Source organism: Trematomus bernacchii, unplaced genomic scaffold (assembly GCF_902827165.1).
Source record: "Trematomus bernacchii unplaced genomic scaffold, fTreBer1.1, whole genome shotgun sequence".
Lineage (NCBI taxonomy): Eukaryota > Metazoa > Chordata > Actinopteri > Perciformes > Nototheniidae > Trematomus > Trematomus bernacchii.
This window is the reverse complement of record NW_022987803.1, coordinates 10,536,892-10,597,839: the sequence shown is the minus strand read 5'-3', so window position 1 is coordinate 10,597,839 and position 60,948 is coordinate 10,536,892. Positions and strand designations below refer to the sequence as shown.

General features: G+C 41.2%; 3 protein-coding genes across 5 annotated transcripts; 2 read left to right on the top strand and 1 right to left on the bottom strand.

The window, feature by feature from the left end:
• The first annotated feature begins 549 nt into the window (after nucleotides 1-549).
• phip (pleckstrin homology domain interacting protein) lies at nucleotides 550-48,560 on the top strand. Of its 2 annotated transcripts, none has more exons than XM_034150388.1 (40): nucleotides 550-906; nucleotides 1,020-1,078; nucleotides 1,164-1,193; nucleotides 1,344-1,403; nucleotides 4,582-4,732; nucleotides 5,377-5,475; nucleotides 5,712-5,872; nucleotides 10,403-10,624; nucleotides 16,779-16,879; nucleotides 17,072-17,142; nucleotides 17,473-17,573; nucleotides 18,179-18,219; nucleotides 18,734-18,832; nucleotides 19,679-19,835; nucleotides 22,137-22,271; nucleotides 25,546-25,674; nucleotides 26,394-26,619; nucleotides 27,179-27,301; nucleotides 28,509-28,692; nucleotides 28,782-28,884; nucleotides 28,996-29,130; nucleotides 30,344-30,441; nucleotides 30,571-30,778; nucleotides 31,377-31,487; nucleotides 31,751-31,858; nucleotides 33,641-33,765; nucleotides 34,129-34,211; nucleotides 34,599-34,710; nucleotides 36,413-36,474; nucleotides 36,625-36,765; nucleotides 38,651-38,771; nucleotides 38,877-39,002; nucleotides 39,321-39,396; nucleotides 39,515-39,574; nucleotides 39,694-39,846; nucleotides 40,141-40,293; nucleotides 40,404-40,615; nucleotides 40,701-40,942; nucleotides 43,376-43,513; nucleotides 43,618-48,560. In XM_034150388.1, the coding sequence occupies exons 1-40, from the start codon at nucleotides 867-869 to the stop codon at nucleotides 44,430-44,432; spliced, it is 5,571 nt and encodes a 1,856-aa protein (XP_034006279.1). In that variant the 5' UTR covers nucleotides 550-866; the 3' UTR covers nucleotides 44,433-48,560. The 2 variants fall into 2 exon arrangements, with proteins under 2 accessions (XP_034006279.1, XP_034006278.1); XM_034150387.1 differs by having other exon boundaries at nucleotides 36,610-36,765.
• A 1,231-nt stretch (nucleotides 48,561-49,791) lies between these two features.
• On the top strand, nucleotides 49,792-52,530 carry si:dkey-261l7.2. 2 transcript variants are annotated; one of them, XM_034150747.1, is made up of 7 exons: nucleotides 49,792-50,084; nucleotides 50,366-50,514; nucleotides 50,714-50,803; nucleotides 51,184-51,272; nucleotides 51,477-51,637; nucleotides 51,736-51,852; nucleotides 51,937-52,530. In XM_034150747.1, exons 2-7 carry the CDS (start codon nucleotides 50,390-50,392, stop codon nucleotides 52,045-52,047), a joined length of 693 nt encoding a protein of 230 aa, XP_034006638.1. In that variant the 5' UTR covers nucleotides 49,792-50,084; nucleotides 50,366-50,389; the 3' UTR covers nucleotides 52,048-52,530. The 2 variants fall into 2 exon arrangements, with proteins under 2 accessions (XP_034006638.1, XP_034006637.1); XM_034150746.1 differs by having other exon boundaries at nucleotides 49,793-50,084; nucleotides 50,281-50,514.
• A 17-nt stretch (nucleotides 52,531-52,547) lies between these two features.
• On the bottom strand, nucleotides 52,548-53,900 carry irak1bp1 (interleukin-1 receptor-associated kinase 1 binding protein 1). The gene is made up of 4 exons (XM_034150745.1): nucleotides 53,607-53,900; nucleotides 53,117-53,198; nucleotides 52,907-53,037; nucleotides 52,548-52,827 (listed from the first exon to the last, which is right to left on the bottom strand). Exons 1-4 carry the CDS (start codon nucleotides 53,885-53,887, stop codon nucleotides 52,575-52,577), a joined length of 747 nt encoding a protein of 248 aa, XP_034006636.1. The 5' UTR covers nucleotides 53,888-53,900; the 3' UTR covers nucleotides 52,548-52,574.
• Between the last annotated feature and the right edge of the window lie 7,048 nt (nucleotides 53,901-60,948).

Genomic DNA, 60,948 nt, shown 5'->3' with positions numbered 1-60,948 from the left:
GTAACTCACGAGGTTTCATTCATTAAGCTGCATGCATCCCCCTTCTTCTCCGACTCAAACCCTTCCCCCATTTTACTGCCTCGCAGTATTTGGAAGAGAAATGGACGACTTCCCCACCAAACGGCTCCCAGAGAGTGGGTGTGTTAGCTTGACATCTTGTTACACATTAACGACAGTGTGATAACACACGGAGTCGACGAGAACACACACAATTACTACAACTATCTGTATTATTTGATAAAACCTGACTAAAGAAGTCGGCTGTGAAATCCCCCTCAAACACGGTGGCCACATTCTACATCCGCAGCTACGAACACAGAAAAATAGAACCGGGAGTTGCATTGTATTAACACGCAACAACATGTAAACTATGAATATATAGGCATGTAATTATTAAAACGTGATAAATGTAATCTAGCTACGAAGTTACAGCCATTCTGCAGCAATGTCCTCTCCTACATCAAGCTGCCATTTCTACCTCCCCTCTACAGTGGCGTGCGTGAAACAAACACACCACTCGTCTTCTTCCGCAGAGGGCTTGCGCTTTTGCTTTTGAGGGGGAGGGGGATTTAAACAAACATGCCTGCACAACAGACCAACCGCCACTAAAATTCACCCTGAGGGATTCCCAACCCTGGAACATATCCTGTGCTGGTTTTTTTGCTGGAGGAAGACGGTGTTTTGCGGGGTAAACCGTTCAGCGCGCACTATTTGTTGCTCGGCGGAGATATACTCGACGCAGCCGGGACTCGGTTTGAGCGGAGCTGAATGGAGCCTCTTCCTGGTGGATAAACAGTGACAGCTACAGGGCAGCCACCTAGACCCAGCACACAGGCTCTGGCGCTGCCCTGGCAAACAACACCAAAATGGCTTCAGACAGTACACACATCGCGCAGTTGACTTCTGGTGAGTAAAGGAGAACGGAAAATGTGTCATGGTTGTTGTAATATCCCCCCAATTTCCTCGGTGCCCTCTTCTAACGCAGCTCCCGTCCTCTTCTCCCCCTCCAACCATACCAGAACTGTACTTCCTAATAGCCCGATTTCTAGAAGCTGGACCGTGTCAAAAAGCAGCCGAGGTTGGTGTTTATGCATTTTAGGATAATTTATAATATGTCCGAAATCGTCATGGGGTGTAATTTTGTATTTTTATCCTATTTTCAGACCCTGATAAGGGAGGTGGAGGAGAAGGAGGTAAGCAGTCAGCACTACGAGAGAGATGCTTCTCTCTGCACTGTACTTTGTCATGTTGCTTTCACTCTGATTTATCATTTACTCTTTAAAAAAATCACCTGCTACATTTATAACCTGAATGATAACGACGACATTATTTTTCCATCTTAGCTGCTACCCATAAGGCTGGACTGGACAGGGCAGGAGCACCCCGGGACGTACAGAAATTTGGTAAGGGAGCTCTATAACTGAGGGAAAAGTTTTTAGAGAGCAAAATAAAAATTGAATTTCCCGCAATTTTTAAATCAGGTGGTAAAGAAAAAGCTGTAAAGGACTTTACAGCAGGGCTAGCTGGCTGCAAGTTGGGGCCGATGTGGGGCACCAAGGGCTCGGGTCCCAGCCTCCTGTGCACCGTGGTGTGCGAGTTGGGTGCCATGCATGTGCAAAAGGTTGTAATAGTTGTTGGAAAAATGTGTGTGAAATGTTGATACGTCATGAGTGTTGTGGTGTAGGAGCGCCAGGATCCGGAGGAGGGACTCCCTGCGCCACAAGCCAGAGAGAGATGGAGGCGCTCTTGTCCTGCATAATGTGTGTGCATGGGTTTGAAAACACACAGGGGGCAAGAGTTAGAAAACTGGAGTTTTTGGAGGAGAATATAAACAGTATATTTAGCAAAGCTGGAGTTACAGCGACCCAGTTGAGAGGAGGCTGCTGTGCAGGGCTGTTGTGGAGGCATTTTCTGGAGAATTTTTTTTGTGGTTGCAAACTCGAATGGAGGAGAAGAGATGAGTTTATGTTGAAGATGAGAGGTAACGATGAGAGGATACCTTATAATCGCTCTATTAATGAAGTGCTAATTGTCATGTAAACAAACAGGGCTCGGCTGAAAGCGCCGTTTACGCATGGGGGCGTGGAGAGAATTAATCATCGCGTACATATTTATTTCTTCGCCATTGTGCTGGAGGTGTGAACCCCCACTTGTTTTGCTATTTTATTTAATTGAAGTTTGATTTTAATATTAATATAAAAATATTGGCTTATAACCTATTTAATTGGCTGGATTTTCTCGATTCGTCCTCTCTCATACACAGACAGATGGACATGCGAGACGATATGGCATTAAGTGCACATTCATCCGGGTGTACATTTACACGTTTTAGAGATTATTGACAGTCTTTCTGCCTGCATGTGTTTTTTCTCCCCCTCTCTTCCTGCTTGGCTCTGCTGCCCCCCCCCCCCCCCCCCCCTCCTCCCATTCCCTGCCGATCAGCCTCCCTCCTGTCTATTGTGCATAATGTTCTTCTATTAGAAAATAAAAAAAAACATACTGCGGATGGTTTTTAATTATTAGACTGAATAGAAACATGGTGTTATATAGGGGATCACGGTTGGATGTGTTTGATCGGAGGCTGTTAGGTGTATATGTCTGGGTCTGTACAGAAGGGGGTTGGGCAACAATGAGAAATCAACGTTGGCTTCATTGATAACGTATTAATTAACGATATTAATTGCATCTAATTAATTAGGGCGGATTAATTAGACATGTGATTATTTAATTGTGCATATGGAATTGATCCCGAAAACATTACATTGGAGCTATTTTTGAATTAAAATAGCACCCCGTAATTATTTGTAACCATATTTACACAAATGTGTCATTTTAATTTTGACCTCAAATAACTAGTGGATCTCAACAATGATTGGATTTTTCAGTTATGAGAGCCATATGTTGAAGATAATTATGTTTTGAATACATTATTGATTTTAGAACAGTGTATTCAAATGTAAGGTGGGGATTGTCATGTGTAAGGGGGCCATGTGCTTTCTGGTGTTGCTGTTATGACAAGGGGAGTGTTATGCAGTACCATTAAGAAGCAAGTAAAATGGAGCAAATTGTTATCTTTTCAGTGTGTGTGTGTGTGTGTGTGTTTAACAGCGCTGCATTTACCTGCTAGTGAGCTGATATGTGCTTAGAAATACTGATCACGTATCTGAACCAGCAAGGCTGTTGAAAGCAATTAAGGGGTCATTAATTGTGTGTGTGTGTGCCACAGATAATAAGTGTTACTGTCAGATAAAGGAATGGAGGGAAAATGTGTGTGTCAGTGTAATTGTATGATTTCAGGCCTATTTGACCCCGTGGAGATATTTAAATGAGATGTGTCTGAAACAAAGCTCATTTTAAATGGATACATTTGAAATAACCCCACACCCTGAAACCCTGAACACACCCTGAATGAAACACAGTGCGACTGCATGCTGCATAATTAACTCCTCTGGTGTATCGCTGCTATTCCAGTCACTCAGGCGTGTGTATCTTCAGAGTAGGCCATGCAGGAGAGTCGCCATGTGGAGACCCACTGTGTTTATATCAGTGCAGTGTTGCATGCCACACCCCCCTCCCCTGCTGATGCACTACACTGCATGTGAACGACATACATATCCTTCTAAAAGACAAGCATCCTAACTAAATCCAAGCATTCATTTCATCTTTCTTTAGTTTATGGAATACTTTTTTTTTAAATCTGAAAAGAAAACATAATTGAATAAAATATTGTTGTAGTCCTTGTTAGCCGTACTCAGTTTATTGCTGTTAAACCTCCAGAGAATAGTAATTAATTTCTGAAAAGGGCACATTTACTCTTAAATGTTTCAGCAAACCAAAAGGCGTTCTGGGTAGTGACCTTGTTTTCTGCGTGTCCTTGTTTTGCTGATAATACATTTTAGTGTGTGTGCTCAAGAGAAAATAAATGCACTGTAGCCAGAGAACAAACCTGTTTGCCAGCAGACGCTTGATACATCTAATTATAACCTTTTTTTTATTTCTCGCCAGTGTTTTTTTTATATAGTCCGACTATTAGGACTACTGAAAACTGCTTCTTTTATGTTATTCCTTTGTTTTTGGTGTACTAATATAGTTCATCTTTTTTGGGAGAGCTTGTTTGATGTCTTGAATCACATTTGTGCAACAATTGAACACATTTCAGTCAGTTTCCAGTTTTGTTATTCAACCCCGCACCTTTCTGACCGGTGTTTGTCATTTACCAGTCTGAATACAATCTAAGCTAATGTGATGTATGTGTGTGTGTGTGTGTGTGTGTGTGTGTGTGTGTGTGTGTGTGTGTGTGTGTGTGTGTGTGTGTGTGTGTGTGTGTGTGTGTGTGTGTGTGTGTGTGTGTGTGTGTGTGTGTGTGTGTGTGTGTGTGTGTGTGTGTGTGTGTGTGTGTGTGTGTGTGTGTGTGTGTGGTGTGTGTGTGTGTGTGTGTGTGTGTGTGTGTGTGTGTGTGTGTGTTGTGTGTGTGTGTGTGTGTGTGTGTGTGTGTGTGTGTGTGTGTGTGTGTGTGTGTGTGTGTGTGTGTGTGTGTGTGTGTGTGTGTGTGTGTGTGTGTGTGTGTGTGTGTGTGTTCAGGTGAAGCTATACCGGCACATCAGTCCCGAACACCTGCTGCAGGTCTGCTCCAGAGTGTGTCCTCTCCTGGAGACCGAGGTCCCCGCCAGCGTGCCGGGACTCACCAGCCTGCTGGGGGCCGGCCGGCAGAATCTCCTCCGCACCAGCAAGAGTGAGTGCATACATTCTAAATATCTACTTTAATATGCAAACACACACACTCAGGCTACTACAGCTCTCTGCATGTCCTTACAAACTAACAAACCTCTTTTCACTACATTTCGTTCCCTTGTACAATATGGACAATCCATAATAAATACTGTCTACATGTTTTCATGTGTCATTAAAAAGTCTTAAATTAAATTGTCTGACATTTAGAATAAATAAATAAATGTTAAATATGACTTGAATGTCATGGTAACTGCAAACAATGAAGAGAGTTGTCAAAGTGAATGTGTTCTGCTTGGCAGGAGAACAAAACCGCAATCAAAATCAAGGTGTTTAACTCGTATCATAATCTAATTTAGCACATTCATTAAGTGCTTCTTTATCTCCATGGTGACTGTCATTCTACCCTACCAGCTTCTTTCATTTAAGATCTCTTGTATAATATAACCAATTTAATAAATCAATTTACTTCAAGTCATTCGAGGACTTCTTGTGCCAGTATTACTACCAAAAAGAATGGGAATTCAATTTCACTTTATATGGTCTTCAAAATCCTTACATTTCATTTGTTGAATCCTGCAGAAACCATGTGTATAAAATGTGTGTCTGTATCTTTATGCATCTCTTTTTGTGTTCATCCTCCTCCAGGCTGCAAGCATGTTGTGTGGAAGGGCTCTGCGCTGGCTGCTCTGCACTGTGGAAGACCACCGGAGCCACCTATTATCTATGGGAGCCCACCTAATATTGGTAAAGAGAACACTTTGCAAAACAAAACACAATTTTCAGTCTTCGTCATGCTTTTGGTATTCAGTCTAGGAGTCAGATCTTCCGTACTATCTTATTAGTTGCCATGGTCTTATAGCTGATGTTATATTTAACAGTGGTGATATTATGTTTTGCCTCAGAATCAATGTGTATTCCTGCACAGTGTTGTAGCACATATGACAATTTCCTCACTGGTGTCTGTCATTTCTGTTTTCCAGTGGAGACAAACTTCGGCCGTCGACTGAACGGCTCCTACAGACTTAAGCAGCTAGTGCCCACGGTGGTGTACCTGCACATGAAGATGCACAAGAGGATTCTGGGACATCTTTCGTCCGTTTACTGCGTCACCTTCGACAGGACCGGACGACGCATCTTCACGGTAAGGCTGCTGTCTGTGCGTGTTGTGTTTTATGGTGTGTTGGAAGTTGAACTCACGGTCACAGAAGTTGTAGTACCACCATTTAGCCACTATGAACATTTGTTTCAACACCCGGCTCACTTCCTGGGGCCTTGGTTGAACTCAGCTTGGCTTCCTCTTGCTGCTTGTAAAGCGTGTGTTATTGTGTTTTGGTAGCCTATTGAAAGTCATTTTATTCATCCTTGTAAATTATGCAATGATGTCGAGATACACTCAGGTGAAGTGGTCTGAGATCATCGTCTTAAATTGTTGCTAGTCAAAGTGTCGATCTTGACATTTTGCTGCAGATGGTTTCAGTTGTTTGGTGCAACTCAACTTGAAACAGATTTTCCATGTTCAGATTTAAGCCGCGGCTTTTGAAGTGTGATTTATGGAGGCAGAGTTTTACATCTCTGTGCCTGAGAGGTCCAACAACTGTGTTATACAGAATGCAATGGCAAGTATCATTACAATCTCGATGTAACACTATGAATTAGGAATCAGGTGACACAAGCATTCACATAGGGAACGGTATGGAAAAAAGATAAAAAACCTCTGGCTCAAACAATGTAGAGCCGCAAGACAACTCTCTGCTTATCTTTTAAAACTAATGTCCCAAAGGCAAAGTGATGGTTGACAGTTGTGGAGAAATAAACTTAAAATCTTGTCATATTTGCCAAAAATGCAACTGTAGACTATATTTTGGATTTATTTGCAGATCAACTTGATTTTAGATTTGTATGTCTGTTGCCGGTATTGTTTTACTTATAAAAGAATAAAGAACACAATGGCGAGTGTCATAAGCGATCTCTGTTTCAATCTGAGAGTTGAGGGGTTCAAATCAGCAGAGACTGTTCAAAATACTTTCTCAACTATCATTTTCTTACAATTCAAAGGGAGGCTGGATCTGTTTCTGCATAGTAATCTGAGTTTGTGGATGAGATTTCAAAATCATTTTTCACCATGAAAAATACCTACATTTTTACACATCCTGCTACCAGTGTGGATACACTTTTAAATCAATATATCTTGCTTTATGTTAGAGGGAATAATAATTTTTTAAACATTAATCGCATCATTAATAATGTCAATGATCATATTGTAATTGTACCAAACAGGGATATTTTGTTAAGTCTGTCAAATATATTTGATAGGCCCTCATTTAACAAACACTTCACTCCCTGCGATGTGGATATTGCATCAATCAAGTTTGCCATTTTGATAAAAATGTAGATGAACTGTGCAGCCCTGGTGCATTTTGAAGAGCTCTAAAGGATCGGTTACTTTAATGTGCGCTAGTGGTAGCCCCTCATGCATGAGTGTTACAAGCTGTGTTTTCTCACCAGTATGACAAAGGCTCTGTGTTTTCGCTGTTGTTACAGTTCTGGTAGGAGGTAATTACTGTTTACCTTACAGCCGTGGGACGCTTTTACCAAATGACTCACAGCTTTAGCCGAATTCACCCTGAATGGAAGACAAATCACAAAACAAAACCTGTGGAGTCTTTAAAGGAGGAAGTTGACCTTTGCCCTCTCGGTGCCCCTAGTATACTTGTGCTGTGTTCTTTATTTCCATGTGGTTGGTTTAGAGCTACAGCAGAATGTTAGATATTGAACGAACAATGAGATCATGTAGGTTTAATGTTGCTTTCTGTTTGGATCCTTGAGTCAAACACTGCCTGCTGCTGTACTCCATTTTCAGATTTCACTTCTTAAATCTCTAAAAATGGCTGGCTGCTGACAGTGAGACGAAGGGAGCGGAGTGGAGGAGGGGGTGGGGGGGGTAGATTGACTCCCTATGTCTCTGTTTTCCTGTTATCTCTCTTTCTTACAATCTCTCTATTTCTCTCCCCCGTCCCTCATCCTGCGCTGCCCCTCCTTTGTTCCTCTCTCCCTCCCTCGTCTTGCCATTTCTCATCATAACTGGGGAAAATGTTTCCTCTGAGGCGTTGGCTAAGTGCCAGAATTAAAATTCACTCTTGGTTTCTCTCACTTTTCCCCTTTCCTTTTTCTCTCTCACTCCTTTCATCACAAGATCATTTTTATTTATATCTTTTCTTATTTCTGGAAGTATTTTTCCTCTCCACCGTGCTGCAGCGGAACACACATTGATTGATATCGAGTGTAAACATTTACTGTGATGATTTGCGATCAATGCATAAGTAAATAAAGGTTTAGCTAACCATCGATTGGCCACATTGATTTGTGTAATATAGTTTTATAAATGGCTGCAAGCTCATTATCACAGACATTGGGAAGGACAAATTGGAGCAGCTAATATGCATTGTTCATACTAGCGTAACTTCACATCTACAGCAACAAGGAAAGTCTTTTTCTGACGCTGCTGCATTCAGGCCTGGGCAGATCTGGTTTTCGTCCTTCTTGGCGTAATTCGTCCTTGAGATCCTTTTTCTAACTCGCTAAGGGAGTGTTCCCTGTTTTGATCACATAAAATAACAGCTTCAGTCCGACTCTGCTGATTATGATTTATTCAAAGAAGCGGGGTTGGAGTTTTCATCTAACATTTTCTCCAAAAGATCCGTTCCGCTGCTGTTATTGTAGAAACAAAAGCTCTGAAGATATAAAAGGATGTGTTGGCATGTTCTCTAACTCACTCAATGTAATCACACCATTCTGTCTGAAATGCATATTTGATCATTAAGTTAAGAAAATGTGCGATCACACTTTTAAAATGTTCTATTTATAACACTTTCCATACACGTTTCTTATCTTTCTCAAAAATAAAGATATAACGCATTGTCACACTGTGCTTTATACACCTTTACACTGGTTACCTGTTGGCTTTAACATCATATTGATTTAGATCCTAATCAAGGCACAGATGGCTCTGGCTCCAAATCTCTTTAACCCCTTACAATCTGGATTACAGCCAGAAGTTAAAGTCCCTATAGGCTGTAGCAATGTCTTCATTAAGGGTCATGCTTTTTCAATCCAGACTAAAGGCTGTGTTAGAAGCTGCCTCTATGCTACCAAATGTATTATACACTTGACTTTATGTCTCTTAGCTTGCTTCCACTTAACTTAATACTGACAATAAATATATTACTGAGAGGACTTTACTGGTGCACTTCTACTTACTGCTAGAACACACAGAGAGACACGCCTATCTCACAGTGTATAATATTAAAGAGGCCCTATTGTACATTTTTGGGTCTTAATTCCCTATAGTGTTTTATATATGTGTTTGTGCATCTAAATGGTTTGCAAAGGCTATGATCCTTAAGTTCCCTCCAGAGGGAGTTACCCCCGCCCCAGAAATGCCGCGATTGTACTTGGAGTTGACCAATCACAACAGAGCCGGCCAGCTAACCAATCAGAGCAGACTGGGCTCTGGTTTCAGACAGAGGGTGAAAAGAGGTGCTGCAGCACAGGCAGTATGAGGAAAATAAAGAGCTTTTTGAACATTAAAGCATGTGAACATGTCACAGTAGAGGCACAACATACAAATGATAAGCTGAAAAAGATCAAAAATATGGTCCCTTTAAAATACAAGTTGAGCTATCTGAATCAATGTGTTTCTTTTACCTGTTACTTGTCTGTAAATAGCAAGTTGGATGTCATTAATTATGCCTACCGGCACACTGTGACCACATCATTGTGAATACCCAAATGCAAAGGAGAGTGTGAGGAAACATTTACATGATTGCAGAGACCTGATTTCATAAATAAAGCACATTTACATGATGTGTTCAATAATGAACACGGTGTAGTTTAAAAATAAAATAACAAAAAGGATTTTGGAACTTATTGTACTTGCACTGTAATTGCGTTCTGTAATTGTTCTTGCATTACTAAAGGTAATGTATTTATTATTTTCCATTAATTAAGTCCTAACAAAAGTAAAAATATGAAGAGTTAATTTGCAAAAACAGAAACAACATCTCTACAACTACTTTTATTGATATTTCCTTGATTTCACAATACAGTATTATAAGATTGGTTTGGGGAAATGTAAAAATTGGCTTATTTTATCCTAACAACCCGACTAGGGTTACATTTACATTTCCTGGATTGCATTAAGAACAGCTACATAATTAAGGAAAATAAATAAATGAAAATCAATAAAATTGTTTATGCAACAACAACAAATATCCTTTATAGGTAACTAAACTATATCCGACCCAAATATCCCAAGACACCACAGTAACATGCTCATTTGGCAATGTCTACCATATCTTAAATACTCAAATTAGAAGTGGATGGAAATACACGGACAGAAGTTGAGCTGCTGACAATCATGTGCCTATAAATGTTCGTTGTCACTTGTTAACTCACTGAAGATTAGCCCCTCAGTCCCTCTTCTGTTTGCATTCCACGTGTGTCAGTCTGCTGACAGTCTGAAGCCTGCAGTGTGCCCAGATTTATTTAAAGTATTTAAAAACTTGACATGTTTAATTAGTCTTACTAGAAGTGAATCCGAGGCAGACACGCCACTTCTCAAACTAAAATACCAGTCCTCACTGGAGTCTGATTGCTTTCTTCTCTTCCTCAGGGCTCAGACGACTGCCTGGTGAAGATCTGGGGAACAGATGACGGGCGTCTGCTGGCCACGCTGCGCGGACACGCCGCTGAGATCTCAGACATGGCCGTGAGCTACGAGAACACCATGATCGCTGCCGGGTCATGTGACAAGACCATCAGGGTGTGGTGCTTACAGACCTGCGCCCCTCTAGCCGTCCTGGAGGGACATGCAGCCTCCATCACCTCTCTGCAGGTACGAGGACACTCAGCACTTCATGTTTGTGCGTGTATATTTATTTAGCTGAAAAGAGAATTTAAAAGCCACTTATAATATTTTTGTATTCCTGCCACCATTTATGTCTGTCTTTAACAAACTGCTCACTTTAGACTAAAGTAGTACCCTAGCTGTTGTCATTCTAGGAATTATGCCTGCAGCGAGAAAAGCCACTCAAACAATATTTAGATCATGACAAACTGACATTATACTGCAGTTAGTTTGAAATGTAAAGAGGCCCTATTATCAGGGCTGCACATAACTCTTTTAGTGAGTTACTCAGATGAGTACCAGGAGACAGCGTTTGGTACTCACCCCACACCAAGCGTGGTCGTCCTCACTGTCTCCTTCACTGTCCTTTATTTACACTTCTTGCATGCTAGATGATGAAGATGCACCTCCCTGTCTCTTTTTAAGCCTCCGATTTGCTTTCTCCAAAACTTGTTGCCAAAACTGTGAAGTCCTTGCATTTCCTGAGGCCAAGTTGAAGGATCAAATACTAAGAAATGATCACATTACATTACATTGCATTTAGCTGACGCTTTTATCCAAAGCGACTTACAATAAGTTCATTCGACCAAGAAGATACAAACTTGAAGAAAACAGAATCATATAAGTACATCAGGCTTCAGAGAGCCAAAACATTTCAAGTGCTACTCAACTAGCTTTAGATAAGCCAGTCCTTTATTAGTATATAAGTGCTTTGTTAGAAATTGTATTGCTCGAAGTGGAGTCGAAAGAGATTAGTTTTTAGTCTGCGCCGGAAGATGTGTAAGCTTTCTGCTGTCCTGATGTCAATGGGGAGCTCATTCCACCATTTTGGAGCCAGGATAGCAAACCCACGTGTTTTTGCTGATGGGAACTTGGGTCCCCCTCGCAGTGCGGGTGCAGCGAGCCGTTTGACAAATGCAGGGCGGAGTGCACGTGCTGGGGTGTATGGTTTAACCATGTCCTGGATGTAGGAAGGGCCAGATCCATTCACAGCATGGTACGCAAGTACCAGTGTCTTGAAGTGGATTCTAGCAGTTACTGGAAGCCAGTGAAGGGAGCGGAGGAGCGGCGTGGTGTGGGAGAATTTAGGAAGGTTGAAGACCAGACGAGCCGCTGCATTCTGGATGAGCTGCAGAGGTCGGATGGCACATGCAGGTAGACCAGCCAGGAGGGAGTTGCAGTAGTCTAGGCGTGAGATGACGAGAGCCTGGACCAGAAGTCAAGTCACATGACTTGAAGTCATATCTGATTTCAGATGTGGGAAGTTACTAAGTACACTTATTCAAGTACTGTACTTAAGTACAATTTTGAGATATTTGTACTTTACTTGACTTTGATGCTACTTTGTACTTCTACTCCACTACAGTTCAGAGGTAAATGGTGTACTTTTACTCCACCCCATTTATTTAATACCTTTAGTTACTTTACAGATGTGGATGAATGATGTGAAATATAATCAAGTGTTGAATCAGACTTTAGTTCCACTTGGAGTAAATTCACAAGCTACCCTGCAGTATACAAAGTCATTCAAACTAGCTGCACCTTTACCAGCTTTGAGAACACTTTAATGATCAATCATTATAAAACATATCATATATATTATTCTGAAATGGACCAATCTGCACAATGACTACTTTTACTGTCGCTAACTATATTTTGATAATACTTGTCTTTTCTGATTTTACTTGAGTAACATTTTGAGTGCAGGACTTTTACAGTAACAGAGTATTCCTACACAAGATCTGAGTACTTCTTCCATCTCTGTCTGATTTCAAACTCTTCCATTAACACCCTGAGTAAGTTTGCAACTGTGTGTTTTACTCCACTTTGTTGTAAATAAAACTGCAGCAGCTTGACCACAGAGCGTGAACGTTGTGATCAGCTGATTTTGCGCAGTTCTCCAGTGTGTGCCCGGGGCACAGAATGTGCACAGGGGAGTCTCCCACTGCAGCCAGTTGGCGGAGTTTTGGCACAATTCTGTTGTTCATACCGACGTTAACCCTGCCTGTGCACACGGTGAACAACTCTGTCAACCAGTGATCTAAGCCTCTGCCTCCTGTAAAGCTTCAGAGGTCCGTCGGTTATGTCCTGCGCGGCTCGCCCAGCTCCAGTTCAATCAGTCATAGAAAGTCCGAAGATTTTTAGCAGGGAGCGAAACAGCAACGTAGCTGCTTAATGTCTTTGTTTTTTTTTACATGTCTAGTAGTTTACTCCATTGAGTGTTTACAAGAAACACGTGTCAGTGTTTCCCCTAGGATGGAGTCACAGCAGCGGTGCTAAGGCACGTGGGCCCAGCATAATGTGAGCGCGGAGCGCGTGGAATTTATTAGTGTGTGCGTGTGCGAAGTGCGCCCCGCCAATTTGTTCCTATGTGTCTGCCAGCACAAGAAAGGCTCTTGAGGCCTAGTACCAGGGCCGGTTCTAGACAATTTGCTGCCCTAGGCGAGATTTTATATATAAAGAATACATGAAAAATCTCTACAAAAGACAAATACACTACAAAAACAGAAACTTATTGACATAGGTAATAGACGTCAAAATGGCTTCAAATGTATTCAGTATTGTATGAACATGTTTTAATTGGGGGGTGGACGTCACATCTTCTAGGGGGGTCCGCGGGTCTGCCCCCCCGGGAAGATGTTTTTGAACATTTTAAAGTAAAATGCTTCAATCTGGTGCACTTTGAGCACACAATTACTAGAGACCTGATCTAGGGGAACTCTAAACACCCATATGAAAAAGATCGGTTTACATTTTAATAGAGATGTCCCAATCCGATCACGTGATCGGGGATCGGAGCCGATCACGTGATTTTCAAAAGATCGGAATCGGGAGAAAAAAATCGGGGATCGGAATGTTTTTTTTTTTTTTTTTTTTTTTTTTTTATATTTTTTTTTAATAGTTGTATTTAATGTTACAAAACAAAAATGACCATGTTCACGTCTTAAAGTCATCCTGAGGCCTTAGTTTTGGTTTAAAATTACACAACATCATGTATGTGTTGCTTCTTTTGGGCTTGTTTTCATAGACCTGGTTGCTTATTTCTCTCAAATCTGGCAACAGAGTGGGCGCAGTGTCTAATAGTAGCAGTAAGCTAACAAGAGGCTACGTTCAGCTGGTGCCTCGGGAGTCGGGACAGAGAAAATGTCAGGAGTTTGGAAGTATTATAAAATTGAAAGCGAAGGCAGTGTAACAGCCAGATGCAATGTTTGCAAGGCGGAGGTTCCGCGTGGTGGAAAGAACAGAGTTACGTTCAACACGACCAATCTAATACAAACACCAACAACAACACGACGAGTACACAGCGGCCACTCAGGTAACGGCACTGAAACAACCGACACTTTCAGAGACTTTTAAAAGGAAAGAGAAACTGCCCCAGAACAGTGAAAAGGCCAAAAAAATAACAGCCAAGATAGCTGAATTCATCGCGTTGGATGATCAGCCGTTATCTGTTACCTTTTTTTTCTCTTAATGCATTGCATAAAGATCGGATCGGGAAAAATCGGTATCGGCAGATTGTCAAAATCAAATGATCGGAATCGGATCGGGAGCAAAAAAAGGTGATCGGGACATCCCTACATTTTAATAATCAATAAATATGTGAACATAACCAATAACCTACCATAGCCAATAACAAATAAATGTAACTTATTTTATTTTTGTTGTTCATTTATATCTTATTTTACCTAGTTAACATTTATTTATTTATGCATATTTTTTTTGTATCTCTCCAACTTTAAACGATATTTTTGGTTTACTGTCCTATAGTATACATTGGAATGATTTCAAACCTGTTTTTATTTATCCTAATAATTATAAAGGACTGCCTTGGTACCAAACAACAGCGCCGGTACCGGTGCGCCCTCTCTCTCTCCCTCGCTCATTCTCTCGCTCCCACTTTGGCTGTGAGCTGCGGGCGCCTGATAAGCCAACATCCCCCACTTTCATCACTTACAGCGCCCATCGTACAGGGCAAATGAAAAGTGTAACCGGGGTGAAAAGGGTGTTACATTTACTTAATTATGAATATTGTTACATCAAGGCCAAAAATTAGGATGAGCGCCAACGGTCAAAAATGTTTTTTCCCCTCCCAGAGCTACCAGCGCAGCGCCCCCCAGATCTGGCGCCCCTATGCCAAAAATCGGCCCTGCCAGTACATACAGTGGCAATGTCTCAAGATTTAGCAAAAATACACCTTTATTGAACATACAGTAACACAAATACTACAAATCCACATAACAAACAATCAAAAATGAAAAAGGGTCGCCACTTATTATTATTTTATAAGCGTAGTGCATAATGGCTGCGCCGCCGCTATTTGTATATAGGGAAACACTGCGTGTAGATGAAATATGTGTTTTGTTTTGAGGTATGCAAAGGCGCGTAGTGACACAAGTGACATTACGTAATTCAGATTTGTGCCGTACCTGCGTACCAGTTATGTGCGCCCCTGCCTATTATGATTGTTAGGGTTATCCATTTTCTGTAGTGTGTTATATAGGTTTTTGTGCATGTAAATGGTTTGCAAAGGCTATAATCCCTGTGTACTCACACTCTCCCCCCCTGACTGAAACGCCTCCATTGAACTCCTTTGTTTACTTCAGTAACATAATGACATCACTGTGTAACACTCAAGCTTCTATTGGCTAGCGCTCCAACACATTGTATGTGACAGACTAAGGCTGCCTTTACACGGGAACGTTTGCGTTTATGCACAGTATGCGTTTTCAAAAAAGTCTTCCGTTCACATGCATTCGTTTAATTTAACGTGTCTGTTCACACGAGACCGCTGGAAACGCTGTAGTACATATGCCAGGCCTGTAAGTGGCGCTGTACTTCCACACGAGACCGCTCGAAAGCGCTGGACACGCTGTAGTACATATGCCGGGACTGTAAGTGGTGCTGTAACTTCCGCCACAAAATACACCAAAAGCAGCGAAGAAGACCCCGGAGCATGGTTGCCATGGCTGCCCTTCTGTTTATGCCCCGCGGTGGATTTAGCAACATGTAGTAGTTCATGTAATTCTCCATGTCCACTTGTTGCTGATGGTTGTGGTAGAGGAGCTGTAGATTTTGCACTAACATCTGATCTGTAGCATGGTCGAGCTGTAGATGTTGTACTAACATCTGTAGCATGGTCAGTAGCAGTAGCACTAGCAGTAGCTACTGACAGTAGCTACTGACCATGCTACAGCAGTGAGCAGCAGAGGTGGGGAGAGGCGGGGCTATGGCTTCATCTATCGGGAAATGATCGTATAGAGGCGATTACACGGAGCCGTTTGACCCCCCAGAGCGTTCCGTTTGCAAATCTATCCACCTTGGGACCCGTTATCGTTTGTGGGGTCCGTTTCTATCGTTTTGTTACGGCCTCGTGTAAATAAAAGGGCTATACGCAAGAGAAACTATGCGGATACAACCCGTTTCGTTCTCGTGTGAAGGGGGTCTAAGTGGCTGGACATCTCTAAGCGGTTGACCAATCACAACAGAGCCGGCCAGATAACCATTCAGAGCAGACTGGGCTCTGGTTTCAGACAGAGGGTGAAAAGAGGTGCTGCAGCACAGGCAGTATGAGAAAAATAAAGACCTTTTGAACATTAAAGCATGGAGACATTTCACAGTAGAGGCACAACATTAAAATACAGTATGAACCTGATAATGATTCTTATATAAAGAGAACACTCTAACGTGTGGGCAAAAGATGGCATGACAGACTATTATCCACATTTACAAACAGGAATGTCCATAATGGCTCCAATTGTTTATGGATGATGCAGGTGTTATTTAATGTTGTTTGTTTTCACTTTCCCTGCTCTGTCCTTGGCATAGAGCCTCGTGCTCTTTGTTCCTGCTGAAAACATGAATCATAAAAATAATACATAAATATTAGCTTCATTTGTTTCTAAGATTACTATCAATTCAATATTTGCTATTGAGCTTTTAGTTTTGCTTTGATATTCTATGTATCCGTGTAGCTATGTGTTTTAAGGTTGTATGCTAATCGCTCTCCTCTCCCGACACAGTTGTGGATGCTTTATAAGCTAATGTGGGTTAATTATCCTTTCTTTTTTTGGCTGCAGTGTTAGCATCTCCTGCTGACTGCCCATTACACTCAGTTGTAACCCCTAATTGGTTGTCTTTGCAGTTTTCCCCTCTCTGCTGCGGCTCAAAGCGCTACCTCTCCTCCACTGGAGCTGACGGCACCATCTGCTTCTGGCAGTGGGATGCACGCACGCTGAAGTTTTGGTGAGAAACACAAATGGTGAAAATACTAGTTAAATGGGATTTATTTGTTATCCCGAAAATTAAATATAGTTATGTACAAGACAACATAAGAAGGAAGCGGACATCTGCTGACATGTTCTACTAAAAACATACAAACTCTTTTCATTCCATTTCCGTCCGTTTCATTTTGTATCTGCTTGTGTGTGTGTGCAGTCAGAGGCCCAGTAAATTCACGGAGCGTTCCAGGCCTGGCGTCCAGATGATCTGCTCCTCATTCAGTGCAGGTGGGCGGCAACCACTTTTGATTTTCATGCATGCTTTGAGACCACCTAAAGGCAAACAGCAGCTGAAAAAATGTGCAGAATAACTGAAGAGCAACACAGCCACACACAAATGGGCCTTCTGCTTTTCCATAAATGTGGAATGACTCTGCTTATTGAGGTTAAATTGACCATGAATGAAGTTTCTTTTTGCACAAAGTTTGCCCTCACTAATACAAGAAAAAGCGTTTGTTTCACCATAGCTTGATCTTTGAAGTGTATATTATAATTTTTTTAATGGAAGTATCGGGTATTGAGTGTTGATAATTCTGACCCGTTATGTTTTTTGTGCAGGTGGTATGTTCCTGGCCACAGGAAGCACGGATCACATCATCAGAGTGTACTACTTTGGCTTAGGCCAACCAGAGAAGATCTCTGAACTTGAGTCCCATACTGTAAGTCAACATAATGCTTTTTATTGATTAAAATGTGTTTTATTAACTATATACAGTATGTTACAGTACAGTACAGTGCTTAGATATTGACAATTAACATGGTTATAGTCCAACTTGGGAATAGTAGTTATAATATAAATAACTCAAGGCCCACTTACTTGCTTTTATCCCAGCTGTATTTCATGGACTTCTTCAGCAGATGGAGTTTCCTCGGTTGTCTTTGAGAGTGTGTTTCATCATTCTCCATGACAACTAAGCAAACTTCATCAACTGAAGAAGATGGTAAGATGCAGTTGAAAGCTCTGGAGAGAGCTAGTAAGATGACTTTGAGTTAAAGAAAATATTTTAATGAAAGAAATGATCCATTAGGTTATACTGTACATAGGGATGGAAAGGATCACCAAACGTATTGCAAAGGCATAGGAAATATTTAGTTGTATTGTCTATTTAAAAATGTTCTTTTATTAAAAAAAATCTTAGCACCAATAGTTTTACTTTAGTGTTGATGTCTATGATATAGCTAGTAATACACAAAGAAGTTGTCTAGCAGAGGTAATGCTTGTTAATTATTGCGTTGTTTTGACTCCTATATTTTCCTTACCCAGGACAAAGTCGACAGCATCCAGTTCTCACATTGCAGTGACAGGTAGGTTCAAACTGTGTGTGTGCGTGTGTGTGTGTATTAGCCACATAATAAGTGAAGTCAATTTTTGTGTGTGCTCCGCTGTTTGTGGATATGGAACCTGGGGGTGTTGTTATGTGAATGATGCCGTCAGCAGAAACACCACCTTTACTTACTCTCTGATACACACTTTATTACACTCCCCCCCCCCCCCACACACACACACACACACACACACACACACACACGCTTGCACATATCATGCGCTCTCTCAGTGTTAAATTGCCTGTGCCTGTGTGGAGTTTGCAGAAAAACAAGCTCAGCTAATTCCCCTGGGTTGCTGTAATCTCAGCAGCGAAGGAGTGTCTAAGCAGAGAAGGAGGGGTGGAGGAGATGCAGAAGAAAGGGGGGGGGGGGACAATTAGTACATGCAGATAGATAAAAGCGCTTATTGTGTTGCAAAGCGCGTCTATAGAAATGTTTTATTTACAGTTCATGAATCTGTGTTTCCTAATGTGTGTGTGTGTGTGTGTGGTAGGTTTGTGAGCGGCAGCAGGGACGGTACAGCGCGGATCTGGCAGCTGCAGCCTCAGGGGTGGAGGAGCATTCTGCTGGACATGCAGACCAAATTACCCGGGTATGATTGTGTGTGCTCGGCTGTCAAAGTCTGGCTTTTTTTCTTCTTCTTTTTTTTACCAGCACTGCTGGACTCACAGCTCAGAGTCGTGGGTTGGGATGTCACTCTAAATTTGACAAAAATTAATCATGCTGTATACTCAAGTCCCAGACATATTGAGTGTGAATACTCCCATTGTAGACTATGCACCATTAGGAAGTGAAAACATTTATTTATTGTCCCTTTTTACCAGCTGCAAAATGCTTTTCTTGCAATCTTTTTTAACTGCATTTATTTTTTTAAATGCACAATCTATATGATATAAATAATGAAGTTGAAAAAATAACACTTTCACACCTGTTGCATTAATGTGTCAAAGTGATTGATTACTGCTCCCAGGCAGAATATTGATTTATAGAACGCATAAGTGAATTAATGGAGGTGACACTGATGAGCTATTTAAGTACTTCTGAATTAACTCAACATACAGCAATAATTGCAGATTCAGAGATAACCTGGTTATCTTAAAATTTTTTTTTAATTGTTTATAATAATGGCATTGAAGCTTGGATATCATGAAAAGAAAAACACACTGGGAGAGAGTTGAATGGACTTAAATATTTAGGTTACAAATAAATGTTATAATGTTCTTGATGCGCTATTTAAACAGAAACAGCACATGTTGTGAACAAGGAGCTTAAACATTAATTGAGTCAAAAAAATTGACTGAATTGTTTCTTGATTTTTATAACATTTCAACCATTTCAAAATATGTTGTGTAGTTGCGCCTTTATGTATTTATTTGAGTTATAAAGTAAAACACTTTTGTCTCAAACATGACATCCGTGTATCACATCCTCTCTTCAGGAAGTACAACCCTCCTCCGCTGGAAGACAAAGTGACCAAGCTGAAGGTTACCATGGTAGCATGGGATCGCCATGACGGCACCGTGATCACAGCAGCTAACAACCTGACACTGAAGGTGTGGAACTCCACCACCGGGAACCTCGTGCACGTACTCATGGTATGTGGTGATTCAACACATGCCAACACAGAGCATGTGACATATAGAACAATGTAGGGCTGTGCGATTATGGCAAAAATCATAATCACGATTATTTGGGTCAATAATTGATATCACGATTATTAAATACGATTATTCATTGACTTTGAAAAAATCTATTTATTGAACTTTAAAACAAATACAAATAATAATTTGAACAGTATCTTTTTAACTGTTGATTACCCTGAACGTATAATTCAACTGAAAAACCAATACAAAAATAAATAAAATAAATGATACATTTAAATAAATAATATCAAAATAATAAATACCAATAAACAAGATCAACAAATATTTTGGAGCGCACTTCCCCAAGCTACTAAACATATATAAATACTAGGGCTGTCAGTCGATTAAAATATTTAATCGCGATTAATCGCATGATTGTCCATAGTTAATCGCGATTAATCGCAAATTAATCGCACATTTTTTATCTGTTCTAAATGTACCTTAGAGGGATATTTTTCAAGTTTTTAATACTCTTATCAACATATGAGTGGACAACTATGCTTTATATGTTTGTTTATTATCATTTGAACAATGACAAATATTCTCATGAATATTAAACACAACAACCTCTGAACATTACAAATATTCGATTCAACCTGGAACCTCTCTCATACAATAATACAATACAAAGTGTGTGTGTGTGTGTGTGTGTGTGTGTGTGTGTGTGTGTGTGTGCGCGTGTGTGTGTGTGTGTGTGTGTGTGTGTGTGTGTGTGTGTGTGTGTGTGTGTGTGTGTGTGTGTGTGTGTGTGTGTGTGTGTGTGTGTGTGTGTGTGTGTGTGGTGTGTGTGTGTGTGTGTGTGTGTGTGTGTGTGTGTGTGTGTGTGTGTGTGTGTGTGTGTGTGTGTGTGGTGTGTGTGTGTGTGTGTGTGTGTGGTGTGTGTGTGTGTGTGTGTGTGTGTGTGTGTGTGTGTGTGAGAGAGAATGTGGAGAGCTGCCTGGACGCTGCAATCATGTTGCGCGCACTATCCGTGCTGAGTGTGCTGACTTTTCGTACAATGTCCCACTGTCTGGCTACCTGCATAAAGTCAAGTGCTCGGCGCAGTTGTCGGCGAAATGTCATTGAAACAGCTCCTTATATCCGTTAGCGCAGCTAGCTAGCACCAGATGCTAACAACAACAACAGGTAAGGTGTGCCTCGCTCGCGCGAGTCGCGCCACACATACACACATACACACATACACACATACACACATACACACATACACACATACACACATACACACATACACACATACACACACACCCTCCCGGTCCTCCCGATGGCCAGTCCGGGCCTGCCGGTGAGCGTGGAAGTGTGATCTGCCACAAGCGGGCGGCAGGTGCGGGGCTGTAAGCATCAGCTTGTAGATGGTATTTTAAACTCGATGCGCTCTGAAACTACGGGGCGGCCGAGGACAAAAAATACACATGCGTTAATCGCGTTAAAATAATTAGTGGCGTTAATTTTTTTTTGCGTTAACGCGTTATTAACGCGTTAACTTGACAGCCCTAATAAATACAAATAAATGAGACCAAAATTAATTGGATCAAATATGTTGCAGTGCACTGTCACAACCTAGCAAAGCAAAATAATTGTTTTTTTCGTAATTGTGGCAGGCCAAAATCGTAATTGCGATTAAAATACGATTAATTGCACAGCCCTAGAACAATGCAATACAAAAGTAATACAGCATTTACATTTTTGTGTGTATTTGTTCCTCTCATTTAGCTTTCATCTTACTCGGAACATAAACAATAGAAATAGATGGGAAATAAGAGTTCCTTACCAACCAATAATTACATTAACATTGAAAATAAGGCCTTATTTAAAAGCCTTAAACATGAATTCAACATTAATTAGGAAAATATTGTCTCCTAAATCTTTGTTCATAGATTTTCTTGAACTGAACAAATATATATTATATCACCCTTGGCCTTTAAATCTTTTTATAGAGAATTCTAAAATCTATAAGTTTGAATAGAAATGACAAATGTAATTGTAATGGTTCTTTGTCAGTGTAACTTATACTTTACTTTTTCTTACTTCAGACACATCATCTATTGCAATGTGTTTAAAACCAGACATAAAAAAAGAAATGGGGTCACTGCTAAAAACAGAATATGAATAGCAAAAACAGTAATGTGCTTTAAGAGACATAAAGGATGCCTGATTTATAACTAGGTCAAAATGCACAAAACCACAAGATTTGAGAAAAAACACTGAGGATGTTCGTGTCTCTTCATCAAGATGTTCATGTTTTTTTAATGACAGGGTCATGAGGATGAGGTGTTTGTCCTGGAGCCACACCCCTTTGATCCCAGGATCCTGTTCTCAGCGGGGCATGATGGGAACTGCATTGTGTGGGACCTGGCCAGAGGAGTGAAGATCCGCTCTTATTTCAACATGGTGAGACCCTCGGCCACCCTGTGTGTCTCATTGCCTCTCACTCTCTGCGTTATCTCTGACTGAATTCACTACATCCTGATTTGGTCCTCCTCACATGTGAAACAGAGGTCTTGTTTTCTAATGCAGTAGACGGATAAGCTTTCAAAATAAGTCTTTACCTCCTTTTCCCACAACACATTTGTTTTCCTTTCCTTTCTCAGTGTCAGTCTTTCTCTCATTATTTCCCTCTCACTGTTACCCCCCTCCATCATTGCTTTCACTTTCTCTTCTCTTAGCTTTCGTACCTCTCTCACTTCCACGCTGGCATTTCCTCTTCCATTTAATACACTGTGTGTGGCATGAATGCAGGGTAGAGCTAAATCTTGACACCACACTGAAGCACAGTGTACATATTCACCTAGGGGTTTAATCATTGCAGACACTGCTGTATTTCCTGTGTATCTATGGTTACCAAGTGAGGTATTAATCACAGTCCGGGAACAAGTGACTCACTCTGTGTGCTGTTTAGTGGATTGTGTTGTTTGATGACACCAAGTGTGATGGGAAATGGCACACATTTAAATCTGAAACTAATAATGAAACGTTTGCTATATAGCGGCCCCTGTTGAGGACATAAGAGACTATTATAGGATTAGGGTGAAAGCTAAATATCAATAAATGTAGTGTTAATGTACAGTATTGTAAGAGCAGCACAGGTAGAAAGGAATCATAAGAGTTAACTATCTGACTCTAAAGTGAGCCACCATGAGATACAGCACAACGTCTGTTGAGTTTATTTAATTGACTTTAATTAGTTTCCATTTACATGAGGAAGAATGTGCTCTTTTTCTCTTAAAAGTAACAAAGTCTTGCAACTCAAATATCTAATTTCCCTTCTGTGGAAGTGTTCGCTAGGCACATCTTTCCAGAAATGTCCTAAATGGGTAATACTCTTTCTTATCCAGAGGTGGGAGAAGTACTCAGTTATTGTACTTAAGTTAAAGAAGAATTATTCTTATAATGATTGATCATTAAAGTGTTATCACAACTGGTAAAGGTGCAGCTAGTTTTAATGAGGCGTGTGGCGCAGTGGGTAGTGCGTTGGTGTTCGGTTCAGGGGAGCACAGGTTCAAACCCCACTGCAGTCAGCATGTTGTTGTGTCCCTGGGCAAGACACTTCACCCCAAATTGCTCCTGTGGGGATTGCCCACAGTATTGAGTATGTAAGTCGCTTTGGATAAAAGCGTCTAACAAGTAACATGTAATGTAATGTAATGTAATGACTTTTATACTGCAGGGTAGCTTGTGAATTTACTCCAGGTGGAACTAAAGTCTGATTTAAGAGTTGATTATATCTCATCATTAATCCAGATCTGTAAAGGTATTAAATACATTTAGTGGAGTAAAAGTACACCATTTACCTCTGAATTGTAGTGAAGTAGAAGTACAAAGTAGCATAACATGGAAATACTCAAGTAAAGTACAAGTACCTCAAAATTGTACAGTTCTAGAGTAAATGTACTATGTTACTTCCCACCTCTGTTCTTGTCGTACTATATTTTGTCTTTGGCCGCTAAAGGAAAAGAAAGTAGTCCCATGTGCCCAAAGAGTAAATAAAGTATGCAAGGAGAATTCATCCATTTAAAAAAATATGGACTTTGACCATTAATGAAAGTATTTTTAATTTGATTTTAACATTTAAAACCTACACAGTACACACAACACTCAATATGATATTTGTGCAAAAACTGGTAAATGGAGCCGAGCATTGAAGCCAGTTCAAGCCGAGTTGCCTGTTACTTTTACATGGGACATATCTTCTCACTGCATCATGTAACGAACATGACGATGTGTTGAAACTAGGGCTGTCAGTCGATTAAAATATTTAATCGCGATTAATCGCATGATTGTCCATAGTTAATCGCGATTAATCGCAAATTAATCGCACATTTTTTATCTGTTCTAAATGTACCTTAGAGGGATATCTTTCAAGTTTTTAATACTCTTATCAACATTTGAGTGGACAAATATGCTTTATATGTTTGTTTATTATCATTTGAACAATGACAAATATTCTCATGAATATTAAACACAACAACCTGAACATTACAAATATTCGCCTCAATTCAACCTGGAACCTCTCTCATACAATAATACTGTGTGTGTGTGTGTGTGTGTGTGTGTGGTGTGTGTGTGTGTGTGTGTGTGTGTGTGTGTGTGTGTGTGTGTGTGTGTGTGTGTGTGTGTGTGTGTGTGTGTGTGTGTGTGTGTGTGTGTGTGTGTGTGTGTGTGTGTGTGTGTGTGTGTGTGTGTGTTGTGTGTGTGTGTGTGTGTGTGTGTTGTGTGTGTGTGTGTGTGTGTAGACACTGTGATGAATCGTTGGAGCTATGTGCAGCTCAAGGCATATATGCTCGAATGGGAGCTGCCTGGACGCTGCAATCATGTTGCGCGTACGATCCGTACTGAGTGTGCTGACTTTTCGTACAATGTCCCACTGTCTGGCTACCTGCATTAAGTCAAGTGCTCGGCGCAGTTGTCGGCGAAATGTCATTGAAACAGCTCCTTAAATCCGTTAGCGCAGCTAGCTAGCACCAGATGCTAACAACAACAACACGTAAGGTGTGCCTCGCTCGCGCGAATCGCGCCACACATACACACTCCCTCCCGGTCCTCCCGATGGCCAGTCCGGGCCTGCCGGTGAGCGTGGAAGTGTGGTCTGCCACAAGCGGGCGGCAGGAGCGAGGCTGTCAGCATCAGCTTGTCGATGGTATTTTACACTCGATGCGCTCTGAAACTACGGCGGCCGAGGACAAAAAATACACATGCGTTAATCGCGTTAAAATAATTAGTGGCGTTAATTTTTTTTTGCGTTAACGCGTTATTAACGCGTTAACTTGACAGCCCTAGTTGAAACCAACTCTCACTGCTCATTCTGACTTTGCCAAGTCTGCAGCAAAACTATTACAAGTTGTTTCAGATCAGTACTTCCTTTTTTGATTGAAAAGGGGAAAAAGATGCTCATTCTTATAAAACGATCTCTTTCTGTGATTGAATGAAGCTTTTATAAGAGTGAAGAAGTACCTACGGCACAAACTAAAGGCCCCCGTTTTTTTTTATGTTGAGGAAGTTTCAGTTTCTGCAGGTGTTGCTTTGACATTACTGACATGTTGAGTCAAATGTGTCCAGTTTTTACCATTGTTAAGGTTGCTTGGAATTCCCCTTGAAAATCCTACTATGATTTACCGTGTGCCTCCATTTCCCTATCTCCCTATCTCTCCCCCCCCTCTGTGGATAGATCGAGGGCCAAGGGCACGGAGCGCTGTTTGACTGCAAATGTAGTCCAGATGGGCAACATTTTGCAGCCACAGACTCCCATGGACACCTGCTCATCTTTGGCTTCGGCTCCAGTAGCAGATATGACAAGGTAATGCAGCAGGCTTTTCTCTTTTCCTTTTCCCTTCAACCTGTCTCCTAAACTTCAAAAGGTGAACAGAAAAACAATAAGCAGATACAAAACATTCAAAATAAAAACTAATTGAGAAAGAAAATACAGGCAATAGTTTTTCTCATGGTTTTCTCAAGACAAAGAAAATAAATATATATAAATACATAAAAGAAAACACTGTTATACCCATTGTGTTGAATCTAGGCATCACTGTAAAAGCCCAAGGGGAGGATCGTGAGCCTCATATAAAGAATACATTAGGAGCAGGGGGATATCAAATCAAATGGTAATAATGAATGTATATCATGTACTGATGCTAGATCCAAAATGTGATTGAAAAAGCAATATGGACTAGTGTTTTATTCCAATTAAAGGAAGCAGAATATTTGTTAAAGGCTTAATATGTGTACAAATATGTTGTTGGGTAAGGACTTTCTTAAAAGAAGTCACACCATAATCATTGCATTTTTTTTAATTGATAATAATCATAAATCAGAAGGTGAGGAAAACTCACCAGGTTTAAAATAAATTAAATTACACTAGAAAAGCTTCAAATGTAAACCTATTTTATATTTATACACCTACATGCAATGTATAATGTAATTTACTAACATAATTGTAAATGAAATAATGAATACTTCTCTCCTCATTAGAATCCTATTGAGTAAATGCTCCATGTTTATTCTCCCGTGCTTCAGATTGCCGACCAGATGTTCTTCCACACCGACTACCGGCCGCTGATCAGAGACGCCAACAATTACGTGCTGGACGAGCAGACCCAGCAGGCGCCCCACCTCATGCCCCCTCCCTTCCTGGTGGATGTGGACGGAAACCCCCACCCCCCCAGATACCAGCGGCTGGTACCCGGCAGGGAGGGCTGCAGGAGCGAGCAGCTCATCCCGCAGATGGGGGTCACTTCCTCAGGTACAGAGGCTTAAAGAAGAACTCAGACCCTCTGGGAGTATCTCCTCTCGGCGTGATCTGAGGGCAAGAACTCAGTTGTACTTCTACGCTTTCCCTCAGATCACATCTTTACCTGGGGGCCTTCTGTCAGCTGATCAAAGGCTCTTTTGTCTAGCAGATCACACCGCTCTTATAGCCTGACAAGAGTTTTGATCTCTTCTCAAATGTGCTTAATGAGACGCTTTAACTGAAACAACACCGAATTGGCAATTCAAACCTGAATAATAAGGCAGTTTAAAGTCTTGGCAGGGAGGCAAACAGGAGCAATTGTTTATGAAAAGCATTAATAGCGCACCGTGGAGGCAGGTGAAGATGCAAGAGGGGAAAGATGATTTTATTTTGAGACAAAATGACTCCATGTTTCCCAGTTACAGAATACTGCCCTGCTGTCGGCAATTAAAAAGCCTCGACTAGAAATAAAAATGAATGCAATGGAGAAATGTGTACATCCAGTTGTTATGAGACATTTGCGGTTGATGGTCTCATCTATCTTTCTGGTTCTCTTCTCTCTTAACTCCAGGCCTGAACCAAGTGGTGAGTGAGCAGGCGGCGGAAGGGCCCAGTCCTCTGGATTCCATGATTCAGAGGCTGCAGCAGGAGCAGGACCAGAGACTGGGAGGCAATGACACCAGGTCCAACAGAGGTAAGACTGCGTCATGACAGGAAGCTCATTCTGCTGGAGTGTCGGCAGCGTCTCAAAAGCAGCCTTTGTTTCCACCTGTATGGGTAGAGCAGCAAGGACATTATCAAAATTGTGTGTTGCTAACTTCATCTTTAAAGCAGGTTTAAACAAGCTGAGAAATATTTGCTACCATTATAGACACATGCATTTCCTAACATTCGGTCTACCTACCTATGCTGTAAAATGTATTATCTCTTCGATTTACACACGGCATCTATTGCACGTCTGTCCGTCCTGGGAGAGGGATCCCTCGCCTGTTGCTCTCCCTGAGGTTTCTCCCATTTTTTCCCTTTAAACTGTGGGGTTTTTTCTCCGGAAGTTTTTCCTTGTACGATGTGAGGGTCTAAGGACAGAGGGTGTCGTTTTTTCTCATACTGATATTCTGAACAAACTGTGCTGTTGTATTAGCTGTAAAATGTCTTTACTGTAGGGTATTTTTATTATTTGTACAGCACTTTGGCTCGACCAAAAATCGTTTATAAATGTGCTATATAAATAAAACTTGATTTGATTTGATTTGATTTGAAAGATGCAGTCAGCATTACCAACTATAATTGTACCTCCCCCAACATGTAACTACAGGAGAGAAAGTGGTAGAATAAATTATAACTAAAAATTAATTAATTAATAAAAAGCTATAAAATATATATAATAAATAAATCATAAAACTCACACCAAATTGTATAATGTACTGTGTGAAAAGTGCAACTAGCAAAACAATTAGAATAATATTTAATTTATCAAATTAACAAAAAAAAATTAAATTTGGAGTTTGATTTGTTCAAATGTAATTTGCAAAAATCATTATTTGCAAAAGTGCCAAAAAATGTAATTCATTGATTTGTCTATCAACACTATTCGGGAACTATCTCTTTCAATTATTAATGGTTAAAGTGTCCAGTAAACAAATCAAATATTTGCTGGTTCCAGGTTCCCAGAGCTTTCTTTGTCATAGGTGAAAGAGACGGAATGTATTTTGCAATCGAAATAATTCACATTATTCTGACACTTAAGCGATAAAACAATTGGTCTAGTGATGCTCACACTAATTGGCATATTAATCGTTTATCAATAATCTTGAGTTCCAGACAATTTAATCCTTACATGCTGCTGACAAATTGAAAGCTCTGTTTTATGTTCTCTGTCTTTCTCTCCTCTCTCCCCTCAGGATCCGTGGGTTCTCCCACAGAGGTGCACTCCCCGCCCAACGTGGGTCTGCGGCGCAGCGGGCAGATCGAGGGCGTGCGCCAGATGCACAGCAACGCCCCGCGCAGCCAGATGGCCACAGAGGGAGACCTGGTGGCCTGGAGCCGCAGGGTGCTGGTGCCTGAGCTGGAGAACGCCTCCGTCAGGTAACACACGCTCACAGAGAGGAAGAGTTTCCGGAGGTGATCATATTAAAGCAAGCCATGACGTGTGTGTGTGTCTGTTTCTTGTGTAGGAGACAGATTACCTGGCGTGAGGCTAAAGGAGAGGAGGAGATCAATATTTATCAGTCAGAAAGGAGGAGACGCACCATCCACTCCCTCCCTAAGGAGAGCAGGGTGAGTGAACTTACACACATTACTTTTGTACAGGAACACAATATTTATATCACTTTTTTTCATTCATGACTCTTTAATTTATTTAGAGATTCTTGTTGAATTGTTCTTCAGGTTAATCCGACATCAGAGTCAGTGGATGAGGGAAGGAAGAGCCAGGGTAACCACGGATACCACACGCGCGCCGCTATGGAGGAGACCAGCCGACAGAGCGCAGAGGCTGCTGATGACGATGACAGCGCCTCAGAGGTAGAAAAAAATGGTTACTGTTTTCTTTTGAATTCAGTTTCATATTTGATGGAGCTTTAGTAAGCCCTTTTCTAAAACACAGGTGACTCTGAATAATAGATCTGTGTTATACAGGTCCATTCCAGGGACTTTTATCAGGCAGTAAGATCTTTTCTTTATTTTGATTCATTTTGTTGGCTCTTCTGATTTGGTAATTTTACACTGGTTCTCTTCCAGCCCAATTTCAGATTAGCAGATTTCTCCACAAACCCTCTGTTCAGACTTTGCTAGCATGTTAACCTTTAGCTGCCCCTAGGGACTTTAGCACTTAGAACTATTATGGAATACTAGTACATTTAAATGTAAAACGTAGTTAGATAGAAAAATCTAACCAATTTCAAAGGTTCTTAAAGAAAATTCTTTATAAAGTTCAGATAAAAACTGATATCTCTATGTGTGTAAACGTGAGTTTACATGTATGAATGAATTAAATCTTACACTGATGACTTACACTAACTTCTAAGATGTAAGCTTATAGATTTTTTGGTTAATTTGGTAATTTACAGTGGTAAAGAATCCAATGTTTTCATCGCTTTAGTCTATACCAGGGGTGTCAAACTCAAATACACAGTGGGCCAAAATAAAAAAATCGGTACTAGTCGAGGGCCGGACTGGTTCAATGTTTATTGCAAAACGAAATGAACTTATTGTACATATTAAACCTGGAACTAACAAAACTTAAATTATTGCCTATAAAAACAACATTAAACATTAAATAATCAGTTGCATTCATTTCTTATGGCTCTATCTGCAGCTTTTCCAGAGTCATTTCTTATGATTACATTTTTCCACAGGCCAACAACAGCTTCAAAAAAACTATTTCCCTCAAAGAGAAAACCAAACATGCCCTGTTGTCGCAAGAAAGAAAGTGCAGTACATAGTACATCCACTAAAACTCAGTGTGCTGCTCTGTGATGCTAGTTCAAGCAGATACTTGGCATCTCATCTTGGGTGCAAGGTCATCAATGTTTGGGGTCAGGCTCTGAGCTGAGGAAATCCTCAGGATGGAGTGAAGGTGTGCGTGCTATATACCGGCGGGCCAGATCTAATAGTAATGAAAAATGATCCTGTGGGCCGAAATTAAATCCACCAAGGGCCTTGAGTTTGACACATGTGGTTTAAGTAATTATTGTTAACCTTGGGGGTTCTAACATAAAACAATATGGGTTCCCAGGGAGAGCTGGATGTTCGTCAAATCAATGGGCATTCCTCCGATGAGGAGAAGGAGGAGCAGCAAAAAGAGCCCTGGCCGGAAGACCACAGTAGTTCAAGGTAAGACACAGTCCTGTTTATCAAACACATGAATCATATCTCCTACAGAAACATGCACACACCACATAGAAACAGAAACACAATCACATACATCTGTGTATTTCATCTTCTCTGTTGATGTGTTCACAGTGACTACTCCAGTGATTACTCCGATTGGACAGCCGACGCAGGGATCAACCTTGAGCCGCCTAAGAAGAGTGTGAGAGTGAAAAAGAAAAGCAGCAGCTCAGAGGAAGACGGAGAGAAGAAGAGGGACGGGAAGAAGGATAGAAAGAAGGACAAGGTCGACAAAGACGACGCAGTACCAAAGAAGAAGCAGCCAAAGGAGAAGAGGAAGGTTAGTCAATAGTTATAATCATTATTTGTTAGTGGGTTTTGCAATAGCATACAATTGTGATATCAGAACAAAAATGTAGGAGGAACAATTTTCACTGTAAATATAAAAATCAACAATTCAAATATTGCTGAACACCAAAGTAACTAAGGCCATAAACTAATTAAAGAAAACAGCTGACACAAATACTACTACTAATTATAAATAAAAAAACAGCAGCACTTCCTCCTCCCAACGACAATCCCAATGTTGGTGCCATTCCAAAGTGCAAAACTTTAATCAGGAATGATGAGGAAATGTATCCTCTTAGCAAATTGGAAAAATGGGCCCCATGTTTTCCCAAATGCATTTGAACAGCTGTTCCGGGAAAATCTGATCTTTAACTTCAATAAAAAACATTTTATCCAGTGTGTTTCAGATGGTAGCTTTCCATTTATGAAATAATTCTTTTTTTTACCTATCATCCATTTGCACTAATACAATGAGACAGTATTTTAAAAGCAATTCATAAATCACACAAATAAATGAAAAGGCTGAATATTCCACCTCAAATCTATCAAAGATCTGTACCTGAATATGTGTTTCCTTGTGTGTCATTCAGAGGTCAGATCTCCAGGAGCAAGGGCTAACTCTGGAGGAGTGGCTTCCCTCCGCCTGGATCACGGACACGGTCCCCCGCAGATGTCCTTACATACCCCAGATGGGAGACGAGGTACACGCCGCCTGCTTCTGTTACACTAACCTCACCACATGTCTGCTAATACCAAAACACTGGCTCATGTTTAACATAGCAACAAGAATAGTCTGCACCAAAGTTAGCGTCCCCCCGAGGCTGCATCTGCCATTACATACACACACAAAAAAGGGGCACATTGACATTGCTATCCTAAGCAGATACTCAATTCCAGAAAAAATGTGCATAATGTCCAGAAATATGAATAAGACACAATGAAAATGATGTGTGTTTGTTTGCAGTTATACTACTTCAGACAGGGCCACGAGGCCTACGTGGAGATGGCCAGACAAAAAAAGATTTACAGCATCAACCCTAAGAAGCAGCCCTGGCAAAAGATGGAGCTACGGGTAAGGAACTGATGATTTTAAACTTTAGTATTGTTTGAAGAAGCAAAACATAAATAGACCACATGGCTGGTCACCTATCCATTCATATGAACTATTCACATCTTAAACTGCACTGTAACTTTTATTCATGTATGTTTTCTTTGAATGTTTCTTTTATTATCTTTGCTTTTTAATGACTGTTTTTAAATGCCATTTTCTTAATGTCTTTCATTTTTGTAAAGCACTTTGAATTGCCTTGTGTTGAAAGGTGCTATATAATTAAACTTGCCTTGCCTTGCCTTACACATGTTATAAAGATGGAAATACATGTCAGGTAATACAGTAACAATCAGTAAAAGGGTCAAAAACAAACGATGCAATACTCATTTATCAACATGTTTCTTTAGCGCAAAAGTATTTATCTCCATACTCTCCATATCTCCAGTCAGTGTATTACGGTTGTAGGCAGTCCAAGAAAAAATCTGCAAGGGGCTTAATACGGGACTACACGCATTGAAGCGCACATACAAATCTCCTCCATTACTTGCGTGCGTTTGACCATTTATTCTTCCACAAAACAGGTACAATACATTCCAATACCAGTAAGTGTGGGTGTAATGGCGAGTGCAAGTGGAAGTGCGATGGATATTGATGTTAAAAATTGCAGTCAACAGAAAATGTTGCTTCCCCACTCACTGTCCACTCTCTCTCCATGCAAAACCAAAGTGAGCAGGTGAATGTAGCCAGGTTAAACCACCACTACATTTGCCCTAAGCTCCAGCTCCACCACCAATAACGAGTACAAAATTACTTATATTTGGCTGTTTGTTGGAGGTTCGGTCTTGGTACATGTTCATATGACCCTTTCTGCTAATGAAGTCTAATATCTGGGTAAGGAACAGATTGACTTTGTCACATTAAAAACCCTGAAGTATCTAGAGACTCATATTGTCTCTTTATGTGTGCACTCACACCTTACACTAGGAAGAACCATTTAAAAATATCAGAGAAGAGCCAGAAATCAATACAGTACACTTGACACATAGGAATAATTTTTTTACAGTTGAATTAATAGCAAATCATTAAAAACATAAAATAAATATGTTCAGACACATCTTTTTTTTGATGATGTTTTCAAAGTAAGAGCTTAAAAGGTCAGGGTAGTGGAGCTAAAAATAGAATGACACACATTCTCCATGGGAATGCATAGCAGGAATTGAAGCACAGTTGCAAGCTACAATGGTCTAAAATCCACACAAAGTATTAGAGTGCTAACAACTTAGCAATATTATTCCTTCACTACTTTCCTTTAAACTTAAATCCCTTTTTTTCCAAACTAAAAATATACTACTAAAAGAGAAATGTCTGCAGAGAACATCTTTTGATCCCTGTAAATGAAATAGATTTAAAAAAAAAAAACATTAAAGTAACAGCTTAAGGGATTGCAGTTACACTTGGTATATTTCTGTTCCCATGTGTGGAGACATAAATAGAAATTCCTTTGCAGGAGGCGGACCATAATGCATTGCAGGGCGCAGTGTGCACCTTCAGAATATATTGCTGTAGTTTGTAATGCAGGTTTCTCTTCTGTATCTTCTACTTTTATTTGAACAAACAGACATGGCGACAATAAAGCATTATTCTCTTCAGCCTCAACCTCTAAGCATACATACTACACAAATACTTAAAGAAATGCTATCAGTAAAGTGCTTTGGACTATGTTCCAATGATGTGATTTCTTTACCCGAGAGGAAATGATTTGTATTCATTTGCATAATTTCTTCTTTTATTTGTGGTCTACAGGAGCAGGAGTTGGTGAAGATAGTGGGCATTAAGTATGAGGTGGGTCTGCCCACTCTGTGCTGTCTGAAGCTTTCCTTCCTGGACCCCGACAGCGGCAGACTGACCGGAGGATCCTTCTCTATGAAGTAAGACCCCACCCTGTCTAAAAAGCTAGAAGATCAAGTGTTACAAGATGAACTAGTGTTTGAAAAATGTTGCTTGCTTCTGAAGCATCACAGCGCTACTGAAACTATTCTCCATAAATCTATGAGCTCGGTTTGAATGTCATATTTATATTCCTAATGAACTCAAGACAATAGCTATTAAAAATGTTATTTATTAATCCTGACTGACATTATAAAGTAAATGCTGTTATGGGAATGATAAATCGTTACTACAAAGTGTGTGTCTCATCTATTTTACACTGTCTTAATGATTCTTATTTATCTATTCTTAAAATGCTTTGTTGCAGATCTTGACTTATTGTGTATGTGTTTGTCTTGCTGCAGATACCACGACATGCCTGATGTCATCGACTTCCTGATTCTGCGACAACAGTTTGACAACGCCAGAAAGAGGCAGTGGAGTATAGGTCAGCCAGATGTTGCCTGTGTAGTTTCTAGGTCAAGTTTCTCAGTGTTCTGTTGCAACCATCTAAACGTGTGTGTGTGTGTGTGTGTGTGTGTGTGTGTGTGTGTGTGTGTGTGTGTGTGTGTGTGTGTGTGTGTGTGTGTGTGTGTGTGTGTGTGTGTGTGTGTGTGTGTGGTGTGTGTGTGTGTGTGTGTGTGTGTGTGTGTGTGTGTGTGTGTGTGTGTGTGTGTGTGTGTGTGTGTGTGTGTGTGTGTGTGTGTGTGTGTGTGTGTGTGTGTGTGTGTGTGTGTGTGTGTGTGTGTGTGTGTGTGGTGTGTGTGTGTGGTGTGTGTGTGTGTGTGTGGTGTGGTGGTGTGTGTGTGGTGTGTGTGTGTGTGTGTGTGTGTAGGGGACAGGTTTAGGTCGGTCATTGACGATGCCTGGTGGTTTGGGACCATTGAGAGCCAGGAGCCCTTCCAGCCTCAGTATCCTGACAGCCTGTTTCAGTGCTACAACGTCTGGTATGTTACTCTGTTTCAGGCTGCAGTTGAAAGCACTGCAAAATTGAATTTGATGTAATCAATCTATTTATTTGCATCAGCAAGGAGATTCACTCCTAAAACAAAGAGTTCCTAAGCCATACCGATGCAGCTAGCAACAAGTGCTCTGGTTAGCACAACAAGCCAATTCCATTGATGTATTATGATATTTTAATATTGAATGCATGTTTGAATGTATTCATCACCTTCAAACGACACAAAACAATGCAACATGATATATGTTAAATAAATGTGAGCCGCTCTATCGAAATCAGTCGGAAGTCGCAACGGCTCATTTCAAAATAAGCGTGGATTTGGGTAAAAAAATAGTTTTTCGGGGTTCGGGTGTTTTGTTTGATTTTAAACAAACAAAGTCTTGGCTTTCAGAATATGAAACTTTTATTTCCAAAATCTCATGATAAATACATTTTTGAAGCTTGTAAAGGGAAGATGACAGCTCTCACTCGCCACTCTGCTGTTCCACAGCGCCGCTCCCCCTCCCTCCGGCTGAAATTATGAATGTAAGGCGTATAGTAATCATAGATAACACGGCAGGGTCCGTTACAGTTTGTTTTCATCTGATTTCAAATAAACAAAGTCTCGGCTTTCAGAATATTAAACTTGTTTCGGATTCAGATGATAAATACAACGTTGAAGCTTGTAACGGCAAACACACACACACACTTGCGAGGTTCCCCCAGACCAGTAATCCAAACGAAAATATCTTCCCTCCGTAGTGTTTTGATCATTTGCTCCGCTAATAATCAATCAGATCGATGGATTCCAGAGAAGAGGAAACTTTAAAGGCCTTTTTCTCAAAATGATGACTCGGTGACAGTAATTATATAATGTGACATATTTTGCTTAATATTTGGAGTACAACAACAATCCTGATATCATTAGAAAGCTCCTCTTTCCAACGATGTATACAACTCAAAATGTGTCTTCGGGTCAATGCGACTGATTTCGATGGAGCAGGTCACAAATGTTCAATGCTACCCTACCATGAAACAAACCCTATAATGTGCTCTGTATGGTTCATAATCAACAAGCACTCAGTTACGAGGAAGTTAAAGAATACATGTGGATGGAAAGGAGATGAATCCACAGGGTTGAGAACAATTTCTTTTTTTAAGTTTGACTTTATCAATCACTCAAGTTGGCAACAGCAAAAGTGTCCTGGAATTGAATGAGTCTTTAGATTGTAATAATGAAGAATGTGAGAACCAATTTCATTAAAAAGGTTTACATGTAACAGGAATGTGTGTATGGAAATATTTCAGGCAAATGTAGAGAGATAGCTCCTTGCGATGCCACCGTTGACACAACACTGATTTTCTGCACAAACACCTCATGGATTGAATCATTGAAGAAATCGATGACAGATTGAATTTGACATTAATAGCAGGCCATCTAACACTGCCCTTTGTTTTGCAACGCTCTATTTTCATTGTCAGTGACATTCCAATTGTAAACATTAATGAGCATATTGTCTGCTTGTATTAGTTTTCCTTATCAACATGGAGTGCTGAAGATCACACAATATTTGAAAAGCCTCGTTAGAGAATGACACCCACTTTCGGCTGTGGCAGAGGGACGTCAGTGCTGGCAATACGTCATCTATCAAATAAAAAGCCTACAATGTGATTATGTTAATAAATCATATCAACTGTTTCCCATCCAGCTGGGATAATGGAGACACAGAGAAGATGAGTCCGTGGGACATGGAGCCCATCCCTGATGATGGTAGGTCACTGTAATACTCCCACACTTCAGTGAACACACATTTAAAAATATTCAATAGTCATTTATTTTATTAATTCAACAGTTTACAACTCTGATGTTGTTGGTTTTTGGGGTTTCTTTTTCTTTCCTGTGAAGCCACGTTCCCTGAAGAATTGGGCATGAGCGTCCCGCTGGTGGAACAGGAGCAGAAGGAGCTGCTGTACGTCCCTCTGGAGGGGGAGTGGGGCTGCCACACGCGCGCAGAGGAGTGTGAACGCATCATCAAAGCCATCGACCAGCTCTGCACACTCGGTGAGATGAAAAATCTAAAATGCATAATTTTCCTCTCTCCTGTTGAACTTTTAATTGATTGGATTTTGTGTATGTAGCTGAATCTTGGTGAAATCAGCCCTAGACATGTCAGGCTTCTCTGAAAATAATGGAAGTAAATGGGTCTCTGGTCTTGTGTTGCTCAGAGTGCAAACAAACAAACATTTGATAGACATTAGTGTCTCTTTTCAGAAACCATGACCCGGTTACTCAAGATAATCAGAAGGTGTTATTGTGAGCAATTTTACGCAGGAACTATTTTCTTTTTTTAATGAACTACAACTGTATCCCTGCACCAGTGGAAGGGTGCATTTACTGAGATAGATAACTTTACAACTCAGCTGAAGAAGACGTCATTAATGTTTACACGTCGCATTTTTAACAAGCCTCGCAAGTAAACTTCCTTCTACACGTAAATGCGTTTGATGGGTGAAGTTCGCTGGGAAGAAAATAGTTCCTACATGAATCTGCTCATGTAGGAACAACGTCCTGTGGATTATCATAAAAAACAGTTCATGATTTCTGAAAAGAGACATTGCCTTTTAGTTTTTCAAATGTATTTCAGACATCTCTATGGCATACTATCCAACACTAAAACAATCTAGAATAATAAAAATCATATGAAAAATATGTTTTGTTTAGTTTTTTTAGGGGTGTACTGTCCCTTTAAACCCCTGTGAAAACAAAAAGCCCTTATGTCAAAGGCAGGGATGTGAAGTAAGGCCACGAGGGCTCACTTCTCGTAAAGCAGGGCAGCATGACTCCACACTACATGAGTCACCGCTCTGAGTTCATCAGCAGGAACACAGCTCGTATGTTAAAAGGAACGAGCCGCTAACAAGTCGAGCCACAAATTGAGCTGCTTGCTAGAATTCCTGTTAAATGCTGTAATGCCATATAAAGGGATTGTATTACTGCAATCCTCTCAAACTGGTGTGAGGGCTCCCTCTAGTGACAGTCTGGGGATTAAACACAAGCTCAATAAATCCTTCTAGATCTCTCCCTGTTACTCCTACGCTCCGTGCTGCAGTCGGTTTACAGGACAGGCTTTATATAACTCTTTAGGTCCAGCTATATTTAGGAAATAATGCTCAGAATAAGTAGGAACATCTTAAGAATAGGGGATAAATGTGTGAGGCCAGTATTGCTCTGAAGACAAGTCAAGGTACTAACATTAGCACAGGTAGCATAGATGAATGTAAACAGATGTTATAAAGTTACACATAAATAACAGTCCTAAGTTTCCTGAGGATATTTATGTAGTAAGTTGCAATTCCATATATTAAAAAGATAAGAAATCCACCTTTTTAAGTGTTTACTAAAAGCATTCCCACAAGGTTTTGAACGTTTGGAAGATGCTTAGTGTTAACTGTTATATTTACAAGATAAGGAAAACGCTTGAATTCAACTCTACTCCTTGAACAATGCTTAGTGGTATTTCATCTACACAATCACTCCAAAAATACTAAAGATATTTTTAAAATGTTAAATGAAAAGATTCAAAAATATATTTGATGTCTCGTGGTGTCTCCCACCGGCCACAGAACAGGCAGGAGCTAGCTAAGTATTAAATAAGCATGTTTAAAACGTAGAATTTAAGTCAAAATGAGCAGTGACTGAGCTGAGTGCGTATAAAGGAAAATCCTTTCTTGTAACCGTTTATTTAATTAGTAAAAATGTGATGATAAATGTTCCTAGAGTCTGGAAAATGTTGGTTTAAGTTACCTTTAAAATGCTTAAATCATACTCTTTAAAAGCTGGACGAAGCCTGTCAGTGCTTGTCTCTTACAGCATATTTGTTTCAGTAAACATCTTCACTTTCTTGTGCTTTCTCTTATCTTTCATCCACTAATTCTCCCCCCCTCAGATGTGGCAGCACCATTCGCCTTCCCCGTGGACCTCCAAGCTTACCCCACCTACTGCACGGTGGTGTCTTACGTCACTGATCTCAGCACCATGAGAGAGAGGCTGATGAACCGCTTCTACAGGTACCTCACATCATCTGGTTCTTGAGTCAAATAAGACGCATGAACAGTGTGTGTGTACGAGAGAGAACTAAATACACACTCAACACGTTTGCGTTTCCTTTGCAGACGCCTGTCCTCCCTGATGTGGGAGGTGCGTTACATCGAACACAACGCTCAAGCATTCAACGAGCCCGGAGCGTTCATCGTCACCACCGCCAAGTTTGTCTCTGACCTCATCCTGCATTTCATTAAGTGAGTATACTCAATTCATCCTGGGGTGGCCGGATGAGGTTTTGGGATAGTTGCTCCATTAAAAGGAATATGTGCTGTATATAAACATAAGAAGTTATAGTCAAATCAAAATATTTCTATTAAATATAAGAAGGAATAGACAGATGTTATTACAATAGACAACATAAATAAATATGTGAATACAACAATATGTACAGCGGTGTTATAAAGATGTGGCTTGTATTAACACCTATATTAACACTTGTAAAAAAAACTTCTATTTTTCCACACATTTGCGCAAAGTAATTTCTGCTCTCTCGTTCTTTTTTTCTTCTTCAGGGACCAAAGCATGACAGACATCATGCCCCATTATAAAACTATGAAGAAGGCCACCTTCTCTGACTCCGAGGACGAGGTGCGTTTGTGTATCTGCATGATTACACGCAAATGAAATGACAAGTTGGAGGCTTGGAGGGAGATTACAATATGCTGTAGGTAACCTTTGTATCATTCCCTCTTTTCTATCTATCTAGGATGATGAGGAGGAGGATGAAGATACCAATACTCCTGGAACATCCACGAGAAACCATAAGGTAACATCTGACAACATCGTGTGTTCTCAATTGTTCACATTAGTAGTTGTCCCGAGTCTGCTTGTATTTGCCAGTGAAATCTCTTCTCTTCACTCATATTCTTTTCTTTTTTTTCGCAGGGTCGTCGACCCACGCAGCGGCAACTGCGAACGCGCCCCCCTTCATACGACCCTCATGCGTGGAAGGGCCGCTGTAAGGAGCTGCTGGATCTCATCTTTCAGTGTGAAGACTCGGAGCCCTTCAGAGAACCTGTGGACCTACAGGAATACCCCGTACGTGCTCTTTTTGTTTTTCTTTATGTGATCTCAGTGTAGCTCAATGTACATTTCCATTGGGCTCGGGTTCATTTGCATTTTCTATGACCTTCTTTTGGTCCTTGAATCTAGCTATTCAGTCGGCGTCTGGAAATCCGTTTTGCTTTTGGTTCAGTCTTTTCCCCCGGCCCATTTCAAAGTGAAACCCCAGATCTCTAATTCCTTTTCCCCCGCTTCTTCTCCCCGGCTTATTTGGTTCTCGTCTTTTAAACCTGTAATTGAAATATCCAAACTTCTCTCTTTCGTTCTCAGGACTACCTTCAAATCGTTGACTCGCCAATAGACTTCAGCACCGTCCTCAAAACGCTCAAAGAAGGAAAGTACCAATCTCCCATTAAGCTCTGCAAAGACGTCCGGCTCATTTTCAGCAACTCCAAAGCTTACACACCCAGTAAGAAGTCCCGGGTGAGACACGCACACACAAACACACACACAATCCTTACATCCAGGGTGCTTTAAGCAAAATGTACCATGAAAACATCAATTAAATAACTTGTCCTTTATTTATTCACCAGATCTACAGCATGAGTCTGAGGCTCTCGGCTCTGTTTGAGGAGCACGTCAGCTCCATCCTGGCCGACTACAAGGCCATCCATGGTCTGACAGATAAAATGACCAGGCAGAGCACCGACAGACAGACGAGACACACCACGGACAGACAGACACGGCATGCAATGAAGCGCAGGAGGAGGAGGAGTGAATCTCCAGCAAGCAGCACGGCATCCAGGTAGAACACCGGACATCTCATTTGAGGCTCTTGCTTTGTGTAGATCTGGTTTTTTATGTATTCTTTCCTTCCATCCTACCTCTAGTCCGGAGAGGAAGAGACGTGTATCATCCAGGGTGACTGCGAGAAGGGAGCCGTCGCCGCCCCCTTCACGGCCCCCCTCTCTGAGACAGATCGTCCCCGCCAAACAGCCCCCTCAGCTGGTCAACGGGAAGGCAGACAGTCCAGCAGCTGGACGAACACGGAGTGCGGCACGCCATTCTACACACTCTCCACCCTCCTCATCTTCATCACATAACGCCACTAGCAGCACTCCGAGCGCAGCAGGTGAGATCACTAAAGACATGGAAATGTAGTCGTTTTGGAAAATACATTTCATTGCTTCCTTGCTCAAATCAGATGTGCAACTCTGCTATAGCTACTGTAGCCCGGCAAACTAACAGTGACAACAAGACTCTTGAAAATAGCAAATAAATAGTCCGGCAAGTAGTGCCCTGTAAGACAACTATGTGTTATTCTTATACATGATTTGAATTTGTTATAAGATTTAAATAGCGCCTTTCATGGGACCCAAGGTCGCTTTACAAGGAAAAACAGGAGTAAAAACAAACAAACAAAACAAAAGGCAGTCAGACAATTAGTCAGACAGACAAAACAACAAATAAATTAGGGGCCGAAGGCCTTGGCAAACAGATGGGACTTGAGGGCCCTTTTGAAGGCGTCAAGCGTGGGGATGTTGCGGATCTCCGCAGGGAGAGCGTTCTAGAGGGTGGGGGCTGCCACACTGAAGACTCGGTCCCCGAAGGTTCGCAGGTTGGTCCGGACGGTGGTGAGCAGGCCAGAGTCAGAAGACCACAGGTTCCGGGGTGGGGCATGTGGGCGGAGGAGGTCCGATAAGTACTGGGGGGCATGGGCATGGAGGGACTTGTAGGTAAGGAGGAGGACTTTGTAAGTTATGCGGGACTTGACCGGCAGGCAGTGGAGGTGGATTAGGGTGGGAGTGATGTGCTGCCACGGCTTTGTATGTGTGAGTACCCTGGCAGCACAGTTTTGAACATACTGGAGCCTGTCCAGGGTTTTGTTGGGAACCCCAAACAGGACACCATTGCAGTAATCCAAGCGGGAGGTGACGAAAGCATGGACTAGGGTTCTGCAACCGACTCCGAGAGTGACGGCCTGGCAATGTTCTTTAGATGGAAAAAGGCAGATTTGGTGACAGACTTGATGCCAGTGGCGGCGCCAGATATTTTCTTTTGGGGGTGCTGTGGGGTAGCTTGACATTTCATAGAGGGTGCTCAAACATTTAGGGGTTCCCATCAATGTCCCGGGCGCTACAGTTGAATTTTCTACCGCAACAATCCCCACGCATATACACAGTGTACCCGCGACAGTTACAATGGAGGCTCGATAGTCAGCTCACGGCATATAGGTGTAAGCAGGGGTAAAGTGCTATTTATTACAAGTGGGGGGTGGACCTAACATCCTCTAGGGGGGTCCGGGGGCATGCTCCCCGGGAAGATTTTTTTATGGATATTTTACTAATCACTCTCCCTTTTAAACTGTATTCTTGTTTTACTGCCATATAGTATTTCATACCTGTTTTTCATTTATGCTCTTTTTTTTATACCTATAATGATCATATAAACGTGTGCCTCAGAAATACTTATTTACATTAATCGTGACCAAACCGTTTGAGACCCACTGAGATAACTTGGACTAAAGTTAACTATCTAAACACTGAGAGAGTCCTTTACTTCACCTGAGCTGAGGTTATCTGAGACTCTCAGTCTGACAGGAGAGAGTTCTCCCTCCACCTTGTTGTTGAAAAAGCTCCTTATATCCGTTAGCATAGCTAGCACCAGATGCTAACCACAACGATCTCCGGTACGGTGCGCGCTCGCTCTCTCTCTCGCTCGCGCACGCACACAAAATGGCTCGTGCCTCACACACACACACACACACACACACACACACACACACACACACACACACACACACACACACACACACAGAGCAGAGCTTGAAGGAAACACAGAGACCCAGAAGTAGGCTACTTGTACTGTACTGTAGCATATTATTTTCGAATCAATCCTTTTTCAAATTATGAATTTCACACATAAAGAATAAAAAAGACATACATTTCTTGGGGGTGCTTAGGGGGTGCTATGGCTTTCCTGGGGGGTGCTTCAGCTTCTAGCGCCCCCCTGGCGCCGCCACTGCTTGATGTGGGAGTGGAAGGAAAGGGTGGAGTCAAAGATGACACCCAGGTTGCGGACTTCAGGAGATGGGGACGAAGTCACCAACCTTCTGGAGCAGCGCCTTGGGTGCCACAACCATGGTTTCCTGCTGTTGAGTTTGAGGAAATTGGACGACATCCGGGTTTTTATGTCGTGCAGGCAGTTGACAAGAGACTGAGGGGGGGAGCTGGGAGGATGGAGTAGTGCTGAGATATATTTGGGTATCATCAGCATAGCAGTGGAAGTTGAGTCCATGATGGCGGATGTTATGTTATGTTAAACAGTAAGCTTAAAGGGTGCTGGTACGCAGTATTTGTTACATTCTAAAAAAGCCAGGCAAGTTTTTTCCCCCTGTTTTTAGTCTTTATGCTAAGCTAACCAGCTGCTGGCTTCATATTTACCGTACAGGCATGAGTTGGCTATCCATTTCCCCTCCAACTCTTGACAAAAAAAACAATGTTTATTATCAAGAATTGAACACATGTAAGATGTTAGACAATATACTTCTTTTTTTTGCATATAGAGTCTACTCGCTCCTTGAGGGCTCACACCTCTGTGTCAGCAACGCCACCGGCTCCTGAGAAGCCCTCTCCGGCAGCGGAGGATAGCAGAGGAGGAAGCACCCGGAGGAAACTCAGGACTCCTGTACGACTTGCAGCTGGTAAGAGAAGTGACCATGTAGTGCTTAGGTTAAATATGAAAGTCATAAGATACACATGTAATCTCACATGCCTTCTTTTATTTTATTTTGCCCTGTAAATAAAGGCTCTCCTGCTGGCCCTCCAACCCAGAGCACAGTCCACCTGAATGGCCACGGTAGTCATGTGACCCTGGGAGTGGGGAGGCGGGGGCGTAGATCCAGAGTGGAGCCACCAGTGAGTCCTCCAGAAGTCACGACTCCAGAGAGCCCTTCCAGACCCCGGGGCCGCCCTCCCGGCAAGAAGAAAGGCAGGAAGAGCAAGCAGGACCCGGAGGAGGGGGGGAGGAGAAAGAACCGCAGAAGCTCCACCCCTGATGATGATCCTGATCAATCAACGGGGGACGAAGGCGGGGCGTCTTCAGCGCAGGAAACATCCGTGCTGTCGGACTCTGGCATGCCGTCAACGCCTAGGCGGCGCGGTCGGCCCAGAGCGGTAAGAACTGATGAAGCCCCGCCCCCTGAGGAGAGGACTGGGTCCCCTGAGCCCTCTATGCTGAGGAGGAGCAGCAGGAGAGCCAACGAGGAGGTCACTCCTCCTTCGCAGGCGGCCACTCAGCGACCCAATCGGAGAGAGTCTTCACAGGGAGAGGGAGAGGGAGAGGAAGAGGAAGAGGAAGAGGAAGGGGAAGAGGAAGAGGAAGGGGAAGAGGAAGGGGAAGAGGAAGGGGAAGAGGAAGGGGAAGGGGAAGCGGACAAGGCGGGGGGGTCCATGCGCACACGTAACCAGGGGCGACGGTCCGCCTGGTACGTGGAGGAGGACTCTGAGGAGGAGCAGAGGCAGCTGCTGTTTGAGGACTCGTCAATCACATTTGGCACATCCTCAAAGGGGCGTGTCCGAAAGCTGACGGAGAAGGCCAAAGCCAATCTCATTGGCTGGTAACAGAGCAGATACACAGGAAGTCAGGAGGAGGAATCTGCAGTAGATTTCTCGCATCAGAGGAGGCTGAGTAGACGGAGTCATGATTGAGAAATGCATCCGTGTGTGTGCGTCTGGGGAGCTGCTCGTCCAGCTGCTGCTATTCATAACCGTGGCGATGAAGACACACAACAGCGCACTTATCTGTCCACTCCTCCTAGCTCTGGGCCCAGTGAGCACATCGCTCCACTGAAACGATGGCTTTCTGACAACGCATGTTCATCCTGTTCCAACTCGTCCTGCATTATTGGTCCATGTTGGATCCCACAGGAGCCCACTGACTCCCCTGCTGGTGGTCTCGTTCCTGTCCAGTGAACCACTCTTCACCTCCGTCTGCCCTTAAACACTGTTGGTGTCAGACCGGTCTAAACAGTAGTGGAACGGTTTTAGTACTTGAAAAATAATCATGAGGAGAGCTGGATGTATCTTACTATTTCCTGAGTTTCTCTGGTGGGAAGGTCATATGCCAAGCAAGATGAAATTGTTGGTGACGGATTACAGACAGCTGGCCCGACAATGTCTTTTCCCCACCCCCCCCCCCTTTCTTCTTTGTTCTCGCTTTTTCTTTTATACGACCCTGCCCCTTTCTGCTTTTTCTAAGATTTGTACGTGATGATCGGCTCTCTGTTTCGGAAGTCTTACACACCGGTGAGCGTGTCCGTCTGCGCTAAAATACCAAATGGTGTACCTCTGTTGGTACTGTAGATCTGTAGGTTTTGTTTACTGGTCATGTGTGTGCCTGTGTGTGTGGGGTGTTCATTTTTTGCATGTTATTTAGAAAGAAAAAGCATCTCTTTTTTTCTCTCCTAAAAGCAGTTTTTACTGCGAGGAGGAGAAAAGGGATGGAAGGGGTCATTTATACGTCTCGTTAGATCATGTTTTAAAGAGTCCTCAACATTAGCAATACCTTGTGCCTTTATGTCTTTGGTGTGTATGTGTGCGTGCGTGTGCATGTGTGTATATGCGTGCTTGGCCTCTGCCCTGCAAAGTACATGTGCCTGTATGTGTACGAACAAGTTGTGACTATGCGTGTTTGTGAAATCGGAGTGTGCGTGTTTTTATGACACAACTGAGCGCGTCATTCACTTTCAGCATACAGTTTGATCGTTGTGAAACCTCTCAAAGAAATGTATTTATAGCAGTTAAAAAAAGACTTTACTGTTGTTGTAAAACCATTATCCATGTCAATATATTATCCTATAACCAACACGTTTATACCGAAGGTACGGCCAGGGGGGGGGGCTTTTGGGGGGACTTTGAGATACACTTACCACAGAGCGGTTATCAATGCAGTCGGCGGGAGGGAGTGACCCTGTGTATTTAAAAATATTTACATATGGAACTTTTTAAATGTTGATATGTTTTAATGGTGACCACACACATGCGCACACACATCCACACACAATTCTGTCTCGCATGTTCTAGCACTTTGTCAGGCCTGGAGCAAACAGGATTGAGCCAGGTCAAACTGGATCGGAAAGCCGAGAGCAAGTCGTATTTTCATCTTTCTGATTGTGTGCCTTCGCTACTCTGGCATATTTAATACTCGGTTTCTGCTTTCGGGCCTTTTTTCTGTCTTTTCTTTTGACTTGCTGATTCTGCTCGACTTCCTTCACCTGACAGGCGTGTATAACGAAAGAGAAAAGACTGGAGACAAACATATTGGGTCGCTCGATGGACTGAATTTGTGAAGATGGCGGCATACGCAGTACAGAAAGCTCAAATCAGCCACTGGTGTTGTTGGTTTGGGGAGAACTGGACCGTACCATCTATATACCCCTGGTTCATTTCATTACTCTTTTTGTCACATAATATTGAACGTATATCTCATCTGTTTATCGTTGTTTTGTTGTTATGGATGCCAAATTCTGTGTTTTTGGGCACTGAAGTTTTAGTACATGGCTTTTGAATGTGTTTTATTTTCTGTCTTTTACATATAGTGTGTTTTCTGTCGGTCAGGACCACCATTCAGTGGCTAAATCTGTCGAGTTAGAATGGTTACTGTCAATTATACAATTAACCATTTTTCACTCAGTCTGGCTTATATTTACTTCACAAAAGATTTGTTTATATTGTGTATATGAAGAGTTTTATTCCAGATGGAGAAGCCTAAAACATCTTTCTTAACAAACGATTATTGGCATGGTATAAATACTATTGTTGGGGGTGTGCATTTAAGATAGAAAGTTAATGATCTATACCCAGGAAAATATATATTTTGTGGGAAAAGAAACTCTTTGTGGGCACATAAAGGTTTTGGATCTCAATATCAATATAATCATATTTACATATATGCACAGATTATTATTAGCAGATTGTGGAAACAAGATTTTAGACCCAGGCTTCTCAAACGTTAGGGATGAGCTCAAACATACACAAGCCAACTTAAAAAAACTCATGAATTCAAGTTGTTTGCCGTATTTTACTTAGATGTTCACATTTTGAAACCAGAACAATTGATTAGCTTATCTTGCCCGTACATAGCAGCCCAGTTAAAGGAGTACTTCACCCCCAAGATCACTTTTTGTATATCAGACTCTCACCCTGGGTTACCTTGAATTCTTGTTGAAAAATGGTTTTCCTTGCATGCCTCCATGGTGAACAAAAAAATCTAATATGGAGAAATGTCTCGATTTCTCTGAAGTAAATTGAAGCCGGCTTTAACAAAATGAAATGACATTAAAACATCAGCCTACAAACTCTTCTCGCAACTTGTGCAGTATAAAACAAGTCTCATCCATCCAGTCTTATGCTCACTACTACCCAAACACACATAACTGCTAAACTGTTATATTTAATGCACTTCTGCCAAACAGCCTCACTTTTGTTGTTGTTAAACGATTTGCTTTAAAGGGGCCCTAGTTTCTTTTGGTGGTTTTCCTTTCCTGTAGTGTGTAATATCATTTTTGGTGACTCCATTGGACTCCTTTGTTTACTTTTGTAACATAGTGACATCACTGTGTTACACTAGCGCTTCTATTTGCTGGTTTGCCAACACATTGTACGTGATTGTATAAGGGGCGGACATCTATAAATGGTTCACCAATCACAACCGCTAACCAATCAGAGCAGACTGTGCTCTGGTTTCAGGTGATAAGAGGTGCAGCACTGACAGAATGAGAAAATGAAGGAGCTTTTTGAACATTAAAGCATGGAAACATGTCACAGTAGAGGCACAACATACAAACATGAACCTGTAAGTGAGCATAATAGGGCCCCTTTAACTCATCAGGACTTTTCTCCATTCTTTGATTATTTTCTTTCACCGTGGAGTCATGCATGAAAAAAGTTTTCGTTGATAATTCTAGCTAACACAGGGTTAATATTTCATTAATAAATGGTCATTTTGTGGTTGAAGTTTTTAATAAGATGATGCATGGAGATGTTTTGTTTCCCATTAAAGTTATTTTGCTATCGCCTCATTATCATCAGATCATGCACATTACCTGTATTTATGGAATTTGTCAAAGTTAAAGCGTTGATTCATTACTGCTGGTTACCTTACCCTTGTTAGTAATAATGTACATCCTCTAATAATGTCATAAATGCCTTAAAAGCAAGTCACTGGTTTGTAAGCATCAGTTGGTGTATTCCCACTTGGATATAACCGAAATACTACTTTTTGGAGACATTTTAAATCAATGATTCAGCAGTTTTATCAGCCCTTTTACTCTACCTGTACTGGATTTTGAGGCTCATGTACACACATTAACCGTGGGGCTGTGCTATAATGAGGGACAAAGTTGTTCTGTTTGTGGCTTCTGATTGGATAATAGTTTGGTCAGAGGTCAAAGGTCACAGAGGGTGTGTGAAGTGGCTGCATGTGAGCCATGATGAGAAAGCTTTTTGGGATGTTTTATTACGTTTTTATGGGGATGTGGGACAGGAAGGGGGAAAAGGGGGCGTCAGTTTCACGTGAACGGGTCAAAGAGGATGTCTTTGTTAGTTTGTATACTTTTATATATAAAAGGATTTAATGCAAAAAAAATAAGCATTTAAAGCTAGAATGTATGTGTAGGGAAGTACTGCTGTCCTGTTAGTTCATACCAATATTTTAAGTAAATAAACAGTAGTGTTTCCATATACATTTTTCCTCCCTGTTGTTGATTGTGTTATTTATTTCCCTGACAGATTTTATTATTCTACCAAAACTCAAATTATTCTCCACATTAAGGCTTCACGTTTATTGGATATTTTTCTAAATAAAAGCGTATGTGGGTTTTTTATTTCTGCTTTGTTCTCTCTAAAGTAAAACTATACAAGGCTTTAAAGATCAGTTAATTCTGTCGCACACACAACTCTCCCACCTCATGTGGCCTTTCTTATTTCTCTAATTTCTCCTCCTCGGTCCTGCGGTAGTGACCCGGAAATGGTTTTCGGCGCGCCATGTTGAAGGACATCTCATTTCTCTAAATGCACATCAAGGATCGAGCGTCGAGGAGGCTCTCTGGGGGAGCTATAATCGAGGATACACTGATGGGTCCTCCACGGATGCATTTCCGGCAACAGTGATGTTTAAAAGAGTCGTGATGCACGTCCGGACTTATCTCAGCCAATGACAGCTCTGCATGCATCCCCTGGATATTATTCTTCTATTCTATATATGCTTTCATCGCGACGCGATGTTTACAGTGAGAACAGCTGTGAGGTCGTGCAGAAAGCAGAGCAGTGTGTATAATATATATCACTCAGTATAACAGGCCTACATTACTCTCTTTATTTGTATGCTTTAGTTTAGTAGATATCTACAAACAAAGAGTCGATATTTGTCTAAAACCATTTAGTGCTTCACATAATAAAATACAGCCTGATATGCTTTAGGAGCTGAACGCAACATTTAGGAACTAAAGTGGGAAAAGTACTGCGGTGTGAACGGGCCTATTGTAGGGGGGGGGGGGGGGGATATATCCAGTCTCTGATAGTATTACGTTATTTGTGCTGTGAGTGCTCTCATACTTGTTTGATTCTGAAATTGTATATATTTATATAAATATATGTGTGTGTATGTCCGCATCTGTAGCCTGTTATTGTCTCATTATACCGCACTGTGAATGAATTAAAAGTAAATATATAAGTCATCATGAACACAGTTATGTCCATCAGACAGAGCAGAGGGCTGTGCCTCCTGTCATCATTAATGGACGTCTCTTTAAAATGAAAAGGAGAGGATTTCTCTAACCGCCTGCTGCTTCCCCTTTTCTTTCCTCGGCTCCTCCGCTCGCATCTCCTGTGGGCGGGACTAAGACACGAGGATAGGAGTCGAGGAGGGGAAATGAGTGAAATGAGAAAGGCCCATGATGGTTTTGAAGCGAAACTACGGGACGAACCAGTTCCCGCCCGCAGCTCACGCCTCTCTGTTTCGGCTCATCCTGACGTGGCGAGCCGCTAGAGGACCGCCGGTCCCTTCGTGGTCTGCTGCGATTGGACAAACTACCTGTTTGGCGATATTGACGATAAATGTAAATACACGCAGGTGGCAACAACGGCATGGGCGAGAGCTTATGTAAATAAAGGAGAAGTGAAAGCCTGTCACTGTTTCAAGGCGCAAACAGCCTCTCTCCGACGCAATGTGTGGCAGATAGGCTAGTTGGAGAAAAGACTGGATTTGTATTCAAGGTAGGCGTGATAACTGCTCTTATCAGCAACTTTTGACAAGTACATGCATTTCCTCGAGGTTTCTGCAGTGCCATATGTTGTTTATGGAGGTTTCACTGTAGCCTATTTGAAGTTGAACCAAATGCCCGCCAATTACAAACACACAGAACATGTCTGTTACAGTATAGAAACGTTTTTGGTGTGTTTTCTGTTAAAGACATGGCTTACACGTCAACTTTGGACTGATTTGGGGTCCAATAGCCTACGTGCCACATCCACCTGACTCCCGTTTCCGTGTCCAGGCGGTGACACCCAGCTGCGCAGCCATGCCTCAGCTCACGCGCCCCGCGGTGCTGCAGCTCGTGCTGCTGCTCTCCGCTGTGCCCGCGCAGTACCTCATCTCGCGCTGGAGCGGCACCACGGTGACGCAGCGCTACCACGCGAGCGCACGGTAGGATCCATCCAAGACTGCGTCAGTGTTCCAGGGTGTTATCAACTTTGTATTGGGCAGAAAAAGTATGTGGTGTTGGGAAATTAAACAAAGCTTGTTTATATGTAAAGTATAGTCACTAGTAATAAATATGGTAAGACTACTGCATCCAAATATGACCTTTTCAGTGTTTGTGTCTATAATAATCATGTTGTTTCAGGTTGCTTAGAATTTGGAAAGATTTGAGAACATCTTACCTCAATGGCACGGCATGGATGGACTGGGCAGACCAGCAGATGTCCAGAGCCAAGTGAGTATGGGATATTTTGCAATCAAAAGGGACTGTGATTATAATAATCATAGACTTTATTTATAAAAACACCTTTCAAACAGACTAAGGCATTGCTTTAATATAAAAACATAACACATGTCATACATATAAGAGAATGCAATGTGAACTAAAAGCTTTTGACAACTTGACACATACAACAAAGATAAACACACAGAAAAAACATAAATACATTCACAAAGCCAATTTTTTTTTAAACAATTTGATTGAGACTAAGACATGCTATGACAAGTGATGTTCAATTGCATTATCTAAAGTTAAATCTTTGTTGCAATAGAGAAACAAATGAACAGGATACTCTTGTTAATGTGCATACTAACAATATGTTTTGCTTCCCGAAGGTCTTTAGTCGGATTGGAAGAGGAAGAGTTAAAAGACTCGCGCCCCATAGAGACCATGCTTTTAGACAATGACCTGGAATTCTTTGGAGGTTTGTGTCTACTTTATATTTTGAAGGCTTTAATCAGTGCATATATTCAGATTTCTTTTGTAAGGTAAATCATCTGGAGCCTGTTGCAAGCAAATGAGTAGATTGATGTTTGTGCTTCACTGTTCAGGGAAAAGTTACTGTGAAAAAAGTGAAATGTGCTAAAACTACATCACAGGATTTTCTTCTTGTTCTTTAACTCTGCAGCCTCCAAGAAAGTGCGCAGCCCTCGTCCTCCGTATGTGTTCCTGCGTGTTGGAGACGTGGTGATGGAGAGTAAGGGCCACATGGTGGGGGTGGTGGTGAGCTGGGACTCTGAGCTGCGAGCCCCTCAAGAATGGGTGGACAAAGTGTATTCAAACTCTGAGGTTAGCAGCTCTTTGAAAATCATTTCCTTCCTTATACATTCTGGACTTATTTATATAATTGTTGGAAAGTATAATTGTCACTATTTGTATGCATGCAGGTCCCCAAAGCAGAGAATACGCCTCATTATAAAGTGCTGTTCAGCGGGCCTGGATCCTCCTCTCTGTTGGTAGCATACTTGCCTCAAACACAGCTGATGCGCTTCACTGGGACACGGGTATGTACTGGAAAAGCACAGCACATTAACGCCCACAATCACACACTTTTACATACGTTTTGACTCACTCTCGGATGTTTCTAGCCGGAGATTCCCACCTTGGAAAACTACTTCACACATTTTGACGGGGAGCGGTTCGTCATGCAGCCCTGGCTCAGCGAGATGTTTCCAGAGGACGAGAAGGAGGACAAATGACTGCTCAACTGCATGTGGGATCAAAGAGGTGACAATGTTAGCAATGCTAAAAACAACAGAGGATTGGTGGCTATCGCTTCCTAGCCACGGTTTAATGCTAGCTACACTTCCTCTGTTTGTACCGGTTTGTACCAAGGTGTTTCGGAAACCTCTATCAGTTTTCAAGTTCTTTTTTTTCTCCAAGATATCTACTTGAGTCAGTCAATCATTGCTGAAGTAAGTGCAACATTTGAGCAAAATGAGGATCATTTTAGAATCCCTCCTTGCCTGATCTTGATGTGAGGGTGTCTTTTGAAATGTAATTTACCTTTTTATTTCTTTGAGATGTACAAATACAAAGTGTTTTAATTTGATGTGCAACTGATTTTAAATTACAGCAAACGCTTAAAAAAAAAAAAATCTGTTTACAAGACAGTGTTGGCTGAGGAAGGAAAAACAACCTTGAAAAACTGCACTTTAGCAATAAAAAATACTTTAAACTGTGACGATCCTCTCTTTGGTTTCATGAGTCAGTGAAATGATTGTGTTTAGAGTTTTTTCCTGCTCCTGTCTCTGAGGCTGAAGGAGACAGACACCCGTGAGGAGGCTCTGATATTGGGAATGTGAGGAAGGGGTGCAGAATCCCGGCATCTGCCTCCATCTTCCTCATCCTCACTCCTCCACTCCCTTGTCTCCTCCTCCCTGACCTGAAGGGGGGGTCCCAGAGTTTGCCCCAGGAGCTGACTGACCTCGCAGGCCTTCTGCTGAGCATTTTCAACCGCTGACACACACGCTCGCCGCCTAGAGAACAGACAAACACACCACTTACAAATAGTCTGTAAAGATATTAAACTGATGATAAAATGTGTGTGTTGTATACCTCATTTGACTCAGGCTTTCAGCACTGTGGAAGAAATGTGGCGTTCCCACACAAACACTCTTGTCCAGCTTCTCCAGCAGGACGCTACACACTCGCTCCATCTTATCAAAATCGGAGAAAGTGACCTTGACCTGTGGGAACAAAACACATGTAGAGTCAGTGACAGTTTAAGCAACATTTGGATCATTAGTGTTTATCTGAATACTCCACCTCTGCTTCCATGTGATACTGTTCTGCCTCCCGGTGGAGAAACCTCCTCACTGAGGTGTCTCTTTCACTGACACCATGTTGTCTAAGCAGAAGGAATTAATGACAACTGATTATATTCACTGCAATATAGGTTATGGTGAAATTAGCAAAAGTACAATCACATCTACATTTTAACAGCATACACGAATTCGAAATACTATATGAACTGCAAGCTTCTTGCCTTACCAACTATGCTTGTGCCTGTGGAAAAACTAGTAATATTAAATAGATAATACTCCACGACTTAATTCTATGCCACTTTATACTTATTTTTCGACACATTCCGGAGGGAAATCGATACGTTTAGCCACATTTTGCTACGTCTCCTACTCAACAACTTTGTTTAGTAGTTCGCTGAAGTTGTTATTACAAGAGTTACAGCCAGTTAAGCTACTAGCTAGCTTACGGTTTGCTGTTTAAATTGAATAGTGTATAATGTGTATGTTCTTACCTGACACTTTGTAAAATGTACTCAAGTCTCCGTGTTATGCTGTTGGTCACCTCGTTGACGGACTCTTTGCTGTTTGCCACACTGACCCGCACAGACACTCGGTCCGCCGGGCAACAGACCTCCGCTGTTCCCGTGACCTGAACCTCCCGAGCCTGGTTAACGTTGCCTGGGTTTTGGCTATTAACTGCTCGCATTTCGAAGCCATGCTCCTTTTCCTTAGCGGCGAATTCCCGAGCAGCAGCCGGTAGAATCTCAGCGAAAACTCGGCTCTGATTCTCCATGACGGACACACAAACCAACTTCCCGCTGCTATGGTAATAGACGCAATGCACCTTGGGATTTGTAGGCCATACGCTACGCTTGTGTTACACTGTCCTTAGTTAATAAACCTATGATCTCTCTTGGATTAGAACAAATATAGGCTATAATGGTGAAAATATAAACCTTATTTTATTAAATCATTATTTTTTGGATACCATTCTACTTTTTGCAAACGTAGCCTATGTATTGTTCATTTCTTTACACGCCTCTCTATTTGGCCTCGGATGTCTAGGTTGGACGTTTCTGGCTATATCTGAATATTTATTGCAAATTGTAAAAGGTGTGAAGCTTTATAATGCTGTTTGTGATAATGATTTGGTTTCACTGCATGACGTTTCTGCAGCTTGATGATGGTCACGTGATTCAGGTCCCCCTTAAACACACCTGTGATTTGGTCTCCTGATGAGCCAACATTACGCATGCCCAAAAATACTGACAGAAAGTCACATTAAATGTCAAGCTTTAAATACGTCGGCCCAGGGCTGAATTTGTCTGTTTACACATTGTTTCTAGACAGTTTATAAAGGTTGCAAACCTTCGGAACTATTGCAGGAGATATTTCATTTTGTTTGAGGATCGAGGCTAATAACAAATCAAAAAGAGTAACAAACAAAGTGTCCTAAGATTCAACCGAAGCTATGGTTTGAACATAGTTCCGCCATTGCAGAAACATATGCCCTCCGACCAGTGATGTGTCGGTCGCGAACGAGCCGATTCTTTTGAACGGCTCTTTGGTACGAACGAGGGGAACCGAGTCGTACTTGGTGAGAGCCGTTCTTGTTATCGTTCAATCGTTGGTCCGCACTCACTGCCTGCCAAAATCCACTCACCTTTTAAAAAGCTTGATTTTGTTCCCCAAACGTATTCTGTGAAGACCCGCCCCTACTCTGATTGGTAGGTTTCAGCACGAGGAGTGAGATGGGGTTGGTCTTAACGGAGAGAGAAGTCATAACAAGTGGAACAGGACAGGTAGACGACGTGTTTTTCGGATGGAAAATGAGCCAAACGCGAAAACGCAGCAGCATTTGGATGCACTTCAACCAAAACCCAGGCAGTGATAAAGCGCACCATTTGTAAAGGCAAAATATCCTTTAAAGCAGGGTCAACAAATAATCTCCATCGCCACTTAAAAACACACTATCTAATATTAAGAGTTGCGTGAATTTCATTCAAGGCAAGGCAACTTTATTTACTTAACACATACAGAGGGTAAATTCAAAGTACATTCACTGACATGAATGACATGGATATGGCGCCACCTTGTGTCATGTTTACAATGCCGATTATTGACATTAGGTCTGGCAATACAGTCAATCATTATCCTGGTGATTATTTCGCAGATAAACCTAGTAACCCCGCCCCCTTTTAAAAAACGGCTCTTTTGAACGGCTCTTTTGAACGGCTCTTTGAAAGGAACGGAGCCATAAGATCCGGCTCCCTTCAAAGAGCCATAATTCCCATCACTAGGCTCCGACCCTCAGCATGACAATTCAGGTACATTCTAACTTTTTAAGAAAAGTGTGTTGACTATAGCCTATTGGTTATTTCTTGGTTCCAAACGTTTATGTTTCACGTTCTTTATCTTCTTGCTCAAAATAAATGGTCGAAAGCTTGGGTGAAAAGACAGACAAGCACTAGGTTGCAGGTAGGTCGCTATTTCTGTTAAAAACACAAAGTAATTGCAACACTATCAGGCCTACAGTACAGAAACAGTTCACGTCAGGCATTTTGAAATGTAGGCCCAACTAGCATGTGGGCATTTGGTGGGTATTCAGCCTATACGTGTTTGGAAACATTTATTTTTGTTAAATTTCACCCATAAATGGATGTGTCTGGCTCTGCTCAAGTTGTTTAATAATAATAGAAAATAGTCTACACAGGACAAATAAGTAAGCCACAGCAAAAGTGTATCAACATTTTACTTATTTATCTGTATCATCAGCTCACATAATATTGCCTTTTATATACAGGTATGTGTTGTAAATATATTGGTTCCATTTGAATACATATTTTTGTTCGACTTGATAGTCAAAGTTTTCGAAATAATACAGTACAAAAAAGTACAGGATGTATTGGCATTATCACTGTTTGGTCAGCAGATGGCAACAAAGTACCACATAACAGCATAGAAACAATATGGCAGAGCATTTGAAGTGATGGGATAAGTACAGGCCTGGTCTCTTTGAAGTTACTTGTCATAACCATCACATACTTGATTTTTGGTAATAATGTATTCAGTTTATAGCGAATCATATTGTGAGTATCAATACGTTTCTCACTTAAATGTATACATTGATAGTGGTTCTTAATGATTAGTGAATTGAGTTTAATGGCCTAAGCAATGCTATAATAGTCAACACTAAATCAATTATCAAACAAAATGTACTGTCAGTTTCTCTTGAGTTAGTTACACAAATATTGATTTGCATGAAGAGAAGATATTCGGCCTAATGTATCTCATTAATCCGTCATAAGATAAGATATACTTTATTGATCCCAAATTGGGAAATGTTCTCTTTACAGCAGCATTGCACATAATTAGAAAAATATAAAGTGTAGAAAATAAACAAACATAATATTTATACATCTTAAAATAGTAGTGTGGAAGCCATATAAGCTGCTTTCTCCATGTACAGTATCGTGGAACTTTTATTTGCCTTATTTCATTTTCCGAGGACATTTGGGAACAGCAAAGATTTGATCCAATTCTGGACACTGGTTTCTTTAAACAACAAAGTTTGTTTGGTTTCCCTGGTGTATTAAACTGTGAAACAGGCTTTATAATCACAACCTAAAAATACAAGGCCATATTTGTTGTTATTGTCTCTGGTTTCGCCGGTCCCCCAGTATGCTCTGTGAAACTCTAGATCTGAAGCACAGCTTCAGCCAAGAGAGATGCAGCACCCTACAGGCTATTTCCATATGAGAGAGAATGAAGAAGATACTTTTTTTTACTGTAGAATCAAGTCCAGAGCATTTTCCTTGCAGACATATTTTACCCATCTGTTGCTATAACCACCTAAATAATGTATCTTATCATGCTTTGTTGTTACTCTATTTCTTTTACAATCATTTGAAATGCCAAGAGTAGCTGGGGGTTGTTGTAATAAAGGAAAATGGCTGTAAGTTACTTATTCAGTTGGCAATCATCATAAGGTTACCGACCACTTACATAAACAAGAATCCATTTTACTATTAAAAATTCTCCTCCTCGTCTTATATTTATACAACCATGCGTTTTATAGTAGTTAATAAACGCACCATGAAATAATGTTAAGAGTTATGTAAACCAAAAAAAGGTTGGTTGCTGAAGTAACAAGTGGAGTGAAGTGAATTAAACAGGCTTTGCCCTCCATTGTGTGCTTCGTGACAAAGTGTCTGGGGGTCCTTACATGGAGACTGTGGCCACTTAGGGAAAGAGATCTGACTGTAATGGTCTCTGAATCTGTTGCTGTCTCTCTCACTCTCTCAGATGAAGTAATAAAGTTAGCTGTGTTGGAGGCCCTCCATGTCTCTCCATAGACCACAATCAAGGCCCATGCAGTTTTATTGCCGTTTTATTTTCATATTGTCCAAGAAATCTCCAGACTCCCCCCTGTGCCCGTTGCCATAAATTAAATATTTTGACTGCTTTTCTTCCACTCTACGTTTTTTGTATTTATGGGCGAAGGCGATAAAACATGCAGCGTGCACTCTGTGTCCACAGCTGTCATCTGTCAATGACTTTTATTGTGAAAAGAAAAAAGTAAAGTTTCATTTTTTATATCCCTGCACAAATCTCTTTCCCTTTTAAAAACAGATGCTGATAGAATGAGAAAAACACAATAAACGGACATCTTCATTGTTTACGTTTCCAGACTTTTCCGATGAACGGTTTTATTGGTTATAAAAGCAACAGCATACAGCGCTGCTCAACAATAGGTTCAGGTGGTTATCATTGTTCCATCAGCAGGAGGTGCTCTGAACTAATAGTCAACTTACAGCTCAAGCTGCAGCGTATCTGTTGTTAGATAGAAATATGTCATGTTGATGTTTGACTGTTTTGGATTTCATAGTTTTAACACAAGGAGAGTCTTAACAGCTGTGTAATTTTACCGGACACAGGGTCATAACACTTCTACACTATGGCCTGAAATGGGAAGGGCAGTGTATGCATGAAAAGACGTGAAGATGGCTTGGGGCGTAATGTATTGAAGTACATTATCTCAAGTGTGGAACTTAAGTACGATTTTGGGGTTCTTGTACTTTACTTGAGTATTTTTATTTTACGCTACTTTATACTTCTACTCCACTACAATTTGGAAGCCACCAATATTGTACTTTTTACTCCACTATGTTTATTTGAAAAAATATGTTCTAGTAAAATGAAGTGAAATATAATTATAGGTTAAAATAACCAGCAGCAGTATATAAAGTAGCTCCACCTTTTAACAGCAAAACAAAATCCAGTAAGAAAATATAAATTATTCTACAATGGGACATAATGAATAATTGTTATCTTGTTCTTTAATTATATTTTAATGCCATTACTTTTGTACTTTTACTTAAGTAAGATTTTCCAAGTGTGGAGCGTAACCTCCTGCCTCAGCTGTAGTCTTGGTTGTAACCAGAATTGAAGTCTTAATTATTCAAGACAGATTTCTCAAAGCTCTTAGAGAATTATACCTATAGGGAGTCCTTATTTGAATGTCTCATATTTTGGTTTTGATAACTGCTGAAATATGCTTACTCTTAACATGAAAGTCATGACGTTTTATATGGTTTTATAATTTAGTTTGCTAGTCACATTTTAAATGGAGTTGTTAATTGTATTTCTCATATCTTTTGTATTCGGTCAACTGCTGAAATGTATTTTCTCTCAACATTAAAGTGTTAATGGTGTTGTTGGCCTATAGATACTGAACAACAATACTGAAATGAGCTCATGTCGAAGTTTTAAGTGTCTAATTTTACCTCCAGGAAATACATATTGAGGACTCTGTGTCCTCAACAGGAGCTGTGACCCTGGCTGTTGTGGGATGGCTCTGTTGTCCTAGACATCTCTTGTACTTTTCCATATGTGAATGTACTGAAGCGCCCGTTAATCACCTTAGATTTATCAGAAGAAATGCAAGCATGAATGAGAAAAATTGAAATAAGGTATAAAATGAGTTATTAAGTAAAGTGTTTTTTAGCATTCTCTAAAATGCTACAGGGAGAATTACATAGTTTCTTATTCTGGGATGTTCTACATTTTAATTCTCAAATGTAATTTACTAAAAGGGAGGGATTTGATAAAAACCTAACCCTGCATATAGAAGTTTATTTTAATTGTATTGTTGGCCATTTTTGCTTTAGATACATTATTATAGTATTTATACACACATTTAAAAACAACATTAGTTTGTGTATTTCAGATTTAATTTAGACGCGCTTATTTGCTAATAAGCTACAGGTTCATTGTTTGATAGAATATTATAAAATAGTTCCTAGTTGCAATTACATTTGAATTTCCCATTATGTTTGGAGTGATTCCCAAATGACCTGAGAGAGGAGCAGGCAGGCTCTGCAGAGTTCTCCGCATGTCACTGTATTATCTGGGGTATTTTCTCATGCTGTCGCTCAGCTCCACAGCGGCCATCTCTGTAAACAGCTCGTAGTCAAATAAACAGGCCTGTCCACAGCCCGTCTGCTCTCCTGTCCCTCAATAGACCCTTTGTATCAGCAGATAGTTCTACATGTCATACCAGGGAAAGCACAGGTGTAATTATTTACATTGATTATGCATCTTGTTTATGGATGCCATTTGACATGCTGGCTGACTCAATACAGCAGATGAAGAGGAGCTGTCATTACTGTTGTTAATGACCCCTGTGCTTCTCCTGCTATGAAGCAACATGTTTGCAGTGCTAAAACCATTTATAGATGTGCTCTGATGAATGCAGATTCAACATGGCGATCAATGTTCCTGCAGAATTGGATTAGAATGTATTTATTTTATTTGCACTAGATTAACTGATTAATGGTTTGGTCTTAAATGTCAGAAATAAATAACAATGCCCATCCCAGTTTTTTTAAGCCCAAGATTATGTCTTTACATTTATTTTTGGCAGTACGTAACCTAAACATGTTCCGTTTATTGTTATATAAAACAGAAAAAAGCAGGATATCTCCATGTTTAAGAGGATGACACGGGATTTTCTTCCTTTTTTGCATGTCTAAGTTATTATTTAAATAATTGGGGATTCTTTTTCATTCAATTTGACTAATTGAATAGTCAAGCCTTAATTAATATAGCTTGTTAATACCTATGGCAACTGGCAACTTTATGAGCTGAAATCATTAGAATTCCCCAAACATAGAAGGAATGCCGCACCTTTCCTGCTCATTTCCATTTGTGGTCTTTTTTTATGGTTCACTGATGAGAGGTTTCTATATAGATCTATGTGTGCTTAGCCACACACACACACACACACACACACACACACACACACACACACACACACACACGCACAGTACACACACAAGCACTTGGGGCACCGCTGAACCTGTTGTAAAGACCTCATAAAGACCCAACATCTGTTTATTGCAATGCATGCCAAAGGATTCTGCAACACAAGACACCCACCCAGATAAATAACCACCCACTTAATCACACACACACACACACACACACACACACACACACACACACACACACACACACACACACACACACACACATCAAAAGTTCTGCATATTTTAATCACTGCGTCCAGGCACACACACACAGGTGTTGAAATGAGGTGTGTTTTGAATATACACTATATCTGAGTCAACAGGCGTGTGCATGTCTCATATATGTTGTGCTTCATTACGGCCAATCCACAGAAGTTGTGACTGCACAGTATTACAGTAGCAGTGTTATGACTCGAGATAAAATTACCTAAAGGATCCAGGTAATTTAATCTCGAGCCATGTTATGTGTTTTTTAAATACAGGTCTCACCTAGTCACTTCATGCATTACATACATTTTGTGAGGTTCCTTCTCGACCATTTCCA

Coding starts and splice junctions, on each gene's coding strand:
- phip (XM_034150387.1), top strand. CDS start 867: ATGGCTTCAGACAGTACACACATCGCGCAGTTGACTTCTG. Junction 1,404..4,581: donor CCGGGACGTACAGAAATTTG/GTAAGGGAGCTC, acceptor GTGTGTGTTCAG/GTGAAGCTATACCGGCACAT. Junction 16,880..17,071: donor GCACGCACGCTGAAGTTTTG/GTGAGAAACACA, acceptor GTGTGTGTGCAG/TCAGAGGCCCAGTAAATTCA.
- si:dkey-261l7.2 (XM_034150747.1), top strand. CDS start 50,390: ATGCCTCAGCTCACGCGCCCCGCGGTGCTGCAGCTCGTGCTGCTGCTC. Junction 50,515..50,713: donor CGCTACCACGCGAGCGCACG/GTAGGATCCATC, acceptor ATGTTGTTTCAG/GTTGCTTAGAATTTGGAAAG. Junction 50,804..51,183: donor CAGCAGATGTCCAGAGCCAA/GTGAGTATGGGA, acceptor TGCTTCCCGAAG/GTCTTTAGTCGGATTGGAAG.
- irak1bp1 (XM_034150745.1), bottom strand. CDS start 53,887: ATGGAGAATCAGAGCCGAGTTTTCGCTGAGATTCTACCGGCTGCTGCT. Junction 53,199..53,606: donor TACATTTTACAAAGTGTCAG/GTAAGAACATAC, acceptor CCTTCTGCTTAG/ACAACATGGTGTCAGTGAAA. Junction 53,038..53,116: donor AGTATCACATGGAAGCAGAG/GTGGAGTATTCA, acceptor TTGTTCCCACAG/GTCAAGGTCACTTTCTCCGA.